This window comes from Schistocerca gregaria, unplaced genomic scaffold (genome assembly GCF_023897955.1).
Source record: "Schistocerca gregaria isolate iqSchGreg1 unplaced genomic scaffold, iqSchGreg1.2 ptg000308l, whole genome shotgun sequence".
In the NCBI taxonomy this organism is placed as follows: Eukaryota; Metazoa; Arthropoda; class Insecta; order Orthoptera; family Acrididae; genus Schistocerca; species Schistocerca gregaria.
This window is the reverse complement of record NW_026061788.1, coordinates 1,313,488-1,385,576: the sequence shown is the minus strand read 5'-3', so window position 1 is coordinate 1,385,576 and position 72,089 is coordinate 1,313,488.

The following is a 72,089-nucleotide window of genomic DNA, read 5'->3' as shown; positions in this document are numbered from 1 at the left end:
GTATGATTAGTACACAGACACAATCATTACATTTTATCCATTACTTAAAGTGAATTATTTCTGACTGAAACTGCAGAAAGCTCCTCCCACACTTGCTTCTGTTTGTTGTTAAGATTAGTACACAGACACAATCATTACACTCCATCCAATACCTGACGTGAAATATTTCTGAGGGAAGCTACAGAAAACTCCACTCTCAGTTGCGTTTGTTTGTTGGTATGGTTACCACAAAGCCAGAATCATCGCATTTCATCTATTTCCCTATGTGAAGTATTTCTGAGGTAAGCTACAGAAAGCTCAAGCGTCATTTGCGTTTGTTTGTTGGTATGGTTATTACAAAGCCAGAATCATCGTATTTCTTTTTTTACCCTATGTGATGTATTTGAGAAAAATGCTGCAGAAAGCTCCTCCCTCACTCGCATCAGTTTTTTGGAATGATTAGTACAGAGACACAATCATTACATTCATCATTACCTGATGTGAAGTATTTCTGAGGGAGGCTGCAGAAAGCTATTCCCTCACTTGCATCTGTTTGTTGTTCTGATCAGTACACAGACACAATTATTTCATTTCATCCATTACCTGATGTGAAGTATTTCTGAGGAAAGCTATAGAAATAACCTCCCTTAGTTGCGTTTGTTGGTTGGTATTATTACTACAAAGCCAGAATCATTGCATTCCATCTATTACCCCTTGTGATGTATTTCAGAGAGAGACTGCAGAAATCTCCTCCCTCACTTGCATCTGTTTGTTGGTACGATTAGTACACTGACACAATCATTACATTTCGTCCATTACCTGATGTGAAGTATTTCTGAGGGAAGCTACAGAAAGCTCCTCCCTCATTTTCGTTTGTTTGTTGGAATGGTTACTATAAAGCCAGAATCATCGCATTTCATCTATTATCCCATGTGAAATACTTCTGAGATTAGCTACAGAGTGCTACTCCCTCATTTGCGTTTGTTTGTTGGTATGGTTACTACAAAGCTAGAATCATCGCATTTCATCTATTACCATATATGAGGTATTTCAGAGAGGAGCAGCAGAAAGCTCCTCCCTCACTTGCTCTGTATGTTGGTATGATTAGAACACGGACACAATCGTTACATTTCATCCATTATCTGATGTGAGGAATTTCTGAGGGAAGCTACAGAAAAGCTCCTCCCTCATTTGCGTTTGTTTGTTGGTACGGTTACTGTGAAGCCAGAAACATTGTGTTTCATCCATTATCCTATGTGATGTATCTCAGAGAGAAGCTGCAGAATGCTCTTCCCTCACTTGCAACTGTTTGTTGTTGTGATTAATACACAGACACAATCATTACACTTCATCCATTACTTGATTTGAAATATATCTGAGGGAATCTACAGAAAGCATCTCCCTCGTTTGCGTTTGTTTGTTGGTATGATTACTACAGAGCCAGAATCATCGCATTTCGTCCATTACCCCATGTGATGTATATCAGAGAGAAGCTGCAGAATGCTCTTCCCTCACTTGCATCTGTTTATGGCAATATTAGTACACAGACAAAATCATTTCATTTCATCCATTACTGGATGTGAAGTATTTCTGAGGGATGCTGTAAAAGCTCCTCGTAATTTTCGTTTGTTTGTTGGTGGGGATACTACATAGCCTGAATCCTCGTATTTCATCTATTACCCTATGTGATGTATTTCAGAGGGAAGCTGCAGTAAGCTCCTTTCTAACTTGCATCGGATCGTTGGAATGATTACTACAGAAAGCACCTCCCTCATTTGCGTTTGATTGTTGGTATGGTTACTACAAAGCCAGGACCATCACATTTCATCTATTACCGAATGTGAAGTATTTCTGAAAAAAACTGCAGAAAACTCCTCCCTCATTTGTGTTTCTTTGTTGGTATGGTTACTACAAAGTCAGAATCATTGCATTTCATCTATTACCCCATGTGATGTATTTCAGAGAAATGCTGCAGAAAGCTCATCCCTCATTTGCGTTTGATTGTTGGTATAGTTACTACAAAGCCAGAATCATCGCATTTCATATATTACCCTATGTGAAATATTACTCAGAAAAGCTACAGTAAGCTCCTCCCTCATTTGTGTTTGTTTGTTGGTATGGTTACTACAAAGATAAAATAATTGCATTTCACCTATTGTCCTATATGAAGTATTTCTGAGAGATGCTGCAAAACCCTCCTCCCTCACATGCATCTGTTTGTTGGAATAATTAGTACACAGACACAATCCTTATATTTCATCCTTTCCCTGATGTGAAGTATTTCTGAGGGAAGCTACAGAAAGCTCCTCCCTCATTTGCGTTTGTTTGTTGGTATGGTTACTAGAAAGCGAGAATCATCGCATTTCATCTATTACAATATGTTATTTATTTCAGAGAGAAGCTGCAGAAAGCTCTTCATTCACATACATCTCTTTGTTGGTATGATTAGTACGTATACACAAACATTGCATTTCATCCACTACCTGATGTGAAGTATTTCTGAGGGAAGCTAATGAAAGCTCCTCCCTCATATGCGTTTGATTGTTGGTATGGATACTACAAAGATAGAATCATTGGATTTCATCAATTACCCTATGTGAAATATTTCTCAGAAAAGCTACAGAAAGCTCCTCCCTCATTTGTGTTTGTTTGTTGGTATGGTTACTACAAAGCACGAATAATTGCATTTCATCTATTCTCCTATATGAAGTATTTCAGAGAGAAGCTGCAGAAAGCTACTCCCTCACATGCATCTGATTGTTTGTATGATTAGTACACAGACACAATCATTACATTTTATCCATTACTTAAAGTGAATTATTTCTGACTGAAACTGCAGAAAGCTCCTCCCACACTTGCATCTGTTTGTTGTTAAGATTAGTACACAGACACAATCATTACACTCCATCCAATACCTGACGTGAAATATTTCTGAGGGAAGCTACAGAAAACTCCACTCTCAGTTGCGTTTGTTTGTTGGTATGGTTACCACAAAGCCAGAATCATCGCATTTCATCTATTTCCCTATGTGAAGTATTTCTGAGGTAAGCTACAGAAAGCTCAAGCGCCATTTGCGTTTGTTTGTTGGTATGGTTATTACAAAGCCAGAATCATCGTATTTCTTTTTTTACCCTATGTGATGTATTTGAGAAAAATGCTGCAGAAAGCTCCTCCCTCACTCGCATCAGTTTTTTGGAATGATTAGTACAGAGACACAATCATTACATTCATCATTACCTGATGTGAAGTATTTCTGAGGGAGGCTGCAGAAAGCTATTCCCTCACTTGCATCTGTTTGTTGTTCTGATCAGTACACAGACACAATTATTTCATTTCATCCATTACCTGATGTGAAGTATTTCTGAGGAAAGCTATAGAAATAACCTCCCTTAGTTGCGTTTGTTGGTTGGTATTATTACTACAAAGCCAGAATCATTGCATTCCATCTATTACCCCTTGTGATGTATTTCAGAGAGAGACTGCAGAAATCTCCTCCCTCACTTGCATCTGTTTGTTGGTACGATTAGTACACTGACACAATCATTACATTTCGTCCATTACCTGATGTGAAGTATTTCTGAGGGAAGCTACAGAATGCTCCTCCCTCATTTTCGTTTGTTTGTTGGAATGGTTACTATAAAGCCAGAATCATCGCATTTCATCTATTATCCTATGTGAAATACTTCTGAGATTAGCTACAGAGTGCTACTCCCTCATTTGCGTTTGTTTGTTGGTATGGTTACTACAAAGCTAGAATCATCGCATTTCATCTATTACCATATATGATGTATTTCAGAGAGGAGCAGCAGAAAGCTCTTCCCTCACTTGCTCTGTATGTTGGTATGATTAGTAAACGGACACAATCGTTACATTTCATCCATTATCTTATGTGAGGAATTTCTGAGGGAAGCTACAGAAAAGCTCCTCCCTCATTTGCGTTTGTTTGTTGGTACGGTTACTGTGAAGCCAGAAACATTGTGTTTCATCCATTATCCTATGTGATGTATCTCAGAGAGAAGCTGCAGAAGGCTCGTCCCTCACTTGCAACTGTTTGTTGTTGTGATTAATACACAGACACAATCATAACACTTCATCCATTACTTGATTTGAAATATATCTGAGGGAATCTACAGAAAGCATTTCCCTCGTTTGCGTTTGTTTGTTGGTATGATTACTACAGAGCCAGAATCATCGCATTTCATCCATTACCCCATGTGATGTATATCAGAGAGAAGCTGCAGAATGCTCTTCCCTCACTTGCATCTGTTTATGGCAATATTAGTACACAGACAAAATCATTTCATTTCATCCATTACTGGATGTGAAGTATTTCTGAGGGATGCTGTAAAAGCTCCTCGTAATTTTGGTGTGTTTGTTGGTGGGGTTACTACAAAGCCTGAATCATCGTATTTCATCTATTACCCTATGTGATGTATTTCAGAGGGAAGCTGCGGTAAGCTCCTTTCTAACTTGCATCGGTTCGTTGGAATGATTACTACAGAAAACACCTCCCTCATTTGCGTTTGATTGTTGGTATGGTTACTACAAAGCCAGGACCATCACATTTCATCTATTACCCAATGTGAAGTATTTCTGAAAAAAACTGCAGAAAACTCCTCCCTCATTTGTGTTTCTTTGTTGGTATGGTTACTACAAAGTCAGAATCATTGCATTTCATCTATTACCCCATGTGATGTATTTCAGAGAAAAGCTGCAGAAAGCTCATCCCTCATTTGCTTCTGTTTATGGTATGATTAGTACACAGACACAATAATTGCATTTCATCCATTACCTGATGTGAAATATTTCTGATGGAAACTATAGAAAGCACAACCCTCATTTGCGTTTCATTGTTGGTATGGTTACTACAGAGCCAGAATCATCGCATTTAATCTATTAACCTATGTGATGAATTTCAGAGAAAAGCTGCAGAAAGCTCATTACTCATTTGCATCTGTTTATGGTATGATGAGTACACAGACACAATCATTACATTTCATCCATTACCTGATGTGAAATATTTCTCAGGGAAGCTACAGAAAGCTCCTCACTCATTTCGTTTGTTTGTTGGTATAGTTCCTACAAACCCAGAATCATGGCATTTCATCTATCACCCTATGTGAAATATTTCTGAGAAAAGCTACAGAAAGGTCCTCCCTCATTTGGGTTTGTTTTTTGGTATGGTTACTACAAAGCCAGAATCATCGCATTTCATCTATAACCCTATGTGATGTATTTAGGAGAGAAGGTGCAGAATGGTAAAGCCTTATAGTTGGTATGATTAGTACGCAACCCTACGTGAAGTATTTCTGAGAGAAGGTGCAGAAAGCTCCTCAATCACTTTCTTCTGATTGTTGGTATGGTTAGTACACAGATACAATCATTGCATTTCATCCATTACCTGATGTGAAGTATTTCTGAGGGAAGCTACAGAAAGCTCCTCCCTCATTTGCGTTTGTTTGTTGGTATGGTTACTAGAAAGCCAGAATCATCGCATTTCATCTATTACAATATGTTATTTATTTCAGAGAGAAGCTGCAGAAAGCTCTTCATTCACATACATCTCTTTGTTGGTATGATTAGTACGTATACACAAACATTGCATTTCATCCACTACCTGATGTGAAGTATTTCTGAGGGAAGCTAATGAAAGCTCCTCCCTCATATGCGTTTGATTGTTGGTATGGATACTACAAAGATAGAATCATTGGATTTCATCAATTACCCTATGTGAAATATTTCTCAGAAAAGCTACAGAAAGCTCCTCCCTCATTTGTGTTTGTTTGTTGGTATGGTTACTACAAAGCACGAATAATTGCATTTCATCTATTCTCCTATATGAAGTATTTCAGAGAGAAGCTGCAGAAAGCTACTCCCTCACATGCATCTGATTGTTTGTATGATTAGTACACAGACACAATCATTACATTTTATCCATTACTTAAAGTGAATTATTTCTGATGGAAACTGCAGAAAGCTCCTCTCACACTTGCATCTGTTTGTTGTTAAGATTAGTACACAGACACAATCATTACACTCCATCCAATACCTGACGTGAAATATTTCTGAGGGAAGCTACAGAAAACTCCACTCTCAGTTGCGTTTGTTTGTTGGTATGGTTACCACAAAGCCAGAATCATCGCATTTCATCTATTTCCCTATGTGAAGTATTTCTGAGGTAAGCTACAGAAAGCTCAAGCGCCATTTGCGTTTGTTTGTTGGTATGGTTATTACAAAGCCAGAATCATCGTATTTCTTTTTTTACCCTATGTGATGTATTTGAGAAAAATGCTGCAGAAAGCTCCTCCCTCACTCGCATCAGTTTTTTGGAATGATTTGTACAGAGACACAATCATTACATTCATCATTACCTGATGTGAAGTATTTCTGAGGGAGGCTGCAGAAAGCTATTCCCTCACTTGCATCTGTTTGTTGTTCTGATCAGTACACAGACATAATTATTTCATTTCATCCATTACCTGATGTGAAGTATTTCTGAGGAAAGCTATAGAAATAACCTCCCTTAGTTGCGTTTGTTGGTTGGTATTATTACTACAAAGCCAGAATCATTGCATTCCATCTATTACCCCTTGTGATGTATTTCAGAGAGAGACTGCAGAAATCTCCTCCCTCACTTGCATCTGTTTGTTGGTACGATTAGTACACTGACACAATCATTACATTTCGTCCATTACCTGATGTGAAGCATTTCTGAGGGAAGCTACAGAAAGCTCCTCCCTCATTTTCGTTTGTTTGTTGGAATGGTTACTATAAAGCCAGAATCGTCGCATTTCATCTATTATTATATGTGAAATACTTCTGAGATTAGCTACAGAGTGCTACTCCCTCATTTGCATTTGTTTGTTGGTATGGTTACCACAAAGCCAGAATCATCGCATGTCATCTATTACCATATATGAGGTATTTCAGAGAGGAGCAGCAGAAAGCTCCTCCCTCACTTGCTCTGAACGTTGGTATGATTAGTACACGGACACAATCGTTACATTTCATCCATTATCTGATGTGAGGAATTTCTGAGGGAAGCTACAGAAAAGCTCCTCCCTCATTTGCGTTTGTTTGTTGGTACGGTTACTGTGAAGCCAGAAACATTGTGTTTCATCCATTATCCTATGTGATGTATCTCAGAGAGAAGCTGCAGTAAGCTCCTATCTAACTTGCATCGGTTCATTGGAATGATTACTACAGAAAGCACCTCCCTCATTTGCGTTTGATTGTTGGTATGGTTACTACAAAGCCAGGACCATCACATTTCATCTATTACCCAATGTGAAGTATTTCTGAAAAAAACTGCAGAAAACTCCTCCCTCATTTGTGTTTCTTTGTTGGTATGGTTACTACAAAGTCAGAATCATTGCATTTCATCTATTACCCCATGTGATGTATTTCAGAGAAAAGCTGCAGAAAGCTCATCCCTCATTTGCTTCTGTTTATAGTATGATTAGTACACAGACACAATCATTGCATTTCATCCATTACCTGATGTGAAATATTTCTGATGGAAACTATAGAAAGCACAACCCTCATTTGCGTTTCATTGTTGGTATGGTTACTACAGAGCCAGAATCATCGCATTTAATCTATTAACCTATGTGATGAATTTCAGAGAAAAGCTGCAGAAAGCTCATTACTCATTTGCATCTGTTTATGGTATGATGAGTACACAGACACAATCATTACATTTCATCCATTACCTGATGTGAAATATTTCTCAGGGGAGCTACAGAAAGCTCCTCTCTCAGTTGCGTTTGTTTGTTGGTAAGGTTACTACAAATATAGTGTCATCGCATTTCATCTATTACCCTATGTGAAATATTTCTAAATAAAACTACAGGAAGCTCAAGTGTCATTTGCGTTTGTTTGTTGGTATGGTTACTACAAAGCCAGAATCATCGCAATTCATCTATTACTTTATGTGATGTATTTCAGCATGGAGCTGCAGAAAGCTCCACTCTCACTTGCATCTGTTTGTTATAATGATTAATACACACACACACACTCATTACATAACATCCATTACCTTATGTGAAGTATTTCTGAGGGAAGCTGCAGAAAACTCTTCCCTCACTTGCATCTGTTTATGGTATGATTAGTACACAGACACAATCATTACTTTTCATCCATTACTGGATGTAAAGTATTTATGAGGGAAGCTGCAGAAAGCTCATCCCTCACCTACATCTGTTTGTTTCTATGATTAGTACACAGACACAATCATTTCATTTCATCCATTACCTGATGTGAAGTATTTCTGAGTGGGGCTACAGCAAGCTCCTCAATCATTTGCGTTTCCTTGTTGGTATTATTACTACAAAGCCAGAATCATCGCATTTCATCTATCACACTATGTGAAGTATTCCTGAGAAAAGATACAGAAGGCTCAAGTGTCATTTGCGTTTGTTTGTTTTTATGGTTACTACAAAACCAGAGTCATCGCATTTCATCCATTATCCTATGTGATGTATCTCATAGAGGAGCTGAAGAAAGCTCGTGCCTCACTTGCTCCTCTTTTTGATATGATTTGTACACAGACACTATCATTATATTTCATCCATTACCTGTTGTGAAATATTTCAGAGGGAGGCTACAGAAAGCACAACCTTCATTTGGGTTTCATTTGTTGGTATGGTTACTACAAAGCCAAAATCATCGTATTTCATCTATTACCCCATGTGATGAATTTCTGAGAATAGCTACAGAAAGCTCCACCCTTATTTGCTTTAGTTTGTTGGTATGGTTATTACAAAGCCAGAATCATCACATTTCATTTATTACTCTATGTGAAGTATTTCTAAAAAAAGCTACAGGAAGCTCAAGTGTCATTTGCCTTTGGTTTGTTGTTATGGTTACTACAAAGCCAGAATCGTTGCATTTCATCTATTACCCTATGTGAAGTATTTCTGAGAATAGATGCAAAATGCTCATCCCTCATTTGCGTTAGTTTGTTGGGCTGGTTATTACAAAGCCAGAATCATCTTAGTTCATATTTTACCCTATGTGATGTATTTCAGATAGAAGCTGCAGAAAGTTCCTCCCTCATTTGCATCTGTTTGTTGGTATGATTAGTACACCGACACAATCATTACATTTCATCCATTACCTGATGTGAAATATTTCTGAAGGAAGCTATAGAAAGCTCCTCACTCATTTGCGTTCGTTAGTTGGTATTGTTACTACAAAGCCAGAATCATTGCATTTCACCCATTACCCTATGTGAGGTATTTCAGAGAGAAGCAGCTGAAAGCTCCTCCCTCACTTGCATCTGTTTGTTGGAATGATTAGTACACAGCCACCATCATTACATTTCATTTATTACATGATGTGAAGTAATTCTGCGGCAAGCTAGAGGAAGTTCCTCCCTCATTTGTGTTTGATTATTTAGTATGGTGACCACAAAGCCTGAATCATTGCATATCATCTATTACCCTACATGATGTATTTCAGTTAATAGCTGCAGAAAGCTCTTCCCGCACTTGCATCTGTTTATGGTATGATTAGTACACAGACACAATCGATACATTTCATTCATCACCGGATGTGAAGTATTTCTGAGGGAAGCTGCATAGAGCTCTTCCCTCACTTACATCTGTTTGTTGTTAAGATTAGTACACAGACACAATCACTGCATTTCATCCTTCACCTGATGTGAAGTATTTCTGGTGGAGGCTACAGAAAGCTCCTCCACCATTTGTGTTTGTTTGTTGCTATGGTTACTACAAAGCCAGTATCATTGCATTTCTTCCATTCCCCTATGTGATGTATTTCAGAGAGAAGCTGCAGATATTTCGTCCCACACTTACATCTGTTTGTTGTTATGATTAGTTCACTGACACAATCATTATTTTTCATCCATTACCAGATGTGGAATATTTCTGAGGGAAGCTGCAGAAAGCTCTTATCTCACTTACACCTGTTTTTTGTTATGAATAGTACACAGACACAATCACTGCATTTCATCCATTACCTGATGTGAAGTATTTCTGAGGGGGGCTACCGAAAGCTCCTCCCTTAGTTGTGTTTGTTTGTTGGTATGGTTACTACAAAGCCAGAATCATCGCATTTCATCTATTACCCTATGAGAATTATTTCTGAGAATAGCTACAGAAAGCTCCTAACTCATTTGCATTAGTTTGTCCAGAATCATTGGATTTAATTTTTTACCCTATTTGATGTATTTCAGAGAGAAACAGCAGAAAGCTCCTCCCTCACTTGTATCTGTTTGTTGGTATGATTAGTACACAGACACAATGATTAGATTTCATCCATTACCTGATGTCAAATAATTCTGAGGGAAGCTACAGAAAACGCCACCCTCATTTGCATTTGTTTGTTAGTATGGCTACTTCAAATCCAGAATCATCACATTTCATCTATTACCCAATGTTAAGTATTTCTAAAGAAATCTACAGAAAGCTCCTCCCTCATTTTCGTTTGTTTGATGGTATAGTTACTACAAAGCCAGAATCATTGCATTTCATCCATTACCCTATGTTATTTATTTCAGCTGATGAAAGCTCCTTCCTCACTTGTATCTGTTTGTTGGAATGATTAGAACACAGACACAATCATTACATTTCACCCATTACCTGATGTGAAGTATTTCTGAGGGAAGCTACAGAAAGCTCCTCCGTCATTTGCATTTGTTTGTTGGTGTGGTTACTACAAAGCCAGAATCATCACATTTCATCTATTACCCTATGTGATGTATTTCAGAGGGAAGCTGCAGAAAGCTCCTCCCTCACTTGCATCTGTTTGTTGGAATGATTACTACACAGACACAATCATTAAATTTCATCCATTACCTGATGTGAAATATTTCTGAGGGAAGCTGATGAAAGCTAATAACACTATTGTCTGCTGCTGCTGAACCATAACCTTAAAGCAGGTTGTGAAGTAAAACAATATTATTAAAGCAATTATGGTATAATGCAACAGAGCAGTGTTACCCTCTGGGAGGAATTTTGTTGTGTTGACCGTGTTGTACCTAACGGAAGTGGCTTATCGGAAATGAAAGTCAGAATTACGGAAATATTTGAACAGTAATAAACAAAATTTTGTCTATCTGCACTGTTTAACAGGTAAAGAAAACGGTCACCAGCCTAAGTAGGCAAGAGAATGATTAACATTCTCGTTCAAGAAAATAGTTATTAGTAACTTGAATGGATAAACACAACCTATACATTGTCACATGCGAGAGCAGTATACTCTTGACACATTCATGTGGGTACGGTAAGATTGAAACTAACAGTTAAAGCAGCACAAACTATTTGCAAAATTATAACAGATACTGAAACACACTATTACTTTCAGGGCTTACACAAACTGAATGGTCTTTATAACATTATTACTACTAACTGCAGAATCATTAATTGGATATAGGTTAAGTCTCTCTCAGTTAAGTGCGTTACTATTTAAAATAAAAGTTAATTTGAATCCACTTACAGGTTGCTCCTCACTATCATTTGATTAAAGAAATTAAGGTTTTCCTAATTAGTGGTCTTTCTGTTACTTGTTACCAAGCATTAACCCAATATACAAACTGTGGATCCTGTTATATTATTAATAAGCACTTCTAATACACAGGAGAGACATACACTTAGCAGTCTTGAGTATATAATGTTCCACACAGCAGTTTTCCACTTTTACTACATTGACACACAAAATTAACATATATGTAAGATACTGACTCACCTTCTGTGATTTACAACAGGCAGTAATGAGATCATTTACGAAGCAAAACTTTATAAGCCTCAGCCTCACGAACTTTTTAATTTGAAGTTGGCAACAATGCATTAATAAGCAGTTTTATTAGCAAAATTACTTTCATTAACTTTCTTTTTTTATGTTCAAGAGGCATTAATTAGCAAAAACACTGGTCTTTAATGTTCTTTCAGTAGGGACACTCGGAAATCACTTTACTTCAAACGGAGTGGAACCTGATAGGTGTTATGGTAAGGAGAAAAATCAAGGTAGGTACATAAACTCAGTTATAAATTACCTTATATTTGAGCACACTAACACATCCATTTAGCTGATCCATCACTGTACATCATTATAGTACTCTATTACAGTGATTGCGCAATGTAGTGGCGACTGCATGTCAGTAGGTGGAATTGCGGGTAGAATTGCTGGACTCTGTCATTTCTTGGTGGCGATGATAGATACAAATTCCAGAATAGTTCCAGCTACTTATCCATTACCTGATGTGAAGTATTTCTGAGGGGAGCTACAGAAAGTTGCACCATCACTTACGTTTGTTTGTTAGTATTGTTACTACAAAGCCAGAATAATCGCACTTCATCTATTACCGTTAGTGAAGTATTTCTATGAATAGCTACAGAAAGCTTCTCCCTCATTTGTGTTAGTTTGTTGGGATGGTTGTTACAAAGCCAAATTCATCGTATTTCATATTTTACCCGATGTGGTGTATTTCAGATAGAAGCCTCAGAAAGCTTATCTCTCACTTGCATCTGTTTGTTGGTATGATTGGTACACCGCCACAATCATTATATTTAATCCATCACCTGATGTGAAGTATTTCTGAGGGAAGCTACAGAAAGCTCCTCAATCATTTGCGTATGTTTGTTGGTATGGTTACTACAAAGCCAGAATCATCAGAATTCATCTATTATCCTATGTAATGTATTTCAGAGAGAAGCTCAGAAAGCTCCTCCCTCACTTGCATATGGTTGTTTTTATGATTAGTACAGAGACACAGTCATTACATTTCATCCATTACCTGATGTGATGTATTTCTGAGGTAAGCTACAGAAAGCTCCTCCCTCATTTGCGTTTGGTTGTTGGTATGGTTACTACAAAGCCAGAATCATCACATTTTATCTATTACCCTATGTAAAGTATTTCTGAGAAAAGCTACAGAAAGCTATTGCGTCATTTGCATTTGTTTGTTGCTGTGGTTACTACAAAGCCAGAATCATTGCATTTCATCTATTACCATATGTGATATATTTCAGAGAGAAGCTGCAGAAAGCTCCACCCTCCCTTTAATCTGATTGTTGGTATGGTTAGTACAAAGCCAGAATCATAGCAATTCATCCTATACGTATATGAAGTATTTGTGAGAGAAGCTACAGAAAGCTCCTCACTCATGTACATCTTTTTGTTGGTATGATTAGTACTCAGACACAATCACTACATTTCATCCATTACCTGATGTTTAGTATTTCTGAGGGATGCTACTGAAAGCTTGCCCATCATTTACGTTTGTTTGTTGGTATGGTTACTACAAAGCCAGAATCAACGCATTTCATCTATTGCACTATGTGAAATATTTTCAAGAAAAGCTACAGAAAGCTCCTACCTCATTTGGTTTTGTTTTTTGGTATGGTTACTACAAAGCAAGAAACATCATATTTCATATTTTACCATATGTGATGTATTTCAGACAGATGCTGCAGTAAGCTACTCCCTCACTTGCATCTGTTTGTTGGTATGATTAGTACACAGACACAACAATTATATTTCATTTATTACATGACGTGAAGTATTTCTGAGAGAAGCTACTGAATGCTCCTCCATCATTTGCGTTTGTTTGTTGGTATGGTTACTACAAAGCCAGATTCATTGCATTTCATCAACTACCCTTTGTGATGTATTTCAGAGTGAAGCTGCAGAAAGCTTCTCCTTCACTTGCAACAGTTTGTTGGTATGATTAGTACACAGACACAATCATTACATTTCATACATTTCCAGATGTGAGGTATATCTGGGGGGAGCTAAAGAAAGCTCCTTCCTCAATTGCATTTGATTGTTGGTATGTTTTCTACCAAGTAAGATTCATTGCATTTCACACAATACCCTACATGATGTGTTTCACAGAGAAGCTCCAGAAACCTCTTCCCTAATTTGCATCAGTTTGTTGGTATGATTAGTATACAGACACCATCATTACATTCCATCCATTACCTGATGTGGAGTATTTCTGATGGAAGATGTAGAAAGCTCCTCACTCACTTGCATCTGTTTGCTGGTACGGTCACTACAAGCCAGAAACATCGCGTTTCATCTATTACACAATGTGAAGAATTTCTGAGAGAAACTACAGAAAGCTCCTCCATCACTTGCGTTTGTTTGTTTGTATGGTTACTACAAAGCCAGTATCATCGCAGTACATCTATTACATTATGTGATGTATTTCAGAGAGAAGCTGCAGAATACTTCACCCTCACTTGCATCTGTTTGTTGATATGACTAGAATACAGACTCAATCATTACATATCACACATTACCTGATGTGAAATATTTCTGATGGAAGCTACAGAACGTTCCACCCTCTTTTGTGTTTGTTTGTTCTTAAGGTTACTACAAAGCCAGAATCATAGGATTTCATTTTTCACCTAGTGTGAAGTATTTCTGAGAGAAGCTGCAGAAAGCTCGTCCCTCACTTACATCTGTTTGTTGGTATGTTTAGTACACACATACAATCAATACATTTCATTTATTGCATGATGTGAAGTATTTCTGAGGGAAGTTACAGAAAGCTCCTCAATCATTTGCGTATGTTTGTTGGTATGGTTACTACAAAGCCAGATTCATCGCAATTCATCTATTACCCTATGTGAACTATTTCTGAGAATAGCTACAGAAAGCTCCTCCCACATTAGCCTTAGGTTATTGGTATGGTTATTACAAAGGCAGAATAATCGGATTTCATTTTTTACCCTTAATGATGCACTTCAGAGAGAAGCTGCAGAAAGCTCCTCCCTCACATGCATTTGTTTGTTGGTATGATTATCACACAGACACAATCATTACATTTCATCCATTAGCTGATGTTGAGTTCTTCTGAGGGATGCTACAGAAAGCTCGCCACTCATTTACGTTTGTTTGTTGGTATGGTTATTACAAAGCCAGAATCAACACATTTCATCTATTGGACTTCGATAAATATTTTTGACAAAAGCTACAGAAAGCATTCTACCACATTTGCGTTTGTTTTTTTGTATGGTTACTAGAAAGCAAGAGTCATCGTATTTCATATTTTACCCAATGTGATGTATTTAAGACAGATGCTGCAGAAAGCTACACCCTAACTTGCATCTGTTTGTTGACATGATTAGTACACAGACACAATCATTAAATTTCATTCATTACCTTATGTGAAGTATTTCTGAGACAAGCTACAGAAAGCTCCCACCTCATTTTGGTTTGATTGTTGGTATGGTTAATACAAAGCCAGAATAATTGCATTTCATCCATTACTCTTTGTGATGTATTTAAGACGGAGGCTGCAGGAAGCTCCTCCCTCATTTGCGTTTGATTGTTGGTATGGTTACTACAAAGCCAGAATCATTGCAATTCATCCATTACCCTCTGTGATGTATTTCAGAGAAAAGGTACAGAAACACCTGCATCACTTGCATCTGTTTGTTGGTATGATTAGTACACAGACACAATCATTAAATTTCTTCCATTACCTGTGTGATGTATTTCTGAGGTAAGCTACAGAAAGCTCCCCCCTCATTTGCATTTGTTTGTTGGCATGGTTACTTCATATCCAGAATCATCGCATTTCAACTATTACCCAATGTGATGTATTTCAGAGAGAAGATGCTAAAAGCTCCTCCCTCACTTGCATCTGTTTGTTGGTTTGATTAAACAGACACAATCATTACATTTCATCCATTACCTGATGTGAAGTATTTCTGAGGGAAGCTACAGAAAGCGCCTCCCTGACTTGCATCTGTTTGTTGGTATGATTAGTACACAGACACATTCATTACATTTCATCCATTACCTGATATGGAGTATTTCTGAGGGAAGCTACAGAAAGCTCCTCCCTCTATGGCGTGCATTTGTTGGTAAGATTACTACTAAGCCAGAATCATTGCATTTCATCTGTTACCCTATTTGATGTATTTCAGAGAGAAGCTGCAGAAAGCTCATCACTCACTTGCATCTGTTTGTTGGTATCACTGGTACACAGACACAATCATTACATTTCATTCATTACCTAATGTGAAGTATTTCTGAGGGAAGCTACAGAAAGCTCCCCCCTCATTTGGATTTTGTTTGTTGGTATGGTTACTACAAAGCCAGAAACATCGCATTTCATCTACTACCCTATGTGAAGTATTTCTGAGACGAGCTGCAGAACGCTCCTCCCTCACTTGCATCTGTTTGTTGGTAAGATTACTACACAGACATTATGGTTACATTTCATCCCTTACCTGATGTAAAATATTTCTGTGGGTTGCTACAGAAAGCTCCACCTGCACTTGTGTTTGTTTGTTGGTATGGATACTACAGGCCCAGTATCATCGCATTTCATAAATTACTCTATGTGAAATATTTCTGAGAGAGGCTACAGAAAGCTCCTCCCTCATTTGCGTTTGTTTGTTAGTATGGTTACCACAAAAACATAATCATTGCATTTCCTCTATTACTCTATGTGATGGATTTCAGAGAAAAAATGCAGAAAGTTCTTCCCTCACTTGCATCTGTTTGTGATATGATTAGTACAGAGACACAATCATTACTTTTCATCCATTACCGGATGTGGAATATTTCTGAGGGAAGCTGCAGAAAGCTCTTATCTCACTTACACCTGTTTTTTGTTATGAATAGTACACAGACACAATCACTGCATTTCATCCTTTACCTGATGTGAAGTATTTCTGAGGAGGGCTACAGAAAGCTCCTCCCTCAGTTGTGTTTGTTTCTTGGTATGCTTACTACAAAGCCAGAATCATCGCATTTTATCTATTACCCTTTGTGAAGTATTTCTGAAAAAAACCTACAGAAAGCTCAAGCTTCATTTGCATTTGCTTGTTGGTATGGTTACTACAAAGCCAGAATCATCGCATTTCATCTATTACCCTATGAGAATTATTTCTGAGAATAGCTACAGAAAGCTCCTAAATCATTTGCATTAGTTTGTCTGTATGGTTATCACAAATCCAGAATCTTTGGTTTAAATTTTTTACCCTATTTGATGTATTTCAGAGGGATACAGCATCAAGCTCCTCCCTCACTTGTATCTGATTAGTACAGAGACACAATGATTAGATTTCATCCATTACCTGATGTCAAATAATTCTGAGGGAAGCTACAGAAAACTCCACCCTCATTTGCATTTGTTTGTTACTACGGCTACTTCAAATCCAGAATCATCGCATTTCATCTATTACCCAATGTTAAGTATTTCTGAGGAAAACTACAGAAAGCTCCTCCCTCATTTTCGTTTGTTTGATGGTATAGTTACTACAAAGCCAGAATCATTGCATTTCATCCATTACCCTATGTGATTTATTTCAGCTGATGAAAGCTCCTTCCTCACTTGTATCTGTTTGTTGGAATGATTAGTATACAGACACAATCATTACATTTCACCCATTACCTGATGTGAAGTGTTTCTGAGGGCAGCTACAGAAAGCTCCTCCCTCATTTTCATTTGTTTGATGGTATAGTTACTACAAACCAGAATCATTGCATTTCATCCATTATCCTATGTTATTTATTTCAGCTGATGAAAGCTCCTTCCTCACTTGTATCTGTTTGTTGGAATGATTAGTACACAGACACAATCATTACATTTCACCCATTACCTGATGTGTAGTATTTCTGAGGGAAGCTACAGAAAGCTCCTCCGTCATTTGTGTTTGTTTGTTGGTGTGGTTACTACAAAGCCAGAATCATCACATTTCATCTCTTACCCTATGTGATGTATTTCAGAGGGAGGCTGCAGAAAGCTCCTCCCTCACTTGCATCTGTTTGTTGGAATGATTACTACACAGACACAATCATTACATTTCATCCATTACCTGATGTGAAATATTTCTGAGGGAAGCTGATGAAAGCTTATAACACTATTGTCTGCTGCTGCTGAACCATAACCTTAAAGCAGGTTGTGAAGTAAAACAATATTATTAAAGCAATTATGGTATAATGCAACAGAGCAGTGTTACCCTCTGGGAGGAATTTTGTTGTGTTGACCGTGTTGTACCTAACGGAAGTGGCTTATCGGAAATGAAAGTCAGAATTACGGAAATATTTGAACAGTAATAAACAAAATTTTGCCTATCTGCACTGTTTAACAGGTAAAGAAAACGGTCGCCAGCCTAAGTAGGCAAGAGAATGATTAACATTCTTGTTCAAGAAAATAGTTATTAGAAACTTGAATGGATAAACACAACCTATACATTGTCACATGCGAGAGCAGTATACTCTTGACACATTCATGTGGGTACGGTAAGATTGAAACTAACAGTTAAAGCAGCACAAACTATTTGCAAAATTATAACAGATACTGAAACACACTATTACTTTCAGGGCTTACACAAACTGAATGGTCTTTATAACATTATTACTACTAACTGCAGAATCATTAATTGGATATAGGTTAAGTCTGTCTCAGTTAAGTGCGTTACTATTTAAAATGAAAGTTAATTTGAATCCACTTACAGGTTGCTCCTCACTATCATTTGATTAAAGAAATTAAGGTTTTCCTAATTAGTGGTCTTTCTGTTACTTGTTACCAAGCAATAACCCAATAGACAAACTGTGGATCCTGATATATTATTAATAAGCACTTCTAATACACATCAGAGACAAACACTTAGCAGACTTGAGTATATAATGTTCCACACTGCAGTTTTCCACTTTTACTACATTGACACACTAAATTAACATAGATGTAAGATACTGACTCACCTTCTGTGATTTACAACAGGCAGTAATGAGATCATTTATGAAGCAAAACTTATAAGCCTCAGCCTCTCGAACTCTTAATTTAAAGTTGGCAACAATGCATTAATAAGCTGTTTTATTAGGAAAATTACTTTCATTAACTTTATTTTTTTATGTTCAAGTGGCATTAATTAGCAAAAACACTGGTCTTTAATGTTCTTTCAGTAGTGACACTCGGAAAACACTTTAGTTCAAACAGAGAGGAACCTGATAGGTGTTATGGTAAGGAGAAAATTCAAGGTAGGTACATAAACTCAGTTATAAATTACCTTATATTTGAGCACACTAACACATCCATTTAGCTGATCCATCACTGTACATCATTATAGTACTCTATTACAGTGATTGCGCAATGTGGTGGCGATTGCATGTCAGTAGGTGGAATAGCAGGTAGAATTGCTGGACTCTGTCATTTTTTGGTGGCGATGATAGATACAAATTCCAGAATAGTTCCAGCTACTTATCCATTACCTGATGTGAAGTATTTCTGAGGGAAGCTACAGAAAGTTGCACCATCACTTACGTTTGTTTGTTAGTATTGTTACTACAAAGCGAGAATAATCGCACTTCATCTATTACCCTTAGTGAATTATTTCTAAGAATAGCTACAGAAAGCTTCTCCCTCATATGCATTAGTTTGTTGGTATGGTTACTACAAAGCCAGAATCATCACAATTCATCTATTACTCTATGTAATGTATTTCAGAGAGAAGCTCAGAAAGCTCCTCCCTCACTTGCATATGGTTGTTTTTATGATTAGTACAGAGACACAGTCATTACATTTCATCCATTACCTGATGTGATGTATTTCTGAGGTAAGCTACAGAATGCTCCTCCCTCATTTGCATTTGGTTGTTGGTATAGTTACTACAAAGCCAGAATCATCACATTTTATCTATTACCCTATGTAAAGTATTTCTGAGAAAAGCTACGGAAAGCTATTGCGTCATTTGCATTTGTTTGTTACTGTGGTTACTACAAAGCCAGAATCATTGCATTTCATCTATTACCCAATGTGATGTATTTCAGAGAGAAGCTGCAGAAAGCTCCACCCTTCCTTTAATCTGATTGTTGGTATAGTTAGTACAAAGCCAGAATCATAGCATTTCGTCTATTAAACTCTGTGAAATATTTCTGAGGAAATCAACAGAAAGCTCCTCCCTCATTTGCGTTTGTTTGTTGGTATGGTTACTACAAAGCCAGTATCATCGCAGTTCATCTATTACATTATGTGATGTATTTCAGTGAGAAGCTGCAGAATACTTCGCTCTCACTTGCATCTGTTTGTTGATATGATTAGTACACAGACTCAATCATTACATATCACACATTACCTGATGTGAAGTATTTCTGATGGAAGCTACAGAAAGTTCCACCCTCTTTTGTGTTTGTTTGTTCTTAAGGTTACTACAAAGCCAGAATCATAGCATTTCATCTTTCACCCTATGTGAAGTATTTCTGAGAGAAGCTGCAGAAAGCTCGTCCCTCACTTACATCTGTTTGTTGGTATGTTTAGTACACACACACAATCAATACATTTCATTTATTGCATGACGTGAAGTATTTCTGAAGGAAGCTACAGAAAGCTCCTCAATCATTTGCGTATGTTTGTTGGTAGGGTTACTACAAAGCCAGATTCATCGCAATTCATCTATTACCCTACGTGAACTATTTCTGAGAATAGCTACAGAAAGCACCTCCCACATTTGACTTAGGTTATTGGTATGGTTATTATAAAGGCAGAATCATCGGATTTCATTTTTTTCCCCTTAATGATGCACTTCAGAGAGAAGCAGCAGAAAGCTCCTCCCTCACATGCATTTGTTTGTTGGTATGATTATTACACAGACACAATCATTACATTTCATCCATTAGCTGATGTTGAGTTCGTCTGAGGGATGCTACAGAAAGCTCGCCCCTCATTTACGTTTGTTTGTTGGAATGGTTACTACAAAGCCAGAATCAACGCATTTCATCTATTGGACTTCTGAGAAATATTTTTGAGAAAAGCTACAGAAAGCTTACTACCACATTTGCGTTTTTTTTTTTTTTTTTTGGTATGGTTACTAGAAAGCAAGAGTCATCGTATTTCATATTTTACCCAATGTGATGTATTTAAGACAGGTGCTGCAGAAAGCTACACCCTAACTTGAATCTGTTTGTTGGTATGATTAGTACACAGACACAATCATTACATTTCATTCATTAGCTTATGTGAAGTATTTCTGAGAGAAGCTACAGTAAGCTCCCCCAACATTTGGATTTGTTTTTTGGTATGGTTGCTACAAAGACAGAAACATCGAATTTCAGGTACTACCCTATGTGAAGTATTTCTGAGACAAGCTGTACAACGATCCTCCCTCTCTTGCATCTGTTTGTTCGTAAAATCTACATTTCATCTACTACCCTATGTCAAGTATTTCTGACAGAAGCTGGAAAAAGCTCCTCCCTCACTTGCATCTGTTTGCTGGTATGATTAGTACACAGACACAATCTTTACATTTCATCAAATACCTGATGTGAATTATTTCTGACAGAAGCTACAAAAAACTCCTCCATTCATCCATTATCCTCTGTGATGTATTTCAGAGAAAAGGTACAGAAAACTCCTCCTTCACTTGCATTTGTTTGTTGGTATGATTAATACACAGACACAATCATTAAATTTCTTCCATTACCTGATGTGATGTATTTCTGAGGTAAGCTACAGAAAGCTCCCCCCTCATTTGCATTTGTTTGTTGGCATGGTTACTTCAAATCCAGAATCATTGCATTTCAACTATTACCCAATGTGATGTATTTCAGAGAGAAGATGCTGAAAGCTCCTCCCTCACTTGCATCTGTTTGTTGGTTTGATTAAACAGACACAATCATTACATTTCATCCATTACCTGATGTGAAGTATTTCTGCCGTAAGCTACAGAAAGCTCCCAACTTATTTGCATTTGTTTGTTGGCATTGATACTACAAAGCCAGAATCATCGCATTTCAATTATTACCCTATGTGATGTATTTCAGAGAGAAGATGCTGAAAGCTCCTCCCTCACTTGCATCTGTTTGTTGGCTTGATTAAACAGACACAATCATTACATTTCATCCATTTCCTGATGTGAAGTATTTCTGAGGGAAGCTACACAAAGCGCCTCCCTCACTTGCATCTGTTTGTTTGTATGATTGGTACACAGACACAATCATTACATTTCATCCATTACCTGATATGGTGTATTTTTGAGGGAACCTACAGAAAGCTCCTCCCTCTATGACGTGCATTTGTTGGTAAGATTACTACTAAGCCAGAATCATTGCATTTCATCTATTACCCTATTTGATGTATTTCAGAGAGAAGCTGCAGAAAGCTCATCCCTCACTTGCATCTGTTTGTTGGTATCATTGGTACACAGACACAATCATTACATTTCATTCATTACCTAATGTGAAGTATTTCTGAGATAAGCTACAGAAAGCTCCCCCCTCATCTGGATTTTGTTTGTTGGTATGGTTACTACCATGCCAGAAACATAGCATTTCATCTACAACCCTATGTGAAGTATTTCTGAGAAAAGCTGCAGAACGCTCCTCCCTCACTTGCATCTGTTTGTTGGTAAGATTACTATACAGACACTGTGGTTACATTTCATCCCTTACCTGATGTGAAATATTTCTGTGGGATGCTACAGAAAGCTCCACCAGCACTTGTGTTTGTTTGTTGGTATGGATACTATAAGCCCAGAATCATCGCATTTCATCTATTACCCTATGTGATGTATTTCTGAGAGAAGCTACAGAAAGATCCACCCTCACTTGCATCTGTTGTTGGTATGATTAGGACACAGACACAATTATTACATTTAATCCATTACCTGATGTAAAGTATTTGTGAGGGAAGCTACAGAAAGCTCCTCCCTCATTTGTGTGTGTTTGTTGGTATGGTTACTACAAATCCAGAATCCAAAATTGTTAAGACTTTCGTGGCCACTTGTTGACAAACTGCTTATTTGCTTCTGTCTCGGGTTCTTCGGCCGACGTTCGTGTGATGATTTTGCTGACGTTTCGTCAGCACGAGTGGCTGGCATTGTCAAAGCTTCACCCTCCATTGCCGGAGGTGAACTGGAGCCTGGCTCGCGGCCGCAGACTATATGTACCTTGCGCGCCAACGTCCGAGGGCTTCTCCGCGGTCATTTCCGCGGTCATTTCCGGTGCGTTTCTCCTCTTGCTACCTGCTACGGTCGTTCTCTGCAGTACGGGAAGCCAGGAGCCGTTTACCTTAAGGCTTTCTTCTTTCTTGTTGAAGCTGTTCCCGTGTTTGTGTATTTCTACAGCTTCTCTGTACAAGCGGGTGTGATAGTGCTTCTCTACAGCAAGAACTTCCGTGTCGGTGAATTTTATTACATGTACCTGGTCGGTCTCACTCAGTGCGTGTTCTGCCACGGCCGATTTTTCCACCTGTCCCAACCTGCAATGTCGCTTATGTTCTTTGATCCTGGTGTTGATTGATCTTCCAGTCATTCCGACATAAACTTTCCCGCATGTGCATGGTAAGCGGTATATTCCTGACATTGCAAGTGGGTCCCTTTTATCCTTTGCCGATCTAAGACATTCTTTGATCTTCCTTGTCGGTTTGAAAATTGTCTTTACGCCGTGCTTGTGTAATATACGGCCGATTCTGTCCGTCACTCTGGGAATGTATGGCAGAAAGACCGTACCCGACATTTCTTTTTCTGGTTTCTTACTTCGCCGGTGGTTTGGCTCTGTTACACTTCTAATATCATTTGTGGAGTACCCATTGCTCCTCAGAACACTTTCCAGGTGTTGCATTTCGCGTTTAAGGTGCTGCGGCTCACATATTCGTGCTGCTCGCGTTACGAGCGTCTGAATCATGCCTCTTTTCTGGCTCGGGTGGTGGTTTGACAGTTTGTGCAGATATCGGTCCGTGTGCGTCGGTTTTCGGTACACGCTATGTCCCAGGTTTTGGCCATCCCTTGTGACCAGCACATCTAGAAATGGTAGTTTTTTGTCCTTTTCCACTTCCATGGTAAATTTTATGTTGGCGTGGAGGTTGTTCAAGTGTCTTAGGAAGTCACCGAGCTGTTCTTCACCATGGCTCCACACGACGAAAGTATCATCGACGTACCTGTACCACACCTTAGGTTTACAAGTCGCCGAGTCCAGTGCCTGTGCTTCGAAATGTTCCATGAAGAAGTTGGCCACCACTGGACTAAGAGGACTACCCATGGCAACGCCTTCCAGCTGTTCGTAGAAATTGCCATTCCACGTGAAATAGCTCGTGGTGAGACAGGCATGGAAGAGCTTCATGATGTCTTGCGGGAAAATGGAACCGATGTGCTCCAGAGCGTCACTGAGTGGCACTTTCGTAAACAAAGAAACAATATCAAAGCTGACCAGGATGTCGTTTGGTGCAAGTTTTAGTTTCTTCAGCTTCTCGATGAAATGTCCTGAGTCCTTTACGTACGTGTCGGTCTTCCCCACGTGCGGCTGGAGCAGAGAGGCCAAGTGTTTTGCCAGTTTATATGTCGGTGAGCCAGGAGCGCTAACAATCGGTCTTAATGGAACGTTGTTCTTATGGATCTTAGGTAATCCATACAGGCGAGGTGGTAGGGCTTCTGTGTTGCGCAGGTATCTCTGTATGTCCTCCGGAACAGAAGATGCCTTGATTAACCGATTCGTATTCCGTGTGATACGCTGCGTCGGATCTGCGCTTAGTTTTCGGTACGTCGTCGGATCTAATAGGTCTCGGATCTTTTGTTCATAATCTTCGGTCTTCATTACGACGGTCGCATTCCCCTTATCGGCAGGCAGTACCAATATACTCTTGTCAGCGTTAAGATTCTTAATAGCTTGTACTTCTTCTTTCTTCAGATTGCATGCTGGTGGTTTAGCTCGGCGCAGTATCCTGGCTGTTTCAGTGCGTATTTCCTCTGCCCTTTCACAAGGAAGGGTCCGAATGGCCGCTTCGGTGTTAGCAATGATGTCCTCCACAGGTATAGTTCTTGGGATGACAGCGAAATTCCCTCCTTTTTGAAGAACGGATACTTCCTCTTCGGTCAATTGTCGTTCAGTGAGGTTGACCACCGTGCGTGACTTGTCGGGAATCGCCTTGTCAGTCTTCTTCCGGAATCCTTCAAACTTTTTCTTCTGTCGCTCTGTGCAGCGCTCGAGTTCATTCTCCATGCTCCTGTAAGTGATGCTGTCGATCTTGTCCCAGTCGTCTCGATGCATTCTGCTACTTAGTTGGTAGAACATGTCCAAAAGTTCCTGATCCGTTTTTGCCAAGTTTCTCCGTATTGTGTGAATTCGCTCACGAAGAAAAGCTCGTTCCATTCTGTTGTAGATACGATGAGCTTGGGCAGTGGTGAATAGGCGCTTACATTTCAAGAGCTTCGGTGTAGCATCTTCATCTCTGCACCGCGAAAGGAAGGCGAGAGAGGACATCAATCGCACTTTCTTCTTCCGTTGTTGGTCAAGGCGTCGGTACAATCTGCAAATTTCCTCCCCGTAGAGGCGCAATACAAAATTGTTAAGACTTTCGTGGCCACTTGTTGACAAACTGCTTATTTGCTTCTGTCTCGGGTTCTTCGGCCGACGTTCGTGTGATGATTTTGCTGACGTTTCGCCAGCACGAGTGGCTGGCATTGTCAAAGCTTCACCCTCCATTGCCGGAGGTGAACTGGAGCCGGGCTCGCGGCCGCAGACTATATGTACCTTGCGCGCCAACGTCCGAGGGCTTCTCCGCGGTCATTTCCGCGGTCATTTCCGGTGCGTTTCTCCTCTTGCTACCTGCTACGGTCGTTCTCTGCAGTACGGGAAGCCAGGAGCCGTTTACCTTAAGGCTTTCTTCTTTCTTGTTGAAGCTGTTCCCGTGTTTGTGTATTTCTACAGCTTCTCTGTACAAGCGGGTGTGATAGTGCTTCTCTACAGCCAGAACTTCCGTGTCGGTGAATTTTATTACATGTACCTGGTCGGTCTCACTCAGTGCGTGTTCTGCCACGGCCGATTTTTCCACCTGTCCCAACCTGCAATGTCGCTTATGTTCTTTGATCCTGGTGTTGATTGATCTTCCAGTCATTCCGACATAAACTTTCCCGCATGCGCATGGTAAGCGGTATATTCCTGACAATGCAAGTGGGTCCCTTCAAAAAGGAGGGAATTTCGCTGTCATCCCAAGAACTATACCTGTGGAGGACATCATTGCTAACACCGAAGCGGCCATTCGGACCCTTCCGTATGAAAGGGCAGAGGAAATACGCACTGAAACAGCCAGGATACTGCGCCGAGCTAAACCACCAGCATGCAATCTGAAGAAAGAAGAAGTACAAGCTATTAAGAATCTTAACGCTGACAAGAGTATATTGGTACTGCCTGCCGATAACGGGAATGCGACCGTCGTAATGAAGACCGAAGATTATGAACAAAAGATCCGAGACCTATTAGATCCGACGACGTACCGAAAACTAAGCACAGATCCGACGCAGCGTATCACACGGAATACGAATCGGTTAATCAAGGCATCTTCTATTCCAGAGGACATACAGAGATACCTGCGCAACACAGAAGCCCTACCACCTCGCCTGTATGGATTACCTAAGATCCATAAGAACAACGTTCCATTAAGACCGATTGTTAGCGCTCCTGGCTCACCGACATATAAACTGGCAAAACACTTGGCCTCTCTGCTCCAGCCGCACGTGGGGAAGACCGACACGTACGTAAAGGACTCAGGACATTTCATCGAGAAGCTGAAGAAACTAAAACTTGCACCAAACGACATCCTGGTCAGCTTTGATATTGTTTCTTTGTTTACGAAAGTGCCACTCAGTGACGCTCTGGAGCACATCGGTTCCATTTTCCCGCAAGACATCATGAAGCTCTTCCATGCCTGTCTCACCACGAGCTATTTCACGTGGAATGGCAATTTCTACGAACAGCTGGAAGGCGTTGCCATGGGTAGTCCTCTTAGTCCAGTGGTGGCCAACTTCTTCATGGAACATTTCGAAGCACAGGCACTGGACTCGGCGACTTGTAAACCTAAGGTGTGGTACAGGTACGTCGATGATACTTTCGTCGTGTGGAGCCATGGTGAAGAACAGCTCGGTGACTTCCTAAGACACTTGAACAACCTCCACGCCAACATAAAATTTACCATGGAAGTGGAAAAGGACAAAAAACTACCATTTCTAGATGTGCTGGTCACAAGGGATGGCCAAAACCTGGGACATAGCGTGTACCGAAAACCGACGCACACGGACCGATATCTGCACAAACTGTCAAACCACCACCCGAGCCAGAAAAGAGGCATGATTCAGACGCTCGTAACGCGAGCAGCACGAATATGTGAGCCGCAGCACCTTAAACGCGAAATGCAACACCTGGAAAGTGTTCTGAGGAGCAATGGGTACTCCACAAATGATATTAGAAGTGTAACAGAGCCAAACCACCGGCGAAGTAAGAAACCAGAAAAAGAAATGTCGGGTACGGCCTTTCTGCCATACATTCCCAGAGTGACGGACAGAATCGGCCGTATATTACACAAGCACGGCGTAAAGACAATTTTCAAACCGACAAGGAAGATCAAAGAATGTCTTAGATCGGCAAAGGATAAAAGGGACCCACTTGCAATGTCAGGAATATACCGCTTACCATGCACATGCGGGAAAGTTTATGTCGGAATGACTGGAAGATCAATCAACACCAGGATCAAAGAACATAAGCGACATTGCAGGTTGGGACAGGTGGAAAAATCGGCCGTGGCAGAACACGCACTGAGTGAGACCGACCAGGTACATGTAATAAAATTCACCGACACGGAAGTTCTGGCTGTAGAGAAGCACTATCACACCCGCTTGTACAGAGAAGCTGTAGAAATACACAAACACGGGAACAGCTTCAACAAGAAAGAAGAAAGCCTTAAGGTAAACGGCTCCTGGCTTCCCGTACTGCAGAGAACGACCGTAGCAGGTAGCAAGAGGAGAAACGCACCGGAAATGACCGCGGAAATGACCGCGGAGAAGCCCTCGGACGTTGGCGCGCAAGGTACATATAGTCTGCGGCCGCGAGCCCGGCTCCAGTTCACCTCCGGCAATGGAGGGTGAAGCTTTGACAATGCCAGCCACTCGTGCTGGCGAAACGTCAGCAAAATCATCACACGAACGTCGGCCGAAGAACCCGAGACAGAAGCAAATAAGCAGTTTGTCAACAAGTGGCCACGAAAGTCTTAACAATTTTGTATTGCGCCTCTACGGGGAGGAAATTTGCAGATTGTACCGACGCCTTGACCAACAACGGAAGAAGAAAGCGCGATTGATGTCCTCTCTCGCCTTCCTTTCGCGGTGCAGAGATGAAGATGCTACACCGAAGTTCTTGAAATGTAAGCGCCTATTCACCACCGCCCAAGCTCATCGTATCTACAACAGAATGGAACGAGCTTTTCTTCGTGAGCGAATTCACACAATACGGAGAAACTTGGCAAAAACGGATCAGGAACTTTTGGACATGTTCTACCAACTAAGTAGCAGAATGCATCGAGACGACTGGGACAAGATCGACAGCATCACTTACAGGAGCATGGAGAATGAACTCGAGCGCTGCACAGAGCGACAGAAGAAAATGTTTGAAGGATTCCGGAAGAAGACTGACAAGGCGATTCCCGACAAGTCACGCACGGTGGTCAACCTCACTGAACGACAATTGACCGAAGAGGAAGTATCCGTTCTTCAAAAAGGAGGGAATTTCGCTGTCATCCCAAGAACTATACCTGTGGAGGACATCATTGCTAACACCGAAGCGGCCATTCGGACCCTTCCTTGTGAAAGGGCAGAGGAAATACGCACTGAAACAGCCTGGATACTGCGCCGAGCTAAACCTACAGCATGCAATCTGAAGAAAGAAGAAGTACAAGCTATTAAGAATCTTAACGCTGACAAGAGTATATTGGTAATGCCTGCCGATAAGGGGAATGCGACCGTCGTAATGAAGACCGAAGATTATGAACAAAAGATCCGAGACCTATTAGATCCGACGACGTACCGAAAACTAAGCGCAGATCCGACGCAGCGTATCACACGGAATACGAATCGGTTAATCAAGGCATCTTCTGTTCCGGAGGACATACAGAGATACCTGCGCAACACAGAAGCCCTACCACCTCGCCTGTATGGATTACCTAAGATCCATAAGAACAACGTTCCATTAAGACCGATTGTTAGCGCTCCTGGCTCACCGACATATAAACTGGCAAAACACTTGGCCTCTCTGCTCCAGCCGCACGTGGGGAAGACCGACACGTACGTAAAGGACTCAGGACATTTCATCGAGAAGCTGAAGAAACTAAAACTTGCACCAAACGACATCCTGGTCAGCTTTGATATTGTTTCTTTGTTTACGAAAGTGCCACTCAGTGACGCTCTGGAGCACATCGGTTCCATTTTCCCGCAAGACATCATGAAGCTCTTCCATGCCTGTCTCACCACGAGCTATTTCACGTGGAATGGCAATTTCTACGAACAGCTGGAAGGCGTTGCCATGGGTAGTCCTCTTAGTCCAGTGGTGGCCAACTTCTTCATGGAACATTTCGAAGCACAGGCACTGGACTCGGCGACTTGTAAACCTAAGGTGTGGTACAGGTACGTCGATGATACTTTCGTCGTGTGGAGCCATGGTGAAGAACAGCTCGGTGACTTCCTAAGACACTTGAACAACCTCCACGCCAACATAAAATTTACCATGGAAGTGGAAAAGGACAAAAAACTACCATTTCTAGATGTGCTGGTCACAAGGGATGGCCAAAACCTGGGACATAGCGTGTACCGAAAACCGACGCACACGGACCGATATCTGCACAAACTGTCAAACCACCACCCGAGCCAGAAAAGAGGCATGATTCAGACGCTCGTAACGCGAGCAGCACGAATATGTGAGCCGCAGCACCTTAAACGCGAAATGCAACACCTGGAAAGTGTTCTGAGGAGCAATGGGTACTCCACAAATGATATTAGAAGTGTAACAGAGCCAAACCACCGGCGAAGTAAGAAACCAGAAAAAGAAATGTCGGGTACGGCCTTTCTGCCATACATTCCCAGAGTGACGGACAGAATCGGCCGTATATTACACAAGCACGGCGTAAAGACAATTTTCAAACCGACAAGGAAGATCAAAGAATGTCTTAGATCGGCAAAGGATAAAAGGGACCCACTTGCAATGTCAGGAATATACCGCTTACCATGCACATGCGGGAAAGTTTATGTCGGAATGACTGGAAGATCAATCAACACCAGGATCAAAGAACATAAGCGACATTGCAGGTTGGGACAGGTGGAAAAATCGGCCGTGGCAGAACACGCACTGAGTGAGACCGACCAGGTACATGTAATAAAATTCACCGACACGGAAGTTCTGGCTGTAGAGAAGCACTATCACACCCGCTTGTACAGAGAAGCTGTAGAAATACACAAACACGGGAACAGCTTCAACAAGAAAGAAGAAAGCCTTAAGGTAAACGGCTCCTGGCTTCCCGTACTGCAGAGAACGACCGTAGCAGGTAGCAAGAGGAGAAACGCACCGGAAATGACCGCGGAAATGACCGCGGAGAAGCCCTCGGACGTTGGCGCGCAAGGTACATATAGTCTGCGGCCGCGAGCCCGGCTCCAGTTCACCTCCGGCAATGGAGGGTGAAGCTTTGACAATGCCAGCCACTCGTGCTGGCGAAACGTCAGCAAAATCATCACACGAACGTCGGCCGAAGAACCCGAGACAGAAGCAAATAAGCAGTTTGTCAACAAGTGGCCACGAAAGTCTTAACAATTTTGTATTGCGCCTCTACGGGGAGGAAATTTGCAGATTGTACCGACGCCTTGACCAACAACGGAAGAAGAAAGCGCGATTGATGTCCTCTCTCGCCTTCCTTTCGCGGTGCAGAGATGAAGATGCTACACCGAAGTTCTTGAAATGTAAGCGCCTATTCACCACCGCCCAAGCTCATCGTATCTACAACAGAATGGAACGAGCTTTTCTTCGTGAGCGAATTCACACAATACGGAGAAACTTGGCAAAAACGGATCAGGAACTTTTGGACATGTTCTACCAACTAAGTAGCAGAATGCATCGAGACGACTGGGACAAGATCGACAGCATCACTTACAGGAGCATGGAGAATGAACTCGAGCGCTGCACAGAGCGACAGAAGAAAATGTTTGAAGGATTCCGGAAGAAGACTGACAAGGCGATTCCCGACAAGTCACGCACGGTGGTCAACCTCACTGAACGACAATTGACCGAAGAGGAAGTATCCGTTCTTCAAAAAGGAGGGAATTTCGCTGTCATCCCAAGAACTATACCTGTGGAGGACATCATTGCTAACACCGAAGCGGCCATTCGGACCCTTCCTTGTGAAAGGGCAGAGGAAATACGCACTGAAACAGCCAGGATACTGCGCCGAGCTAAACCACCAGCATGCAATCTGAAGAAAGAAGAAGTACAAGCTATTAAGAATCTTAACGCTGACAAGAGTATATTGGTACTGCCTGCCGATAAGGGGAATGCGACCGTCGTAATGAAGACCGAAGATTATGAACAAAAGATCCGAGACCTATTAGATCCGACGACGTACCGAAAACTAAGCGCAGATCCGACGCAGCGTATCACACGGAATACGAATCGGTTAATCAATGCATCTTCTGTTCCGGAGGACATACAGAGATACCTGCGCAACACAGAAGCCCTACCACCTCGCCTGTATGGATTACCTAAGATCCATAAGAACAACGTTCCATTAAGACCGATTGTTAGCGCTCCTGGCTCACCGACATATAAACTGGCAAAACACTTGGCCTCTCTGCTCCAGCCGCACGTGGGGAAGACCGACACGTACGTAAAGGACTCAGGACATTTCATCGAGAAGCTGAAGAAACTAAAACTTGCACCAAACGACATCCTGGTCAGCTTTGATATTGTTTCTTTGTTTACGAAAGTGCCACTCAGTGACGCTCTGGAGCACATCGGTTCCATTTTCCCGCAAGACATCATGAAGCTCTTCCATGCCTGTCTCACCACGAGCTATTTCACGTGGAATGGCAATTTCTACGAACAGCTGGAAGGCGTTGCCATGGGTAGTCCTCTTAGTCCAGTGGTGGCCAACTTCTTCATGGAACATTTCGAAGCACAGGCACTGGACTCGGCGACTTGTAAACCTAAGGTGTGGTACAGGTACGTCGATGATACTTTCGTCGTGTGGAGCCATGGTGAAGAACAGCTCGGTGACTTCCTAAGACACTTGAACAACCTCCACGCCAACATAAAATTTACCATGGAAGTGGAAAAGGACAAAAAACTACCATTTCTAGATGTGCTGGTCACAAGGGATGGCCAAAACCTGGGACATAGCGTGTACCGAAAACCGACGCACACGGACCGATATCTGCACAAACTGTCAAACCACCACCCGAGCCAGAAAAGAGGCATGATTCAGACGCTCGTAACGCGAGCAGCACGAATATGTGAGCCGCAGCACCTTAAACGCGAAATGCAACACCTGGAAAGTGTTCTGAGGAGCAATGGGTACTCCACAAATGATATTAGAAGTGTAACAGAGCCAAACCACCGGCGAAGTAAGAAACCAGAAAAAGAAATGTCGGGTACGGCCTTTCTGCCATACATTCCCAGAGTGACGGACAGAATCGGCCGTATATTACACAAGCACGGCGTAAAGACAATTTTCAAACCGACAAGGAAGATCAAAGAATGTCTTAGATCGGCAAAGGATAAAAGGGACCCACTTGCAATGTCAGGAATATACCGCTTACCATGCACATGCGGGAAAGTTTATGTCGGAATGACTGGAAGATCAATCAACACCAGGATCAAAGAACATAAGCGACATTGCAGGTTGGGACAGGTGGAAAAATCGGCCGTGGCAGAACACGCACTGAGTGAGACCGACCAGGTACATGTAATAAAATTCACCGACACGGAAGTTCTGGCTGTAGAGAAGCACTATCACACCCGCTTGTACAGAGAAGCTGTAGAAATACACAAACACGGGAACAGCTTCAACAAGAAAGAAGAAAGCCTTAAGGTAAACGGCTCCTGGCTTCCCGTACTGCAGAGAACGACCGTAGCAGGTAGCAAGAGGAGAAACGCACCGGAAATGACCGCGGAAATGACCGCGGAGAAGCCCTCGGACGTTGGCGCGCAAGGTACATATAGTCTGCGGCCGCGAGCCCGGCTCCAGTTCACCTCCAGCAATGGAGGGTGAAGCTTTGACAATGCCAGCCACTCGTGCTGGCGAAACGTCAGCAAAATCATCACACGAACGTCGGCCGAAGAACCCGAGACAGAAGCAAATAAGCAGTTTGTCAAATCCAGAATCATCGCATTTCATTTTTACCCTATGTGAAGTATCTCAGTGAGAAGCTGCAGAAAGTTCCTCCCTCACTTGCATATGTTTGTTGGTATGATTAGTACACAGACACAATCATTACATTTCATTCATTACCCGATGTGAATTATTTCTGATGGAAGCTACAAAAGCTCCTACTTCATTTGTGTTTGTTTGTTGGTAAGGATACTACAATGCTAGGATCATTGAATTTCATCTATTACCGTATGTGATGTATTTCTGAGTGAAGCTACAGAAAGCACCACCATCATTTGTGTTTTTTTGTTGGTATGGTTACTACAGAGCCGGAATCATCGCATTTCATTTATTACCCTACGTGAAGTATTGCTGAGAAAAGGTACAGAAAGCTCCCACCTCATTTTGGTTTGATTGTTGGTATGGTTACTACAAAGCCACAATAATTGCATTTCATCCATTACCCTTTGTGATGTATTTCAGACAGAGGATGCAGGATTCTCCCAGCTCATTTGCTTTTGATTGTTGGTATGGTCACTACAAAGCCATAATCATTGCATTTCATCCATTACCGTGTGTGATGTTTTTCATAGAAAAGGTACAGAAAACTCCTCCTTCACTTGCATCTGTTTGTTGGTATGATAACTACACAGACACAATCATTACATTTCATCCATTACCTGATGTGAAGTATTTCTGAGGGAAGCTACAGAAAGCTCATCCCTCATTTGTGTTTGTTTGTTGGTATGGTTACTACAAACCCAGAATCATTAAATTTCATTCATTACCCTATGCGAAGTATTTATGAGAGAATCTGCAGAAAGCTAATCACTCACCTGCTTCTGCTTTGTGGTATGATTAGTACACAGACACAATCATTACATTTCATCCATTGCTAATGTGAAGTATTTAAGAGAGAAGCCACCGAAAGCTACTCCCCCATTTGCGTCACTTTGTTGTTATCGTTATTACAAAGCCAGAATCTTTACATTTCTTCCACTACACTATGTGAAGTACTTCTGAGAGAAGCTGCAGAACACTCCTCCCTCACTTGCATCTGTTTCTTGGTAAGATTAATACACAGTTACAATCATTAGATTTCATCCATTACCTGATGTGAAATATTTCTGAGGGAAGCTGGAGAAAGCTCCTCCCTCATTTGCATTTGTTTGCTGGTATGGTTACTTCAAAGCCAGAATAACCACATTTTATCTAATACTCTATGTGAAGTTTTTTGTCGGGAAGCTGCAGATCGCTCCTCCATCACTTGTATCTGATTGTTGGTAAGATTAGTTCTCAGACTCATTCAATACCTTTCATCAATTACCTAATGTGAACTATTTCTGTGGGTAGCTAGAGAAAGCTCATCCCTCATATGTGTTTTTCTGTTTGTATGGTTACTACAAACCCAGAATCATCCCATTTCATCTATTACCCTATGTGAAGTATTTCTGATAGAAGCTGCAGAAAGCTCCTCCCTCACTTGCATTTTTTTTGTATGATTAGTACACAGACACAATCATTACATCTCATCCATAACCTGATGTGTAGTATTTCTGAGGGAAGCTACAGCAAACTCATCCCCCATTTGAGTTTGTTTGTTGAATGGTTACTACAAAGCCAGAATCATCGCATTTCATTTTTATCCTATGTGAAGTATCTCAGAGAGAAGCTGCAGAAAGTTCCTCCCTCACTTGCATATGTTTGTTGGTATGATTAGTACACAGATACAATCATTACATTTCATCCATTACCTGATATGGTGTATTTCTGAGGGAGGCTACAGAAAGCTCCTCCCTCATTGGCGTGCATTTGTTGGTAAGTTTACTACTAAGCCAGAATCATTGCATTTCATCTATTACCCTATTTGATGTATTTCAGAGAGAAGCTGCAGAAAGCTCCTCCCTCACTTGCATCTGCTTGTTGGTATGATTAGTACACAGACACAATCATTACATTTCATCCATTACCTGATGTGAAGTATTTCTGAAGGAGGCTACAGAAAGCTCCACCCTCATTTGTGTTTGTTTGTTGGTATGGTTACTACAGAGCCAGACCCTCGCATTTAATCTATAACCCTATGTGAAGTATTTCTGAGAGAAGCTGCAGGACGCTCCTCCCACTCCTCCCTTGTTTACGTCTCTTTGTTGGTATGGTTACTACAAAGCCTAAATAATATCATTTCATCCATTAGCATATGTGAAGTATTTCAGAGAGAAGCTGATGAAAGCTCCTCCCTCACTTGCATCTGTTTGTTGGTTTGATTAAACAGACACAATCATTACATTTCATCCATTTCCTAATGTGAAGTAGTTCTGAGGGACGCTACAGAATGCTCCTCCCTCACTTGCATCTGTTAGTTGGTATGATTAGTACACAGACACTATCATTACACTTCATCCATTACCTGGTGTGAAGTATTTCTGATGGAAGCTTCAGAAAGCTCCTCCCTCATTTGCGTTTGATTGTTAGTATGTTTACTACAAAGCCAGAATCATCGCATTTCACCTATTACCCTATGTGAAGTACACTCCTGGAAATGGAAAAAAGAACACATTGACATCGGTGTGTCAGACCCACCATACTTGCTCCGGACACTGCGAGACGGCTGTACAAGCAACGATCACACGCACGGCACAGCGGACACACCAGCAACCGCGGTGTTGGCCGTCGAATGGCGCTAGCTGCGCAGCATTTGTGCACCGCCGCCGTCAGTGTCAGCCAGTTTGCCGTGGCATACGGAGCTCCATCGCAGTCTTTAACACTGGTAGCATGCCGCGACAGCGTGGACGTGAACCGTATGTGCAGTTGACGGACTTTGAGCGAGGGCGTATAGGGGGCATGCGGGGGGCCGGGTGGACGTACCGCCGAATTGCTCAACACGTGGGGCGTGAGGTCTCCACAGTACATCGATGTTTTTGCCAGTGGTCGGCGGAAGGTGCACGTGCCCGTCGACCTGGGACCGGACCGCAGCGTCGCACGGATGCACGCCAAGTCCGTACGATCCTACGCAGTGCCGTAGGGGACCGCACCGCCACTTCCCAGCAAATTAGGGACACTGTTGCTCCTGGGGTATCGGCGAGGACCATTCGAAACCGTCTCCATGAAGCTGGGCTACGGTCCCCCACACCGTTAGGCCGTCTTCCGCTCACGCCCCAACATCGTGCAGCCCGCCTCCAGTGATGTCGCGACAGGCGTGAATGGAGGGACGAATGGAGACGTGTCGTCTTCAGCGATGAGAGTCGCTTATGACTTGGTGCCAATGATGGTCGTATGCGTGTTTGGCGCCGTGCAGGTGAGCGCCAAAATCAGAACTGCATACAACCGAGGCACAAAGGGCCAACACCCGGCATCATGGTGTGGGTAGCGATCTCCTACACTGGCCGTACACCTCTGGTGATCGTCGAGGGGACACTGAATAGTGCACGGTACATCCAAACCGTAATCGAACCCATCGTTCTACCATTCCTAGACCGGCAAGGGAACTTGCTGTTCCAACAGGACAATGCACGTCCGCATGTATCCCGTGCCACCCAACGTGCTCTAGAAGGTGTAATTCAACTACCCTGGCCAGCAAGATCTCCGGATCTGTCCCCCATTTAGCATGTTTGGGACTGGATGAAGCGTCGACTCGCGCGGTCTGCACGTCCAGCACGAATGCTGGTCCAACTGAGGCGCCAGGTGGAAATGGCATGGCAAGCCGTTCCACAGGACTACATCCAGCATCTCTACGATCGTCTCCATGGGAGAATAGCAGCGTGCATTGCTGCGAAAGGTAGATATACACTGTACTAGTGCCGACATTGTGCATGCTCTGTTGCCTGTGTCTATGTGCCTGTTGTTCTGTCAGTGTGATCATGTGATATATCTGATCCCAGGAATGTGTCAATAAAGTTTCCCCTTCCTGGGACAATGAATTCACGGTGTTCTTATTTCAATTTCCAGGAGTGTATTTCTGAGTATAGCTACAGAAAGCTCCTCCCTCATTTGCATTACTTTGTTGGTATGGTTATTACAAAGCCAAAATCATCGGATTTCATTTTTTACCCTATGTGGTGTATTTCAGATCGAAGCTACAGAAAGCTCCTCCCTCAGTTGCGTCTCTTTGTTGGTATGGTTAGTACAAAGCCAGAATATTCGCATTCCATCTATTACCCTATTTGAAGTATATCTGAGAGATGTTGCGGAAAGCTCCTCCCTCTCTTGTATCTGTTTGTTGGTATGATTAGTACACAGACCCAATCATGGCTTTTCATCTTTTACCTGATGTGAAGTATTTATGAGAAGAGCCGCAGAAGGCTCCTCCCTCATTTGTGTCTCTTTGTTGGTATGCTTACTACAAAGCCAGAATAATCATTTTCATCCATTACCCTATGTTAAGTATTTCAGAGGGAAGCTGCAGAAAGCTCCTCCCTCATAGGCATCTATCTGTTGTTAGGGTTCCTACATAGCCAGAATCATCGTATTTCATCCATACCCTATGTGAAGCATTTCTGAGAGAAGCTACAGACAGCTCCATGTTCATTTGTGTCTCTTTGTTGGAAGGTTTACTACAGAGTGCGAATCATCACATTTCATCCATTATACTATGTGAAGTATTTCAAAGAGAAGCTGGAGAAAGCTGCCCCCTCATAGGCGTCTGTTTGTTGGTATGATTACTATGCAGATAGAATGATCACATTTCATCCATAACCTGATATGAAGTTTATCAGAGAAGCTACAGAAAACTCTTCCCTCATATCCGTTTCTTTGATTGGTTACTAGAAAGCCAGAATCATCATATTTTATCCATTACTGTATGTGATGTATTTCTGAGAAGAGCTTTAGAAAGCCCCTCGCTCAGAGGCGTCTCTATGTTGATAACGTTACTACAAAGCCAGAATCATCGCATTTCATCCATTACACTATGGGAAGAATTTCAGAGAGAAGCTGCAGTGAGCTCCTCCCTCATGGGTGTCTATTTGTTGATAACTTTGCTACAAAACCTGAATCATCATATTTCATCCATTAGCTGATGTGATGTATAAAAGAGAAGCTACAGAAAGCTCTTCCCGCATTTGCGTCTCATTGTTGGTATGATTACTACACAGACAGAATCATCACGTTTCATGCATTACCCTATGTGAAATATTTCTGAGAGAAGCTACAGAAAGTTCCTCCCTCCTTTGCATGTCTTTGTTGGTATGGTTACTATGAAGCCAGAATCATCGCACTTCACCCTTTACCCTATATGCAGTATTTCTGAGAGAAGCTGAAGAAAGCTTTTCACTCATTTGCTTCTCTCTGTTGGTATGGTTACTACAAAGCCAGAATCATCGCATTTCCTCCATTACCCTATGTGAAGTATTTCTGAAAGATGTTGCAGTAAGCTCCTCCCTCATAGGCATATCTTTGTTGGTAAGGTTATTACAAAGTCAGAATCATCGCATTTCGTCCATTACACTGTTGTTGTTGTGGTTGTTGTTGTGGTCTTCCGTCCTGAGACTGGTTTGATGTACCTCTCCCTGCTACTCTATCATGTGCAAGCTTCTTCATCTCCCAGTACCTACTGCAACCTACATCCTTCTGAGTCTGCTTGGTGTATTTATCTCTTGGCCTCCCTCTACGATTTTTACCCTCCACACTGGCCTCCAATACTAAATTGGCGATCTCTTGATGCCTCAGAACATGTCCTACCAACCGATTCCTTCTTCTGGTCAAGTTGTGCCACAAACTTTTCTTCTCCCCAGATCTATTCAATACCTCTTCATTAGTTATATGATCTACATATCTAATCTTCAGCATTCTTCTTTAGCACCACATTTAGAAATCTTGCATCCTCTTCTTGTTCAAACTAGTTATCGTCCATGTTTGACTTCCATACATAGCTGCACTCCATACAAATACTTTCAGAAATGACTTCCTGTCACTTAAATCTATACTCGATGTTAACAAATTTATCTTCTTCAGAAATGCCTTCCTTACCATTGCCAGTCTACATATTATATCCTCTCTACTTTGACCATCATCAGTTATTTTGCTTCCCAAATAGCAAAACTCATTTACTACTTTAAGTGTCTCATTTCCTAATCTAATTGCCTCAGCATCACCCAACTTAATTCGAGTACATTCGCTCATCCTCATTTTGCTTTTGTTGATGTTCATCTTATATACTCCTTTCAAGACACTCTCCATTCTATTCAACTGCTCTTCCAAGTCCTTTGCTGTCTCTGACAGAATTACAATGTCATCGGCAAACCTCAAAGTTTTTATTTCTTCCTCATGGATTTTAATACCTACTCAGAATTTTTATTTTGTTTCCTTTACTGCCTGCTTAATATACAGATTGAATAACATCAGTTAGAGGCTACAACCCTGTCTCACTCCCTTCCCAACCACTGCTTCCCTTTTATGCCCCTCGACTCTTATGACTGCCATCTGGTTTCTGTACAAATCGCAAATAACCTTTCGCTCCCTGTATTTTACCCCTGCCACCTTTAGAATTTGAAAGAGAGTATTCCAATCAACATTGTCAAAAGCTTTCTCTAAGTCTACAAATGCGAGAAACATAGGTTTGCCTTTCCTTAATCTTTCTTCTAAGATAAGTCGTAAGGTCAGTATTGCCTCATGTGTTCCAGTATTTCTACAGAATCCAAACTGATCATCCCTGGGGTCAGCTTCTACTAGTTTTTCCATTCGTCTGTAAAGAAATCGTGTTAGTATTTTGCCACTGTCGCTTATTAAAGTGATTGTTCGGTAATTTTCACATCTGTCAGCACCTGGTTTCTTTGGGATTGGAATTATTATATTCTTCTTGAAGTCTGAGGGTATTTCGCCTGTTTCATACATCTTGCTCACCAGATGGTAAGAGTTTTGTCAGGACTGGCTCTCCCAAGTCTGTCAGTAGTTCCAATGGAATGTTGTCTACTCTGGGGGCCTTGTTTCAACTCAGGTCTTTCAGTGCTCTGTCAAACTCTTCACGCAGTATCGTATCTCCCATTTCATCTTCATCTACATCCTCTTCCTTTTCCATAATATTGTCCTCAATTGCATCACCCTTGTATAGACCCTCTATATACTCATTCTGCCTTTCTGCTTTCCCTTCTTTGCTTAGAACTGGGTTTCCATCTGAGCTCTTGATGTTCATACAAGTCGTTCTCTTATCTCCAAAAGTCTCTTTAATTTTCCTGTAGGCAATATCTATCTTACTCCTAGTGAGATAAGCTTCTACATTCTTACATTTGTCCTCTAGCCATCCCTGCTTAGCCATTTTGTACTTCCTGTCGATCTGATTGTTGAGACGTTTGATTTCCTTTTTGCCTGCTTCAGTTATTGCATTTTTATATTTTCTCCTTTCATCAATTAAATTCAATATTTCTTCTGTCACACAAGGATTTCTAGCAGCCCTCGTATTTTTACCTACTTGATCCTCTGCTGCCTTCACTACTTAATCTCTCAAAGCTAGCCATTCTTCTTCTACTGTATTTCTTTCCCCCACTCCTGTCAATTGTTCCCTTATGCTCTCCTTGAAACTCTGTACAACCTCTGGTTCTTTCAGTTTATCCAGGTCCCATCTCCATAAATTCGCACCTTGTTGCAGTTTCTTCAGTTTTAATCTACAGGTCATAACCAATAGATTGTGGTCAGAGTCCACCTCTGCCCCTGGAAATGTCTTACAATTTAAAACTTGATTCCTAAATCTCTGTCTTACCATTATATAATCTATCTGATACCTTTTAGTATCTCCAGGGTTCTTCCATGTATACAACCTTCTTTCATGATTCTTAAACCAAGTGTTAGCTATGATTAAGTTGAAGTCTGTGCAAAATTCTACCAAGCGGCTTCCTCTTTCATTTCTTAGCCCCAATCCATATCCACCTACTATGTTTCGTTCTCTCCCTTTTCCTACACTCGAATTCCAGTCACCCATGACTATTAAATTTTCACCTCTCTTCACTATCTGAATAATTTCTTTTATCTCATCATACATTTCTTCAATTTAGTCATCATCTGCAGAGCTAGTTGGCCTATAAACTTGTACTACTGTAGTAGGTGTCGGATTCGTATCTATCTTGGCCACAATAATGCTATCACTATGCAGTTTGTAGTAGCTTACCCACATTTATATTTTCCTACTCATTATTAAACCTACTCCTGCATTACCTCTATTTGATTTTGTGTTTATAGCCCTGTAGTCACCTGACCAAAAGTCTTGTTCCTCCTGCCACGGAACTTCACCAATTTTCTAACCTACCTGCTAGATTAAGGGATCTGACACTCCATGCTCCGATCCGTAAAACACCAGTTTTCTTTCTCCTGATAACGACATCCTCTTGAGTAGTCCCCGTCCGGAGATCCGAATGGGGGACTATTTTACCTCCGCATATTTTACCCAAGAGGACCCAATCATCATTTAATCATACAGTAAAGCTGCATGCCCTCAGGAAGTTTCCCCTTGCTTTCAGCCGTTCACAGTACAAGCACACCAAGGCCGTTTTGGTTATTGTTACAAGGCCAGATCAGTCAATCATACAGACAGTTGCCCTTGCAGCTACTGAAAAGGCTGCTGCCCCTCTTCAGAAACCACACATTTGTCTGGCCTCTCAACAAATACCCCTTCGTTGTGGTTGCACCTACGGTATGGCTATCTGTATCACAGAGACACGCAAGCCTCCCCACGATTGGGAAGGTCCATTGTTCATGGGGTGTCCATTACACAATGTGAAGTATTTCTGAAAGAAGCTAAAGAAAGCTTTTCCCTCATTTGTGACTGTTTGTTGGTATGATTACTGCAGAGGCCAGAATATTCGCATTTCATCTATTACCCCATGTGAAGTATTTCAGAGAGAAGTTGCAGGAAGCTCTCCCCTCATATGTGTACATTTGTTGGTAACGTTACTACAAAGCCAGGATCATCGCAATTCATCCATTACCTTATGTGAAGTAATTCTGAGAGAAGCTACAGAAAGCCCTTCCCTCATTTGCAATTTTTGTTTGTATGATTACTACACAGACAGCATCATCACATTTCATTTATTTCCTGATGTGGTGTACATAAGAGAAGCTACAGAAAGCTCCTCCCTCATTTACATCTGTTTGTTGCTATGATTACTACACAGACAGAATCATCACATTTCATCCACTACCTGATGTGAGGTATTTAAAAGAAGCTACAGAAAGCTCGTCCCTCATTTCTGTTTCTTTGTTGGTATGGTTACTACAAAGCCAGAATCATCACATTTCATCCCTTACCCTATGTGAACTATTTCTGAGAGGAGCTGCAGAAAGCTCCTCCCTCAAACATGTGTCGTTGTTGGTAAGGTTATTACAAAGTCAGAATCATCGCATTTTATCCATTACACTTCGTGAAGTATTTCTGAGAGGAGCTGCAGAATGTGCTTGCCTCATAGGTGTCTCTTTATTGGAGAAGTGACTACAAAGCCAGAATCATCACATTTGGTCCTTTACCCTATGTGAAATTTTTTAAGGGAAGCTACAGAAAGCTCCTCCCTCATTTGCCTCTCTCTGTTCTTCCGGTTACTACAAAGCCAGAATCAATGCATTCCATGCATTACCCTTTGTGAAGCATTTCTGTGAGAAACTGCAGAAGGCTCATCCCCCATTGGCGTCTGTTTGTTGGTATGGTTACTACAAAGCCAGATTCATCGCATTTCATCCATTACACTATGTGAAGTATTTCTGAGAAGAGCTACAGAAAGCTAATCTCTCATTTGCTTCTCTTTGTTAGTAACGTTACTACAAAGCCCAAATCATTGCATTTTATCCATTACTTTATGTGAAATGTTTCTGAAAGAAGCTACATGGCATCTAAGTGTGAACCAATGTCTATGGTCCTCTGAGTCTTATGGATGATTAGCAAGAGCTGGGTTTCACATGGCCGTCTTTTTCAAAACAAATGCTGATTCCTACAGAGTAGGTTTGTAGTCTCCAGAAAACTCATTATACTCTAACATAATTCGTGTTCCAAAGTTCTACAACTAATCAACATTAGAGATATAGGTCTATAGTTCTGCACATCTGTTCGAAGTCCCTTCTTGAAAATGGGGAAGACCATGCCGTTTTCCAATCCTTTGGAATGCTATGCTCTTCTAGAGACCTACGGTACACTGCTACAAGAAGGGGGCTAAGTTCCATCGCGTGCTCTGTGTAAAATCTAACTGGTATCCCTTCAGGTCCAGTGGGCTTTCCTCTTTTGTGTGATTTTAATTTTTTCTCTATCACTCTGTTGTCTATTTTGCTATCTACCCTTTTGTCATCTGTGGTGTCAGGACATTTTGTTTTGATCCACCTATCGCTTTGACATAAGACCAAAATTTCTTAAAATTTCTGCCAAGTCAGTACATAGAACATTACTTTTGAATTCATTAAGTGCTTCTCACATAGCCCTCCTCACACTACATTTCACTTCGCATAATTTTTGTTTGTCTGCAAGGCTTTGGATATGTTTATGTTTGTTGTGAAGTTCCCTTTGCTTCTGCAGCAGTTTTCTAACTCGGTTGATGTACCATGGTGGCTCTTTTCCATCTCTTACGATCTTGCTTGGCACATACTCATCTAACGCATATTGTACGATGGTTTTGACCTTGTCCACTGATCCTCAACACTATCTGTACTTGAGACAAAACTTTTGTGTTGAGCTGTCAGGTACTCTGTAATCTGCTTTTTGTCAGTTTTGCTAAACAGAAAAATCTTCCTCCCTTTTTTAATTTTTCAATTTATGGCTGAAATCATCGATGCAGTAACTGCTTTATGATTGCTGATTCCCTGTTCTGCATTCACTGTTTCAAATAGTTCAGGTCTTTTTGTCACCAGAAGGTCTAATATGTTATCGCCACGAGTTGGTTCTCTGTTTAACTGCTCAAGGTATTTTTCAGATAAAGCACTTAAAAAAAAATTCACTGGATTCTTTGTCCTTGCCATCCGTTATGAACGTTTGAGTCTCCCAGTCTATATCTGGCAAATTAAAATCTCCACCATGAACTATAACATGGTGGAGAAATCTGCTCAAAATATTTTCCAAATTACCCTTCAGGTGCTCAGCGACAACAGCTGCTGAGCCAGGAGGCCTATAGAGACATCCATAGGACTGTTGCTATTCACAATATACATAAATGACCTTGTGGATGACATCGGAAGTTAACTGAGGCTTTTTGCAGATGATGCTGTGGTGTATTGAGAGGTTGCAACAACGGAAAATTGTACTGAAATGCAGGAGGATCTCCAGCGAATTGACGCATGGTGCAGGAAATGGCAATTCAGTCTCAATGTAGACAAGTGTAATGTGCTGTGAATTCACTGAAAGATAGATCCCTTATCATTTATCTACAAAATAGCAGGTCAGCAACTGGAAGCAGTTAATTCCATAAATTATCTGGGAGTACGCAGTAGGAGTGATTTAAAATGGAATGATCATATAAAGTTGATCGTCAGTAAAGCATATGCCAGACTGAGATACGTTGGAAGAATCCTAAGTAAATGCAATACGAAAACAAAGGAAGTAGGTTACAGTACGCTTGTTCGCCCACTCCTTTAATACTGCTCAGCAGTGTGGGATCCGTACCAGATAGGGTTGATAGAAGAGATAGGGAAGATCCAACGGAGAGCAGCGCATTTCGTTACAGGATGATTTAGTAATCTCGAAAGGGTTACGGAGATGATAGACAATCTCCAGTGGAAGACTCTGCAGGAGAGACGCTCAGTACTCGGTATGGGCTTTTGTTAAAGTTTCGGGAACATACCTTTACCGAAGAGTCAAGCATTATATTGCTACTTCCTACATATACCTCGCAGAGAGACCAAAAGTACAAAATCAGGGATTAGAGCAAAAACAGAAGCATACCGACAATACATATTTCAATGAACAATACGAGACTGGAATAGAAGGGAGAACGGATAGAGGTACTCAGGGTACCCTCCAAAAACACACAGTCAGGTGTCTTGCGGAGTATGGATGTAGATGTAGATGTAGATGTAGATGTAGGTGTAGAAGCTGCAGAAAGGTCCTCCATCATTTGTGTCTCTTTGTTGGTATGATTACTACAAAGCCAGAATCATTGCATTTGATCCATTACCATATGTGAATTATTTCTGAAAGAAGCTGCAGAAAGCCCCTCCTGCAGCAGCATATCTATATTGGTATGATTACTACAAAGCAAGAATTATTGCATTTCACCCATTACCCTATGCGAATTATTTCTGAAAGGAGTTCCATACAGCTCCTGCTACATCAGTGTCTTTATGGTCGTATATTTAATACAAAGCTAGAATCATCCCATTTCATTCATCACGCTATGTGAATTATTTCTGAAAGAAGTTGCAGAAAGCTCCTCCCACAGCAGCGTCTCTCTGTTGGTATGATTACCACAAAGCCAGAATCAACGTATTTCATACATTATCCTATGTGAATTATTGCTGAAAGAAGATGCAGAAGGCTTCACTCACAGCACCACCTGTTTCTTGTTATGGTTACTACAAAGCTAGGAACATCGCATATCATCCACTACACTATGTGAATAATTTCTGAATGAAGCAGCAGAAAGTTCCTTCTGCAGTAGTGTCTCCTTGCTTGTATGATTCCTACAAAGCCAGAATCAATGCATTTAATCCATTAGCATATGTGATTTATTTTTGAAAGGACCTGCAAAAAGCTCCTCACATAGCAGCGTCTTTTTGTTCATATGATTACTACAAAGCCAGAATCATTCCATTTCATTCATTACCATATGTGTATTATTTCCGAAAAGAGGTGCAGAAATCTCCTTCCACAGTAGTTTCTCTTTTTTCATCAGATTACTACAAAGCCAGAATCATCGAATTTCATCCATTACACTATGTGAATTATTTCTGAAAGGAGCTGCAGAAAAGCTCCTAGCACAGCAGCATCTTTTTGTTGATATGATTACTACAAAGCCACAATCACGCATTTCATCCATTACCCTATGCAAATTATTTCTGAAAGAAGCTGCAGTCCCTCCTCCAGCAGCAGTGTCAATTTGTTGGTATGATTACCACAAAGCCTGAATCATTGCATTTCATCCATTATCCTATGTGAATTATTTCTGAAAGAAGCTGCAGAAGGCTTCTCCCACCTCACCACCTCTCTGTTGTTATGATTACTACAAAGCTAGAATCATCCTATTTCATCTATTACCCTAAGTGAATTATTTCTGAACAATGCTGCTGAAATCTCCTCCTGCAGCAGCATCTCTTTGTTGCTATGATTACTACAACGCCAGAATCATCGCATTTCATCCATTACCCTATGTGAATTATTTCTCAAAGAAGTTACAGAAAGCGTCTCCCACAGCTGCATCTTTTTCTCCGTATGATTATTACAAAGCCAGGATCATCCAATTTCATCCATTACTGTATGTGGTTATTTTCTAAAAGAAGCTGCAGAAAGCTCCTCCCGCAGCAGCATCTCTTTTTTGGTATCATTACAACAAAGCCATAACCGTCGCACTACATCCATAACCGTATCTGATCTATTTCTAAAAGAAGTTGCAGAAAGCTCCTCAGGCAGCAGTGTCACATTGTTCATATGATTACTGCAAAGTGAGAATCATCCCATTTCATCCATCATGCTATGTGAATTATTTCTGAAAGAAGTTGCAGAAATCTCCTCCCACAGCACCGTGTCTTTGTTGGTATGATTACTACGAAGCCAGAATCATCTCATTTCATCCTTAAGACTATATGAATTATTTCTCACAGGCAGTGCCAAAAGAACCTCCCACTGCAGCGTCACATTGTTGGTACGATTACTCCAAAACCAGAATCAAAACATTTCATCCATTACACTACATGCATTTTCTCTGAAAGAAGCTACAGAAAGCTCCACCCATATTTGCGTTACTTTGTTGGTGTCATTACTACAAGACCAGAATCATCAATTTTTATCTATTACCCTATGTGAATTACTTTTGAAAAAAGCTGCAAAATGTTCCACCCACAATGGCGTCACTCTGTTGGTATGATTAATACAAATCCTCAATTATCACATTTCATCTGTTACCCTATTTGAATTTTTTTCCGGAAGAAGCTGCAGAAAACGCCTCTCACATTTGCGTTGTTTTCTTGGTATGATTACTACAAAGTGAGAATCATTGCATTTCTTTGATTACCCTATGTGAATTATTTCTGAAAGGAGCTGCAGAAAGGGCCTGCCGCAGTTGTGTCACTTTGTTGCTATGATTACAACAATGCCAGAATCATTTCATTTCATCCATTACCCTATGAGAATTATTTCTAAATGATGCTACTAAGAGCTCCTCCCACACTTGCATCACACTACAAAGCCAGAATCATTACATTTCATCAATTACACCATGCGAATTATTTCTGAAAGAAGCTGCAAAAAGCTCCTCCTACATTCGCATCACTTTGTTGGTATGATTACTACAAAGCCAGAGTCATTGAATTTCATGAATAACCCTATGCAAATTATTTCTGAATGAAGCTGCAGAAAGCTCCTCCCACATTTGCATCAATTTGTTGGTATGATTACTACAAAGCCAGAATCATCGCATTTCATGCATTTCCATATGTGAATTTTTTTTTTTCAAGAGAATCAGCAGAACGCTCATACCACAGCAGCTTCACATTGTTGGTATGATTACATAAAAGCCAGAATCATTGCATATTATCCATTACACTACCTGAAATATTTCTGAGAGGAGCTGCAGAAAGCTCCACTCACACTACTACACTTTGATCCTACAGTTACTACAAAGACAGAATCATCACATTTCATCCATTGCCCTATGAGTATTATTTCTGAAAGGAACTGCAGGGAGCTCCTACCACACTGCTATCACTTTCATGGTATAGTTACAACAAGGCCAGAATCTTCTGATTTCATCCACTACCATAGGTTAATTATTGCTGAAATGAATTGCTTGTAGCTCTGCTCACAGTACTGTAACTTTGTTAGTACAGTTTCTACAAGGCCACATTCATCGCATTTCATCCATAAATCTGTGGAAATTATTTCTGAGAGAAGCTGCAGAAAGATTGTCTCACATTACTATCACATTGTTGGTTCAGTTGTGATCTATTTCTGAAGGAAGCTGCAAAAGCACCTCTCTCAGTACTGTCACATTGTTTGAAATTTTACACAAAGCAATACTACTACTACTACTATGTGATCAGGCCCAGTAGACCACACACATCTACAAGTTACCTCCTCCACTGTATTCTGTCCAATGCTGCTATCTGCCATTCGTCCACATCTATTGACCCTTGGATTAAATCTTCATGGGATCCACCACTCCAATGGTTCTTGGGTCTCCCTGGAAGTCTCTTTCCTGTAGGTGTGAAATCCAGGAGCTTCCGAGGCCATCTGTGATCCTCCACCCAAGCTACAATGTTGGCCCACTGCATTTGTTTGGCTTTGAGGGTACCTGCTATGTTGGGCCACTGGTATAGTTCCTCAAGCGCTTCATTGTATCTGATCCTCCATTCCCAATATCTGCATCCAGAACTGTACCAAAAATCTTCCGAAGCACTTTTCTCTCAAAAACAAGGAGCTTATGGAAGCCCTGTTTCCGGATACTCCATATCTCACAGCCATATAGAACAAGAGGCTGGATAAAGGTTTTGTACGGTTGAATCTTGAACTGTCTGGAGAGATATTTCTACCAAAGCAGTTGTGCTAGGCTGTGGAAAGATCGGTTTCCTGCTTGTATTCTGGCATTGATCTCTGCATCACATGACGAGTTCACAGTGGAAAGTGCCCCTAGGTATTTGAATTCTTGCACTCTCTTGTAGGAAAGGTCCACAACAAGCAACAAGCATTGCATTTTATCGATAACCCTATGAAGATTATATCTGAAAGAAGCTGACAAAAGCTCCTCTCAAATTACTATCCCTTTGTTGGTATAGTTACAAAAAAGCCACAATCATCGCATTTCATCTTCAACACTATGATAATTATTTCTGGAAGAAGCTCCAGAAAGCTCCTCTCACACTACAATCACTTTCACAGTTAGTTACTACAAAGCCACAGTCGTCTCATTTCAGCCATAACACTATGTGAATTATTTCTGGATGAAGCTGCAGAAAGCTCCTCTCACACTACAATCACTTTCTTGGTGTAGTTACCATAAAGCCAGAATCATCACATTTCATTCATAACACTATGTGAATTATTTCTGAAAGAATCTGCAGTAAGATGCTCTTCCTTAACAATCAATCTGTTCATATAGCTACTACAAAGCAAGAATCATTGCATTTAATTTGTAACATCATGTGAATTATTTCTGAAAGAAGCCACAGAACGCTCCCCTCAAAATACTATAAACCTTGATGGTGTAGTTACTACAAAGCCACAATTATTGCATTTGATTCATAGCATGCTGTGAAATATTTCTGAAAGAATCTGCAAAAAGTTCCATTCACTCTAGAACCAAAGTGTTGGTATAGTTATTAAAAAGTGACAATCATTGCACTTCACTCATAATGGTATGTGAATTATTTCTGAAAGAAGCTGCAGAAAGCTCACAATACTATCACCTTGTCGGTATAGTAACTACAAAGTCATATCCATCACATTTTATGCATAACCCTATGTGAATTATTTCTGAAAGACGCTGCACCAAGGTACTCTCACTGTAGAATCATTTTGTTGCTATAGCTACAACAAAACCACATACATGGCATCTCACCCATAACACTATGAGATTTATTTCTTAAAGAAGCTGCAGGAAGATTCCCTCACAATACTATCACTTTGTTGTTATAGTTACTGAAGACATACAACCATTGCATTTAATCCATAACCATATGTGTATTATTTCTGAAAGAAGGTGCAGCAAGCTCCTCTCACTCAAGTATCAATCTGTTGGTATAGCTATTACAAAGCCACAATCATAGCATTTCATTCATAAGCCTATGTGATTTATTCCTGAAAGAAGCCGCAGGAAGCTCCCCTCACAATACTATCACTTTTCCAGTATAATTACTAATGAGCCACAATCATCTCATCTCATTCGTAGTCCTATGTGAATTATTTCCAAAAGAAACTGTAAAAAGCTTTCCGACCAATACCACGAGTTTTGGTACAGTTACTAAAAAGCCACAATCATTGCATTTCATTCATAGTCCTATGTGAATTATTTCTGAAAGGAGCTTCAGAAAACTCCACTCACAATACTATCATCCTGTTGGTATAGTTACTACATAGCCACAACCATCACACTTCATCCAAAACCCTATGTGAATTATTTCTGAAAGAAGCTCCAGCAAGCTCCTCTCACTCTATTACACTGTGTTGGTATGGTTACTACAAAGCAACAGTCATCCCATTTCATCCATAATCCTAAGTGCTTTATGGGACATAAGCTGCACGAAGCCCCCTCACAATACAATCACTTTGTTGGTTTCCTGAATGAGATTTTCACTCTGCAGCGGAGTGTGCACTGATATGAAACTTCCTGGCAGATTAAAACTGTGTGCCCTACCGAGACTCGAACTCAGAAACTTTGCCTTTTGTGGGCAAGTGCTCTACCATCTGAGCTACCATAGCATGACTTACGCCCGGTCCTCACAGCTTTACTTCTGCCAGTATCTCGGCTCCTACCTTCCAAACTTTACAGATTTTCTCCTGTGAATCTTGCAGAATTAGCACTCCTGAAAGAAAGGATATTGCGGAGACATGGCTTAGCCACAGCCTGGGGGATGTTTCCAGAATGAGATTTTCACTCTGCAGTGTAGTGTGCACTGATATGAAACTTTCTAGCATATTAAAACTGTTCTGGAAACATCCCCCAGGCTGTGGCTAAGCCATATCCCCACAGTATCCTTTCTTTCAGGAGTGCTAGTTCTGCAAGGTTCACAGGAGAGCTTCTGTAAAGTTTGGAAGATAGGAGACGAGATACTGTCAGAAGTAAAGCTGTGAGGACCTGTATCTTCATTAGGGTGATCCCCATATGCATCTGCTTCCCACTTACTTACTGTTTTTAGAGTGTCATATGCCTGTAACGCTATCAGGTGGCATCCGACATCACAGTGGGCAGTGGTCATAATGTTTTGGCTCCTCGGTGTATAGGGGATCTATACAAGGGAGATATAACTGAGGGCAACATCATACAAATAGTAGAAGAGACAGATGAAGGTAACAAGGGAGATATACTGTGAGAAGCATTTGACTGAGCACTGAAGACTCACACTGAAACAAGGAAACAAGTACCCAGGGGTAGACAACATTCTGTCAAAACTACCGATAGCATTGGGAGAGACAACAATGACAAAATTATTCCATTTGCTGTGCTAGATGTACGAAACAGGTGAAATATCCACAAATTTCACTAAGAATGTGTTAATTTCACTTCCAAAGAAATAAGGTGCTGTGAGGTGTGAATATTCCCAAACTGTCAGTTTAGGAATTTGTCGTTGCAGAATACAAACACAAATTCTTATATAAAAGGACCAAAAAGCAGCAGATACTGACTTCATAGAAGATAACTTTGGATTCTGGAGAAATGTAGGACCACATGTGACAATACTGACCCTACAACTTATCTTAGAAGATGCATTAAGGAAAGGCAAACCTATGTTTCTACCATTTGTAGACTTAGAGAAAGCTTTTGACAATGTTGACTGGAATGCTCTTCTTCAAATTATGAAGCAGGGATGAAATACAGGGAGTGAAAGACTATTTAAAATTTTTACAGAACCAGATGGCAGCTATAACAGTTGAGGGGCATGAAAGGGAAGCAGTGGTTGGGGAGCAAGTGACACAGGGTTGTAGCCTATACGTGACGTTATTCAAACTGTACATTTGGCAACCAGTAAAAGAAACAAAAGAAAAGTTCAGAATAGGAATTAAAATACATGGAGAAGAAATAAAAAACTTTGAGGTTTGCTGACAACATTGTAATTCTGTCAGAGACAGCAAAGGACCTGCAAGAGCAGTTGCACGGAATGGACAGTTCTTGAAAGGAAGATATGATATGAACATAAACAAAAGCAAAAGAAGATAATGGAATGTTGTCAAATTAAATCAGGTGATGTGAGGGAATTAGATTAATGAATGAGACACTTAAAGACGATGATTTTTGCTATTTGGGCAGCAAAATCGCTAATGATGTTCAAGGTAGAGATGATATAAAATCTAGGCAGACAATGGAGAGGAAAGTGTTTCTGAAGAAGAGAAATTTTGGAGCATTGAATATAAACTTAGGTTGTAGAGTAATTGCACTTTATGCAAGACACCTTTGTAGCTTTGTTTTCAGTGAGACATTTTTCAGCACTTTTTTTTGCTATCTTCAGATAGTACAGAAAATGCTGAAACAGGTTTGTGTGAAAACACAGCTATGAACATGCCCGAAAAAAAAAGAGAGGGGAAATTTCTCTCTAATTTTCTTAGACACAGAAATAAAGAGAACTGCAATATTCACAACATAGAACTGCTATATTCACAACATGTTTATAGATTTAGGTGTTACAAAGATTTTTCTGGAAACATTTGTATTGATTGTTGTCATATACGAAGTGAAACATGGATATCAAACAGCTTAGACAGGATGAGAATAGAAGCTTCTGAAATGTGGTGCTACAGATGTATACTGAACATAAGGTGGGTGAATGGACTTGGAGAGAAAAGAAATTTCCTACACAAGCTGACTAAAAGAAAGGATTAGTGGACAGGATGCATTCTAAGATGTTAACGGATCACTAGTTTAGCACTGGAGAGAAGTGTGGAGCAGTGGCACCACTCCCGTATCGTATATTAAGATCCTCATAAGCCTTTTGGTAACTTTATTTTCAAAATTCTGATGATGAAGTTCATACTTTATGCAAAGTCTTACGAGTTAATAGGTATATTTTGAAGGAAAGATCACTTTCAAATTAAAGGGCTATTTTTGCTCTTTTCAGTAAACTTTACTATCTTAACAGATATTGAATATAATAGAGGGAAACATTGCACATGGTAAAAATATACATAAAAAACAAAGATGCTGTGACTCACCAAATGATAAAACACTGGTAGACAGACGTTGCTTCATCTATGGGTTGTGAAAGTTTGAAATTTGTGTGTGTGTTTGTGTATTTTTTATTGTGTCTATCTACCATCACTTTCTCATTTGGTAAGTCACAGCAACTTTCTTTGTTATATGCATTAACAGATATTGATAATTGTTAGTTTAACTTTATCCACATTTGTAGTGCCAGTTATGGACATATTGCTGTGAATTTCCAGGATCTGTTGATACACTTTTGATCATCTGATTTTTCTAATATCTATTGACACCAGTACTAATGAGCAAGAGTCCTGAATTACAAATTACAGATTTTTCAGTAACTACATTTTAATATGCAAGATGGGTCCCATAATAATAATAAGCCCTTGATTTCCAATGCATAGGCATAAATTAGAATTGAACTTTTGAATAGACGCTGCTCATGCGAAGTAACATACTGCTACAAACAAAATATAATGACAATATCCACAGCCAATAAAACTTAGCCTTCTGGCTCACAGGTTTTGTAAACAATAATAAATTAACACAGTTCATTAATACCATAGAACAAATCTGTTTACGGCCTACATTCACTCCACTCTCTTGATTCAGCTGTTAATCTTCTTCAGGTATGGCTTCAGTTTAACTAAGCTGCATTCTAGACCACTCTTGGGAACTATTTGTGTTGCCTCTCCATTCATTTAAGTCAGGCTGAGAGAACTTATTTTACAATTATGAGCAATAAATATCATTATGTGTGTGTTTCAGTTTTGTTTAGTAATATTTGTGTTTACAACAACCATTCTTTGCCGTGTTTTTCTTAACTGTATGAGAAACAACTTTTGATCACTTCATCTGTATTGTGTGCACATTTACTTTCTGAAGAGATAATAAGTATTGTGCTCCACAGATGTCCATACTAAGTACCTGTCTGCATACATCATTAGAAACTGTAAGAGGTCTGGTCATCCCCAACAGGATCTTAAAGACATGATTAAAGATTAGTGAGCTCATAATTTTGAACTTATAAAAGAAACTTCTGGCTATCCATTTTAAGTACGGAACTATCAACAGTAATTTCAGGTGCTGATCCTCTGAAACTGTACAGCTTCTGAACGGCTTGTATCACAACTATTGATGTGACATAACACCTATGGTATATTTTCTATTGTCTTCTGCAATGAAGTTCCCATTCTATCCATTACAGGGTTTAACCTTACTTGAACCATAATCATGATGATGAACATCTGAATAATTTAGTGGGTTCTGAACCTGAAACATGAAATAGTAGAGGACTACAAATACGACAGTGGGAGCTCATCTTCAGTGCTGTGTGAAAGATCATGCACAAAAATCCTTGTGGGATAGTGTTGCTAACAACTATTGTTTTGATTTAGTTAACTTCAGTGCTAGTAAACAGTCACTATTGCTCAATAGATATTAAAACTGAAAATAAGTAAATTTTTGGAAATATGTAGAATCTGATCACAGATGAAAGAAAATAGAAATAATCTTAAATATATGTTCTTGATTATTAGCATTATTTTCAGAGAGAGATAACAGAAATAAGATTGAGCCCACAGTGTTTTAAATGTTTCAAAGCCAGAAGCTTCTTCAAGGAAATGCACCCAACTGTAGAGCTTTTCTTTGACGGTAGACAATGATAATCCCATTCCTTAATAGAATGTTGATACCTTGCATATTGGCTGCATATTAATAATCATAACTAATCTTCATCAGAGCAAGGAAAACAAACACAAAAGCACACAAGCTCTGGCACCCAAGACCAGACTGCAAGCAGAAGCACATGGTGGGAGAAGCAAACAGGTGGTAGGGAAGGAGGAGAATGGGGCAGGGAGATATAGTAGGGTAGGGGGACAGTTATGTGCTGCTTGTGGACGGTTACAGGGACAAAGTGGGGAGAGAGTACGGCAGCTAGTTGGAGTCGGGAGATTAGACAGATGTCAGCAGGGGGGTGGGAGGGCCATCAGAAAAGGAGGTAGCTATAAAAACTGTGGGTGCATTACTGGAATTGAGTTCTGGAATGGGAACAAGGAATGGTATAGTTTGGTGGTAGACAGTGACTAATGAAGGTTGAGGGTTACTTAAATGTAAGCTATACTGTAGGGAGAGTTCCCACTAGTGCAATTCAGAAAAGTTGGTGTTGGTGGGAAGAATCCAGAAGGCACAGGCTGTGGAGCAGTCACTGAAATGACAAATGTCATGCTGCGCAGCATGCTCAGCAATTGATTGGCCCAACTGTTTCTTCATAACAGGATTTTGGTTGTCATTCATGTGAACATACATTTTGTCAGTTGCCGTGTCAACATAAAATACAGCTCAGTGGTTGCAGCTTAGCTCTTGGATCACATGACTGGTTTCACAGGTAGCATTGTCTTTGATTGGGCAAGCGATAATTGTGAGTGGACTGGAGTAGGTGGTGGAGGGAGGATGTATGGGACAAGTCTTGCATCTATGTCTATTACAGGGGCATGAGCCATGAGGTAAAGGGCAGCAAGCAGGGGTTGTGTAGTAGTGATATTCTCTAGGTTCAGTGGTCAGTGGAATACTACTGTGGAAGGGATGTAAAAGATAGTGCTTAATACATTCCCCATTCCAGGGTACTATGATATATATTTTTGGTTTGTAAATAAATCTTCCTTTTCCTTCTGCTAGTTACTTTATTTATCCTATATATGTTTCGCCTTCTGTTCTAAGGCATCATCAGTGGGATATATAATGATACAATTTTGTTAGTTTTAGATTATTAAACAGTTCACTTTGTAAAAAAAAAGTAATTACTTATGATTTGCTAATTTGCTTATCCTCACATCTGGTCTGGAGGTCACACTACCACTTTTATCACTGCCATATAATCACATTTTTGTGTTCTCACCTTCCATACACCATTCAACATATTTCTTCCCTTTCTTTGGTCGACTATTGTTCCTTTGTCACTCAATACATTTATTTCGTCGTACACCGTTTTTCTCAACGTAAATATCGCAACTCTATTATTTGTTTCATCTTCTTTGAGAAATTTACCTATTTGTTGCAAATGTAACGAAGTATATGTTCGAGACTAACTTCTATTTCTGATGTTTCTACTGCGTGTGCGTATGATTGAGAGAAAGGGAGGGAGGGGGATAGAGCTGACGAGTTTTAATTTGGGTGGGGGGGGGGCAGTGGAGGGGGGAATACAAGCTATCAGTGAGTGGTTGAAAACTTTGGTGACAGCGACAGCTGATTTGACTTTTCCTTTCAATATTCTGTGGAGGGGCTCATGGATTTTTTGGATTCTATTATTATTATATTGGACTGTATTATTTTATTAATCCTTTTTGCAGATGGTATTCTATTATTTTAAATAATGAATGGCTTGGCATGTGTACTTGGTCATTCAACAGGATTTTCCCTTCTGCTTTGGTTTTCTGTATGTGGTAATTTTCTTGCATTATTAGGAGGTGTTGTTTTACTGTCAATTATAATTATTTTATGTCATTGTCTCTAATGGTTGGTTTGTGGTCATTTTCTCTTAGGCATTCTGCAAATGTGATGTGGTTTGTCCCATATTTCCAAACTCTCATGTGTTTTTTTATCTGACATCAGATGTTCCCCTGTTTGCTCTATGTAACTGCCTTCACAAGTGTTACACTGTAGCTGATATATACCTGCTTTCTGGTATATGTCTCTGTTATTTGTCAGTTTTGGGGTGTATTTTTGAACAGAACTGTCTATTGTGTCTGCTATGTTTATTCCTTATCTCTTGAAAATGTTGGTGATTTGATAGGTGAGTTTGCGTTTGTATGTCATTGTGTATCATCTACTGCTTTCTTTCAACTTTTTCTGATTATCCTATGCAGTTGTTATGGGACTACATGTTTGTGTTTGGTTCTGTTGTGTTGTTGTCTGTGGTTTGGGGCTTTCTGCTTTTATTTTACTTTTAATTTTGTTGTTAAGCTTTGTTACTGTGTTACTGTTGTAACCATTATTTTGTGCCTCCTGCATCATTATGTCCCATTCTTTTTGGTTGCCTTCTTTGGCAAGTGGTACTGTGTTGAGTCTATGGAGCATGTGTTGAAGTGCTGTTTGCTTTTGTGTGTGCGGTTGGTTAGAGGACTGAGGAATCATATTGTCTGTTGCTGTGGGTTTACGGTAAATTTCAAACATATGCTTATGGTTCTGTTTTCTTATTGTTATATCCAGGAAGTTAATTTGGTTGTTCTGTTCTCTTTCAATTGTGAATTTTATATTTTTATGGATCTTGCTGATGTCAGTATGTAGTTTTTCAATTTTTCTTTGTGGTACATCTGTTAAGCAAAGGATGTCATCCATGTATCTGAACCACTATAATATGTTGTATTCTTTTGCTAATATTTTTGTGAAAATGATCTGTTAAATGTGGTTTACCAAAATATCTGCTAAGGCTTCTGAAACTGGGGACCCAATTGGTAATCCATCTTCTTCTAAATAAAATTCATTACTGAATTTGAAGTAATTTTGTTGTGTTATGAGCTTTATTAGTGTGTATATTTCCTTAATCTGTTCATCAGGAAGGTGACTATAAGTTTTCAGGTACTTATCTATAATTTCTATTACTTCTGGTACTCCTGGCTGGTGTGACCAAGCCATTCTAGGCGCATCAGTCAGGAACTGCGCAGCCACTAAGGTTGCAATTTCGAATCCTGCCTCGGGCATGACTGTGTGTGTGTTGTCCTTAGGTTAGTTAGGTTTAAGTAGTTCTAAGATCTAAGGGACTGATGACTTCAGATGTTGAGTCCCATAGTGCTCAGAGCCATTTGAACCATTTCTGGTACTGGTATGTTGCAATACATGATTTCTATAACAAATGAAAGGAGGGTTATATCTTTTGTTCGTTGTATTTGCTGTGTAGTGTTTTTAATGGTTCTGTCTTCTTGTACTTTGAAATTTTCAGACAGAAATTTTAACATGTATCCTGCAAGCTCTGAAGTGGGGGGAGTTTCTGAAATCCAGTATTGGCCTCACAGAAGATTTGGTTTGTGGATTTTTGGGAGGCTTTGGAGAACCAGCGCAGTGGGACTGATCTATGACAACTTTCTTTTCTCTATGTTATCCAATATGATGTCAATATTTTTCAGAGTGTGTTTTCTTTTTTTTTTTTACTTTTGTCTTTAATCTGAATGTCATGTCTGATTTTAAATTTGTAATGCTATTTTGTAAAATGAATTCTTGTGTTTTTTCAATGTATTGTTCTTTGTGTATCAGTAATATTGTGGTCTACTTGTCTCCTTTTAAAATGTTGTTGTTGTTGTTGTTGTTGTTGTTGTTGTTGTGGTCTTCAGTCCTGAGACTGGTTTGATGCAGCTCTCCATGCTACTCTATCCTGTGAAAGCTTCTTCATCTCCCAGTACCTACTGCAACCTACATCCTTCTGAATCTGCTGAGTGTATTCTTCTCTTGGTCTCCCTCTATGATTTTTACCCTCCATGCTGCCCTCCAATACTACATTGGTGATCCCTTGATGCCTCAGAACATGTCCTACCAACTGATCCCTTCTTCTAGTCAAGTTGTGCCACAAACTTCTCTTCTCCCCAATCCTATTCAATACCTCCTCATTAGTTACGTGATCTACCCATCTAACCTTCAGCATTCTTCTCTAGCACCACATTTCGAAAGCTTCTATTCTCTTCTTGTCCAAACCAGTTATCATCCATGTTTCACTTCCATACATGGCTACACTTCATACAAATACTTTCAGGAAAGAGTTCCTGACACTTAAATCTATACTCGATGTTAACAAATTTCTCTTCTTTATAAACGCTTTCCTTGCCATTGCTAGTCTACATTTTATATCCTCTCTACTTCAACCATCAGCAGTTATTTTGCTCCCCAAATAGCAAAACTCATTTACTACTTTAAGTGTCTCATTTCCTAATCTAATTCCTTCAGCATCACCCGACTTTATTCGACTACATTCCTTTATCCTCATTTTGCTTTTGTTGATGTTCTTCTTATACCCTCGTTTCAAGCCACTATCCATTCCATTCAACTTCTCTTCCAAGTCCTTTGCTCACTCTGACAGAATTACAATGTCATAGGCGTACCTCAAAGTTTTTATTTCTTCCCCATGGATTTTAATACCTACTCTGAATTTTTCTTTTGTTTCCTTTACTTCTTGCTCAATATACAGATTGAATAACATCAGTGAGAGGCTACAACCCTGTCTCACTCCCTTCCCAACCACTGCTTCCCTTTTATGCCCCTCGACTCTTATGACTGCCATCTGGTTTCTGTACAAATTGCAAATAGCCTTTCGCTCCCTGTATTTTACCGCTGCCACCTTTAGAATTTGAAAGAGAGTATTCCAATCAACATAGTCAAAAGCTTTCTCTAAGTCTACAAATGCTAGAAACATAGGTTTGCCTTTCCTTAATCTTTCTTCTAAGATAAGTCGTAAGGTCAGTATTGCCTCATGTGTTCCAGTATTTCTATGGAATTCAAACTGATCTCCCAGAGGTCAGCTTCTACTAGTTTTTCCATTCGTCTGTAAAACATTCATGTTAGTATTTTGCAGCTGTCACTTATTAAACTGATTGTTTGGTAATTTTCTCATCCCTCAACACCTGCTTTCTTTGGGATTGGAATTATTATTTTAAAATGATAACATTTTGTTTTTGTAGTTTTCTCCTAATTTTTCCTAGTGTTGCAGATCTGAGTTTTTGTTGTTTTGTGTTGTTGCATTTTTATGCTGGTTATTATATTCAGGATTTCTTTTTTTACTAGTTCTCTAGTTAATCCAATGCTGACACTGCTATTTTCATTCCTATCATCCCTTGTCAAAACACTTTATGCTTCTATAATTAGATTTCATAAGTAACCATCATCTATTTCTGAATTTAGATTGTATTTTCATCCTTTCTCCAACAGCTGTCTTTCTTTACTGTTTAACTGTGTGTCTGTAAGGTTCACTAATCTTGGGTAGAATTTGTGTGTGTGAGTAAAGGTAATATGTTGTAACTGGAGTTTTTTGAGTTGGTTGATCTTTCTTCTATGAACTGTTTCTATTCTTTGTGCAGCAGTTTTTGTAAGCTTTTCGACCCTGTTGACCAGATGGGAGAAAACTTTCATATTATTTATGGTGTCTGCGAGTTGTAAATATGTCTTATACAACTCGTAATTTAACTCTTGTTTTTTAGGGTCTAGGGATTTTATCTCGTATTTTAACCATATTTTCTGAGCAGAATGCATTGCTTTTTGGGTGGTGGTTGAACTGTTTTTAATTTTTACATTGAATATTTAGGTACCAGATTGTTACATTTGCATATGTTGAATTTTGTGTGTTGTATGGTTTTATGGATGTTCAGATGATTCTTCTGAATTTCTGGTATGGGCCATGTGGAAATGCCTGGCATGGCATGAATAACAAGTCTGTTTGTGTGGCCATCCTCTGCAGCAAGCATATAAAAATTTGTTTTGTAAATAAAGCTGCCTTATCCTGCTGCTAGTTACTTTATTTATCCCATACACTTTTCACCTTCTCCTGTTCTAAGGTATCATCAGTGGGATTTATAACGATACAGTTGTGTTAGTTTCATATTATTAAACAGTTAAATTCACAATTTTTTTTAAAAAGAGTAACTACTTACATTTTGGTGATTTGCATTTTCTCACAACTGCCTATCATACAAGTTCATGGCCAGGGATAATGACGTGTCCTGGGGTCCACTGATAAACCACGGAATGGCTCCCAAGCAGGCGATGTGGAAACTGCTTCTGGAGATAGGCATTCTCTGAAGCTGACCTACATTCTGTCTACACCATGGGGTTTTCTGGCTTTGGGAGATGGAATGGCATAACAGCACACATAACAAACTGCATGTCGTTAAGGAGGCTATGAATGTGTGGAAGTCTTCCAGGCAGGCCTCTCCCAGGGAATCAGTCATCCTCTGCTGGCTCTGCATTGACTATATGAGGCTAATGCATGGTTAACTACTCTGTTGCGAGAAGCCACCTAAGTGTCGCTGTGGCTTCCAAATGACAGTTGTTCACCTCTTGCTGGACTACTCACATTTAACCCCTCTGTGACAGACTTTCAACTTTCCCACCAACCTGCCTTCGGTGTTGGACACAATGACTCCACAGCAGCTTTAGTTTTACATTTTATCCGTGAGAGTGGGTTTTATACTTCTATATAGGGTTTAGTGTATCCTTTGACCCTCTGTGTCCTCCAGCCTAGTGCTTTACGGTTGAGATTTTAATGTGTTGCAGAGTCACTGGCTTTCCCTTTCTATTCTCGTGCTTGCCAGCCACTGTAATCTGCTTTCATGTTTTACTCTCTTCTGTTGTTTCCTTGTCCTCTTTTGTTCCTTTTAGTGTTCATAGTGTGCCCTTCATTCTTATGGCTTTTCCTTTCTTTCTGTTTTGTGTTACACATTTAATCCGTTTTATTCTCACTCTTGTGGCATTGCTTTTTAGGAACATTGGTGAGGCAGATGGTGTGATAGCTGTCCACATCAAGTGCGTTTTTACACAATCTCACCATAGCCGGTTGAAGATGATGATTATATGTCACTTGTAGTCAGATGAGATATGTTTAATCACCTGGCTCTGGATGCGGTCTGGCTCAGGAACTGTGTCGGTGCAATGTGCAAGAGCACTGAAAAGCTTCCACTTTGTAAATGGGGCGTTATAGGATTCACCACAGCATGTAGTGCATTAGAGTACATTACCTTTCAGCCACCGTTCCAGTGTGCGAAACCTTGGGGGATGATTATCCAATGCAGTGCCCGGCAAAGTGCCTGGAAATCGCATTTGTGTTGGTACATAACTCGCCATTTAAGGTAACACCAGGGACAGCCATTGAGGCTTGGTACCCAAAGAGACATTTGATCTTTTTCCAGACTTGGGAAGACATGTCGCCTCCAATGGTGGAGACTTATCTCTCCCAACACCACTCCTTCTGTTGCTCGATAAGGTAGCGAACACTGGCACAGAGCCATTTAAAGACTATGATGTGCTCCAGGGAAGGGTGCCACTTACGGGCTGTAAAGCTTGCAGACACTCTTCAATTGCTTGAACGATTTGCGGCGACCACCAAGTGACTGCCTTACTCCTTGGGCAACATAAAGAGCGAGGGATTCCGTTTTCTGTGACATAAACAATTGTGCTAGTCATCTGCTCAACCATCACATCGATATTACAATGTAGGGGAGATTCAGCGGTGACAGCTAAGGTGAAAGTTACCCAGTTAGCCTTGTTCAAAGCCCATCTGGGCAGGCATCTGTGTGCCTGATGCTGGGGCACTGCCAGGAAGATGGGGAAGTGCTCACTACCACACAGGTAGTCATGTCTTCTTCAGTGGATGGATGGGAGATGTTCTGGGCTGCAGATTGATACGTCAATGGCTGAGTAACTCCCATGAGCCACACTGAAACATGTGGCTGCCCCAGTATTTAAGAGTCAGAGGTCAAATTGCAACAGTAAATTTCGACAACTCTGCCTCGCCCAGTAACTATGGTACCACCCCACAAGGGGTTATGGGCATTAAAATCTTCCCGAAGAAGGAAAGGTTTAGGCAGTTTATCAATTAGTGCAGCTAATACATTCAGGGGTACTGCACCATCTAGATGAAGATATACATTTCAGACAGTTATTTCCTGCATCATCTTTATTCTGACAGCCACAGCTTCAAGAGAGTTTTGAAGGGGCACATGTTCACTACAGACTGAGTTTAGAACATAAACGCAAACTCCACCTGTCAATCGATTATAGTCACTGTGGTTGCTGTAATATGCCTTATAGTCACGGAGGGCAGAGAACCAGGTTACCTGGAGGGCAATGCAGATGGCAGGTTTAAACCTCAACAGTTGCTGTAGCTCAGCCAGGCAGTGGATAAAACCACCACAGTTGCACTGGACGATGACATCGTGAGACTGGGAAGGCACGGAAAATTCAGTGAAGCACTGTATGGCTCACAGTCACCTGCTTCCACTGATTTATTGCCTGAATAGTCTATATCCATCATGTGAGAGGGTCTGGCAAGATCTACACTCCTGGAAATGGAAAAAAGAACACATTGACACCGGTGTGTCAGACCCACCATACTTGCTCCGGACACTGCGAGAGGGCTGTACAAGCAATGATGACACGCACGGCACAGCGGACACACCAGGAACCGCGGTGTTGGCCGTTGAATGGCGCTAGCTGCACAGCAGTTGTGCATCGCCGCCGTCAGTGTCAGCCAGTTTGCCGTGGCATACGGAGCTCCATCACAGTCTTTAACACTGGTAGCATGCCGCGACAGCGTGGACGTGAACCGTATGTGCAGTTGACGGACTTTGAGTGAGGGCATATAGTGGGCATGCAGGAGGCCGGGTGGACGTACCGCCGAATTGCTCAACACGTGGGGCGTGAGGTCTCCACAGTACATCGATGTTGTCGCCAGTGGTCGGCGGAAGGTGCACGTGCCCGTCGACCTGGGACCGGACCGCAGCAACGCACGGATGCACGCCAAGACTGTAGGATCCTACGCAGTGACGTAGGGGACCGCACCGCCACTTCCCAGCAAATTAGGGACACTGTTGCTCCTGGGGTATCGGCGAGGACCATTCGCAACCGTCTCCATGAAGCTGGGCTACGGTCCCGCACACCGTTAGGCCGTCTTCCGCTCACGCCCCAACATCGTGCATCCCGCCTCCAGTGGTGCCACGACAGGCGTGAATGGGGGACGAATGGAGACGTGTCGTCTTCAGCGATGAGAGTTGCTTCTGCCTTGGTGCCAATGATGGTCGTATGCGTTTTGGCGCCGTGCAGGTGAGCGCCAAAATCAGAACTGCATACAACCGAGGCACACAGGGCCAACACCCAGCATCATGGTGTGGGGAGCAATCTCCTACACTGGCCGTACACCTCAAGTGATCGTCGAGGGGACACTGAATAGTGCACGGTACATCCAAACCGTCATTGAACCCATCGTTCTACCATTCCTAGACCGGCAAGGGAACTTGCTGTTCCAACAGGACAAAGCACGTCCACATGTATCCCGTGCCACCCAACGTGCTCTAGAAGGTGTAAGTCAACTACCCTGGCCAGCAAGATCTTCGGATCTGTCCCCCAATGAGCATGTTTGGGACTGGATGAAGCGTCGTCTCACGCGGTCTGCACGTCCGGCACGAACACTGGTCCAACTGAGGCGCCAGGTGGAAATGGCATGGCAAGCCGTTCCACAGGACAACATCCAGCATCTCTACGATCGTCTGCATGGGAGAATAGCAGCCTGCATTGCTGCGAAAGGTGGATATACACTGTACTAGTGCTGACATTGTACATGCTCTGTTGCCTGTGTCTATGTGCCTGTGGTTCTGTCAGTGTGATCATATGATGTATCTGACAACAAGAATGTGTCAATAAAGTTTCCCCTTCCTGGGACAATGAATTCACGGTGTTCTTATTTCAATTTCCAGGAGTGTAGGTACTTAGCAGGTGCCCAAATCTCCACCCCACCCTCAGCTGCAGAGCCTGTAGGTAGCCGTGGTGTGGGTGCGACCGCAATTTCTTTGGTCTTAGCGGTTTTCGTTTTGAATTTCTCTCACTGCTCCTTGGGTTTCCCAGGCTGGGAGGACTTCACTGGCTCAGTCTCCAGGACTGAGGATGAGCGTGACGTCCTACAACCAGCTGCTTTTTTGCTCTTTGGCCACTGGCAGGTGTCCTGTTTCCCACTAGAAGATACCTAGGAATGGAGTGACCCAAGGGACCACTTCCTAGGGAGAGAAGCTGAAGAACACTTAAGTTTCTCCAGCTCCAGCCATGATTGTTGCGCAATGATGGTGGCGGCGGGGGGCGGCGGAGGGCGGCAGGGGGGGGGCAGGGTGGTGTTGCTCCTCAAGTAGGTGGTGCAGGATCAACAGGGATGGAAATGCTCTCCAACATCAAGGGGGCAGGTGAGTCTACCAGCTCTGAGAGGTGACCTGGTTTGGCAGAGCTCATGGTGTCAGAACTGTTGTAGGGGTGGTGCAAGACTATGTCATACACACAGGATGCAGGTGTTCAAATTTTCTCTTATCCTCAGTGTAGGTCATTCATTCCAGGGTCTTGTACTCCATGATTCTCCTTTCTTTCTGGAGAATCCTGCAGTCAGGTGAGCAAGGTGAATGGTGCTCTCTGCAGTTGACACAGGTGGAAGGCCGTGCACAGCACATGGAGTATTGGGATGTGATGGGCATCCAAAATCTTGGTTTGTGACACTGGAAGTAGTGCGGGAAAACATATTGCTGAACTTCCAGCACTTCTAGCACCGAGTTGGGGGGTGGATAAAGGGCCTTACATCACACCAGTAGACCATCACCTTGACCTTCTCGAACAATGTATCACCCTCAAAGGCCAATATGAAGGCACCGCTGGCAACCTCATTATCCTTCCGACCCCGGTGGACATGCTGGACGAAATTTACACCTCGTCACTCTAAATTGGCCAGCAGCTCAATTTCGGACTGCAAAAGAATGTCTCTATGAAATGTGATACCCTGGACCACATTTAGGCTCTTACTTGTTGTACTGTTGTGTGTTGAATTGTGCTTGTGATCGCTTAGAGACTGCTGGTGTTTCACCACCAGCAACAGATGATGGACTGCGCTTCATCGTTTGTCATCCACCCTGATGCCGCCCACTCTGACCAGGGGCCCTCCCAACAGGCGCCACCTGATAGGATGGCCTTTGCTATGAGTCCTGATGCCTCAGGAGGATGGGCATCTACCCCTTGGCATATGCAGGGAGTTAACAGTGCAGTCATCAGCAGCACAATGCCTGTGTGGTTATGGGTCTAAAGATCTTAATTCACGAAGAACACGATGGACCTTTTAAGGCTCCCTTCTCCAGTTGGCTCATTCTTTTGGAAAAGTTTGAAGAATGGAAGTCAAACCCTACAGGGGGCCATCACATAAAGGCTGAAACATGTGAAACTCCTTTTAGTCACCTTGTACGACAGGCAGGAATACCCCGGACCTGCAGGGGAGAAGGAGAATATGATATGGTTGCTCCAGTCCTGATTGTGCTACCATGTCATGAGTGGAATGCTGCACCTTTGATAGGTGGTGGGTGACTGGAGCAATAAGGCATGGGGATGTGTTGTTGTATGAAGCTGGGAAGGTAATAACAGTGTGTGAAGGCCTCAGTGAGATCCTCAGCATATTTTCAGAGGAACTGCTCATCACTACTGATGCAACAGCCATGGATGACTAGGCTGTATGGAAGGGACTTCTTGGTATAGAAAGTGTTGCAGCTGTGAAAGTGTTCTAGAAACTAGAACTGTGATCCAGACATTTTTATTAATTAGACTGCGCATCTTATGTGGTGAGAAAAAGTCAATAATTGTATCTGGGGACTTTATAATGTCAATATGTTGGTACACAGTGCAATTAAAATTCCGGTCCTTAACTTTCTATGTAGTTTCAACTTTTATTCTAATACGCACATCAAAAAAGTTTTGCATAACCTCATTCCCTAGAGTTGGAGAGTAGAGAACCTGTACAGAAAATTGGAATAGAAATCAACATAAACAACATTTCTGCCCTTTTTATTGCTCATAAAAACCACACACTGCATGTTGTACCACTATACAGTGATACCTTCACAGGTAGGGGTCCAGATTTCTGTATACACTGGTACCTCTAATACCCAATAGCACATCCACTTGCATTGATGCATGCCTGTATTTGTCATGGCATACCATCCACAAGTTAATCAAGGCACTATTGGTCCAGATTGTCACAGTCCTCAACGGCGATGTGGCATAGATCCCCAAGAGTGGTTGGCGGGTCATGTTATCCATAAAAAGCCATTTTCAATAAATCCCAGACAAGTTTGATGGGTTCTGTCTGGAGAGCATGCTGGCCACTCTAGTTAAACAATATAATTATCCCAAGGAAGTCATTCATGGGGGTATGAATTCTCGTCCACAACAATTAATGCCTCATGAATATGCTGCCGATATCATTGCGCTATTGGTTGGAGAATGGCATTCATGTATCATGCAGCCATTATGATGCCTTCCATGACCAGCAGCAACATACATCAGCCCCACATAATGAAACTACACCTGCTGTACAGTGTGTCTTAGATGTTCAGCTTCACCGTGTTGCCTCTAAACACGTCTCCAACGATTGTGTGGTTGAAGGCATATATGATACTCATTAGTGAAGAGAATGTGATGCCAATCCTGAGTGGTCTGTTCAGCATGTTGTTGGACCCATCTGTAAGACACTGCATGTTGTCATGGTTGCAAAAATGAACCTCACCATGGATGTCAGGAGTGGAGCTGCCCATCATACAGCCTGTGGTGCACAGTTTGAGTCATAACACAACATCCTGTGGCTCCACAAAAAGCATTATTCTGGCATTGCTGTCAGGGTTCCTATGAGCCATAATCCATAGCTAGCAGTCATCCACTGCAGTAGTAGCCCTTGGGTGGCTTGAGCGAGGATTGTCATCAGGAGTTCCTGTATCTCTGTAGGTCCTCTATGTTTGAACATTATCACTTTGGTTCACTTCGAGATGCCTGGACACTTCCCCTGTTGAGAGACCTTCCTAGCACAAAGTAACTAAGTGGATGTGATCAAACCACAGTATTGGCCATCTAGGCATGGCTGAACTTCAGACAACATGAGCTGTCTACCTCCTTCCAGGTGGAATGACTCGAACTTATTGGCTGTCGGAGCCCCTCCGTCTAATAGGTGCTGCTCATGCATGGTTGTTTACATCTTTGGGTGGGTTTAGTGACATCTCTTAACAGTCAAAGGGACTGTGTCTGTAATACAATATCCACAGTCAACATCTATCTTCAGGAGTTCTTGGAACTGGGATGATGCAAAACTTTTCCGGCATGTGTATAAATATCCCAGCTATGCTAACAAACTCTTCAAAAAGTTTCATAGACAATACATCTTCAAATCTAGAAACCTCAGATATAGAAGTAAGGAACATTGACCTAGGCTTATCTGACCACAATGCACTCATTACAGTTCTCACACTTCCCGTAAATACAACAATAGTACATCATAGGTACAAAAGAATTTTCTCCCCTGAAAACTGCCACCAGTTTACTACCACACTGACTGACCAATCCTCGGCATACGTATTGTCACAAACAAATACAAATGCCATGTTCTCTCTTTCCATGATAGATCTGGAAATGTGCTGTCTATAAAGATTCATGAAAGTCCACTCACATACACTTACAAAAACACACTGAGAAACTTCTACACTGAAGTGAAATTTTTTTCTGACACTAAAAAAAAAAGTATGAAACTGCAAATGTAAGTGTATAAAAAGGATAATTAATGTAGCATACATATTACATAATTATAGATTGGTAAGGGAGTCAGACAATGAATCAAGCAGAACATGGTAAATAGTTAAAGAGAACTGGGAAAAGCAGTAAGGAACAGGAGACTATACTTATATCTGGAGATAACAATCAACTAAAAAAAGAAGCATTGCTCAATTACATTATTAACTACTTTCTAAGTGTACTTGAGAAACTAAGCATGAACTTTAACAAACAAAAGTAAAAACCAGCACCAAAGTAGGCATCAGTAGGAGAATAAGTTCCAAGTTCCACTAATGAATATGAAATGTGGAAGTAATTAATAGTCTGAGGCCAAAAATGTCTGCAGAAATGGATAAAGTGCAAGTGTCACAAATAAAAAAGTCGCGCCACAAATTTTGTAGCCACAGGTACATACTGCCAATTTCTCATTCAGTGAAGGTGTGTTCACACAGAGGATGAAAATTTCTAAGGTTAGAACTCTGTTCAAAAATGGGTATTCATGCTAGGTAGAAAACTGCAGACGTATGTCCCTCCTTCAATCTCTTTCATAAATCTTTAGGAAGTTGATGAAAATCAGGATCATAAGCTATCTCGACACCTCCAATCTTCTGAATTGTAATCAACACAGCTTTCATACAGGTTATAACACAGGAGCCATACAAGCCTCATGAAGGAGCCAGAAGGAATTTCGACCATAACAAAAGTGTTGTAGCAATCAACCAAGATCTTATCAATGCCTTTGATACAGTAAACCACTAAATACTCCATGAGAAACTGGAAGCTATAGTATCAAAGATATTGGCAAGGAACTAACTTAATCCTATCTACAACATAGAACACAGGTTTTGGAACTCACAGGGTCTCAAAACAGGCAAAAAATAAAGTGGTTATAAGATGCTAAGAGGGTGGCAAAAGGTGTCCTGTAGGGTACTGTTCATGGCCCCACCTATAATTTCTGATCTATATAATTGACATTAAAAGCCCAAACAGTTTGTCAAAAATGATGTTATTTGCAGACCATACAACCATAATTTGGTGATGATGGAAAATCCTTATCTATTACTGCTGAAAAATTTGTGAAATGCGTGCTGCAGCAGTTTCTTCCTAATAAGTTAACATTTAATTTAAATAAAATAAATTACCTACAGTACAGTAAAGGAAATGAGAAGTATATCCTCCAGTTTTTATTGAGTGCCCACGAAATAGAGAAAGTAAAGTTTACAGAATTATTGGGCATGCACACTGACCATGTCTTCTGCTGGAAAAGCCATTGCATTTACATATCCAAAAAACTCAATTCTGCATGTTTTGCACCGAGCATAATTTATGGAATTTGTTACAAACAATGTACAACGTTAGTGTATTTTGCTTATTTCCAGTCTGCTGTATCTTATAGAAGAATGTTCTGAGGTGTCAAAAAACCTCACTTGCAGATACTTTGAAATGACAGGAAAATGTCATTAAAATTATTAAATACAGCTCACCACAAACACACTGCAAGCCCTTATTCATGCATTTAATAATACTTACAGTACCATTGTTGTTCATATTCAAAAGTATGTCTGATAGAAGTACACACACAAGTAATTTACATATGAATTCAGATTTACAGAAGTACAACACACGTCAGTAAGAATCTGCATGTAGAAAGAGCTATAAAAACAAAAACTCAAAACAGGTTGAGCCATTATGGAATAAAGCTGTATAACACACTGTCAATTTAGATCAAGGGAATTATGAATGACAAAAAATTTAAGTCAGAAATAAAACTTAAGTATTAAATTAATGTTTCTATATCATGGATGAGTATTTTGAATTCCTTGATGACTAATAACCACTTGTTTTCTTTTCATTGTCATTCAAACATGCTGTTCTGATTGTAAATATTAAATATTGTTTGTATATTCTTGTTTCTTGAAGTGTACTGCTTGTATGTCAGAATTGTTATAGGGCACATCTAATACCAATCCATTAGTCCATTATGAAATTTTTTAAACACATTGTATAATGTTAATTTCATATTAGTTATATTAACATCTAGAATTGTGATGTATGTATGCTGTATCTCATTATGACAATACCTACATCATGTATGTGATGCAAAGGATACTATGGTGAACAGTAATTACTTACTTAAATCTGAACACACTTTTCTTTTTGTAAATAATAAAGAAAAAACACAAACTAGGAAATGATCGGAAAGTAATTATATGTACAAATTAACTTGGAATGTCAATGTAAAATGACTTTCTCCACATCATTACAATCTGTCATACAAAATTGTCCATGGAATGTGTAACTAACTAACTTTATAATGGGTCACTGATGAAGACGGAGTAGTTTCTTCTTTTATTTCTTTGATACACTAATAATAACACACAAATGGGAAAAACATTAAGCCGTTTTCAAGATTTTTAGTGTTGTTGTTGTTGTTGTTGTTGTGATCTTCAGTCCTGAGACTGGTTTGATGCAGCTCTCCATGCAACTCTATCCTGTGCAAGCTTCTTCATCTCCCAGTACATACTGTAGCCTACATCCTTCTGAATCTGCTTAGTGTATTAATCTCTAGGTCTCCCTCTATGATTTTTACCCTCCACACTGCCCTCCAATACTAAATTGGTGATCCCTTGATGCCTAAGTACATGTCCTACCAACCAATCCCTACTTCTAGTCAAGCTGTGCCACAAACTCCTCTTCTCTCCAATTCTATGCAATACCTCCCCATTAGTAATGTGATCTACCCATCTAATCTTCAGCATTCTTCTGTAGCACCAAATTTTGAAAGCTTCTATTCTCTTCTTGTCCAACTATTTATCATCCATGTTTCACTTCCATACATAGCTACACTCCATACAAATACTTTCAGAAACGACTCCCTGTATTCCAGCCAACATTGTCAAAAGCTTTTTCCAAGTCTAGAAATGCTATAAACACAGGTTTGCCTTATCTTAATCTAGCTTCTAAGATAAGTCATAGGGTCAGTGTTGCTGCACGTGTTCCAATATTTCTACGGAATCCGAACTGATCTTCCCCGAGGTCAGCTTCTACCAGTTTTTCCATTCATCCGTAAAGAATTCTCGTTAGTATTTTGCACCTGTGACTTATTGAACTTATAGTTCGGTAATTTTCACATCTGTCAACACCTGCTTTCTTTGTGATTGGAATTATTATATTCTTCTTGACTTCTGAGGTTATTTCACCTGTCTCATACATTTTGCTCACCAGATGGTAGAGTTTTGTCAGGACTGGCTCTCCTAAGGCTGTCAGTAGTTCTAAAGGAATGTTGCCTACTCCCAGGGCCTTGTTTCAACTTAGGTCTTTCAGTGCTGTCAAACTCTTCGCGCAGCATCATATCTCCCACTTCATCTCAGCATTTTAAGTATTATATAGGGACAAAATGGAAGAATCTGATGTCTTGGTTCAGTTACACGTAATATTTTTTGAGTGTTTTATCTACCAATGGGAAAATGCTCCTCTCTAAACACAAATAAGTGTATATGCTCCTTTTTAAATAATTGACTGAAAAATCTGATTCTAGCTGCCTCATCCTACTTTACACAGCACCTTCCCAAAAATTTCCCAAAACTTTTGGTACACAAATATACTTGTTCTCTTCTCACTAATATGTCACTCATACCCCTCACAGCGGCTTGCCCATTCTCACTCACTCACTACTACTATTACTACTACTACCACTACTAGTAGTACTACTAGTAGTAGTAGTAGTAGTAGTAGTAGTATTTCCTCTTGCTGTCACT